This window comes from Lygodium microphyllum, chromosome 1 (assembly GCF_053477565.2).
Source record: "Lygodium microphyllum isolate KBCC chromosome 1, Lygodium_microphyllum_v1.1.10, whole genome shotgun sequence".
Classification (NCBI taxonomy): domain Eukaryota; kingdom Viridiplantae; phylum Streptophyta; class Polypodiopsida; order Schizaeales; family Lygodiaceae; genus Lygodium; species Lygodium microphyllum.
Window position 1 is genome coordinate 167571536 of NC_141135.1, and position 69994 is coordinate 167641529.

The following is a 69994-nucleotide window of genomic DNA, read 5'->3' on the forward strand; positions in this document are numbered from 1 at the left end:
CTAGAGGAGAATATGAATTTATAAAGCTCTATGTTTTTCTAGTCAATGTCTTAAGTGAGGTAGGCTCACCACCATTAAATTTAGATACTTGGCATCCTTGCCTTTCATGGAAGAAGAACTTGGGTTGTGGGTCAATTCTGCCATAATTGTTTTGTTTCTATTACTTCTCTTGCTTTATATTTTTAGGTGAAGTTGTTGTGGTTTGCAACTCCTCAACCATAGATAGTGCTTCACCTTGCACCTTAGACACAACATCACTCATCATTCTGAAAGCCTATAGTCCAAATAAGTTAGTGGACCAGATCACATTTGCAACCCATCACACATGATAGAATCCACTTTCTCTCTTTTGAAGAGCCCAGCAAAACATGGTAAAGTCCTCTTGCCACAAAAGAAATCGAAATAGATAACAACCTTGCTTGAAATGCTTCAAGAAACCACCTAGGGAAATCTTACTTAAATGGGATTTTCCCCGTGAAGTACATAACTAGACCACATGTACCATGGTCAAGGTATCTATTGCAAAGCGACTCCATAGATAGAGAAATGGGAGCCTTATAAATCCTTTTCCCCCTACTTAGTGAAAGCATTGTGCCTAGTTGAGCTAATATTTTGAAGCTTAGATGCCATCGCCTCTAGAAGATTGCATTTGCATTGTAAGCTAGTTTTTTCACATGCTCTTTATTGTCCATGTAAACACCATTGACAACCTTCAAGACCTTTTGTGCATCTTGGGATTCCCCTAGAGTATTGGTAGGATTCTTCCCTTGCATGCAAATAGGGGGAGGATAGATTGAAGGTTCAAACATGGCATTTCTTACCACATGGCAAAGCTCACATACCACACAATACTTATTCTTGCTCAAAGCCTTCCCAAGTTTTTCTAAGAGCCTTGAAATTTGTTAAAAGCCCTAGTTGGTCTTTTTTTATCGATTGAGCATATATTGGGATGCTTATGTGAGGCCTAAATCACACACAGAGACACACACAAACACGCACAAAATGATTTCAAGTTTTTTCTCATCTCCATGACATTTAGTTCCCTTTGTAATTTGTCTTCAACATGTATACTCGATCTAATAGTGACTTAAAATGTGTGGTGTGTGCTCAGAACAATGTCCCTTAATAACAAGGCAAGGGGGTAGGAAAGTGGGAGGAAAGAAATGATGTTTATATCTCGAGATTCATGGGGGAAGAGTTCGATGAGATGTTCAATACTCTGAGATGCACAAAGGTACTGGCTCACAAGAAAACCAAGGTTGAGTGTGAAGTGAAAAGTTGAGATGTAAAAGGACATTGAAATCTTTGAAGAGAAGGCCGTTAACTAAGGTCACATGATCGAAGGCCACAAGTTCCAATGAAAGTCTTGCAAATTGACAAGGTGGAAGGTTTTGTTGTTGGCGATATGGAAAAGGTTTTGGGATAACACTCGACTCGGGAATCGAAGGGTGTGTGTGTGTGTGTGTGTGTGTGTGTGTGTGTGTGTGTGTGAAAGGTCTTTCACGCCTCGTTAACTTAGTATTTACCCCCCCGCCCCCCGACGAGTATGTCAACACCGCCCTTTCATCCGTCTCAGTCACCGACATCACATGTGACCTCGCCACCCCCAATTTTATAATCCTCGCAAAGTCTTCATCAATTCCACAAAAGGTTTATCCCTTCATCCTTTCTCTTTAAGAAGCCGTAGTTCATGTAATTATTGATTTGCATTAGGCTTAACCCTTCATCCTTCCCCTTTCACAAGGCGTAGTCCATGTGATTATTAATTTGCATTAGGGCTTAACCCTTCATCCTTTCTCTTCAAGGACGGGTCGTTCATGTGGTTTATTAATTTACATTAGCTCACCCATCATCCCTTAATCACATCCCTATCCTTCACTTTTCATGAACCCATTATCCTCTATCTTCCCTCCTCGCTGCATCTTTTCCATCACTCCCTCGTGGTGAATATGACATTGATGTGCAAGAGGTTTTCTCAAGCACAAGCTTCATGCTTTGGAAGATTAACATTCAACCTCTTCTTATGCGGGAAGTTGTGCAGAAAATAGTCTCTGTAAAAGGGCTCAAAGAAGTTTGAATCCAAAATTGCACGAAGATTGGTGGAGACAAGTGAAAATACATTGAGCCATTGGACTTGCTCTTGCCAAAGAAACCTTCCACATTCCATTCATAACATTGTTCTAAACAACACAATCAAGGAAAATGTGGGCTAATCTTCATAATGATTATGGTGGTGGCAACATAAACAACTCAATGTTATTTCACAACATCCAAGCGCATTGTATGCCCAATAATCTTTGAAAATCCCTTAAACAACAATAAACCTTCTCTTTCAATAACTCGCCACTATTAAGAATTTGACTAAACATATGATAGCCTTGAGCATATTTTGCAATGTTGAATTATTTTATTCAATTTTTATTTTAGAGAGTGTTGCATTATTTAGCATTAGTACAAAGTAAAATTTTATAAATTTAAGGATAGCTTAGCATTTATATTTAGCTTTCGAAGGCTAAGCATCCTTGAGTATAAATGTTCCTCAAGTGTAAAGTGGGCACACCTCTTTTTATAACAAAATTTGTTCGTAAAGCTAGGCATGTTTCTTTTTACAACGAAAGCTATCCATAAATGTAGGCACGTCTATATTTATAGCAAGCAAGCTTCTCCCTTCTATTTAATCATATTTGTGTAAGAGGATAAGTCTTCTTCCTCGTATATTGTTTTCTCCTTATCATAATGAAAAGATACACTCTTTCATGTATGCATCAGTACAATACACAAACTAGAATATTCACAACCTTTTATGGCACCCAATGCTAGTGTTGTGTGCGTTCATCTCATGATTTGATAAGTATGTTCTTATTTGAGTTATGCTATTGATTTGACTTTTTTACAAACCGGATTTCTACCACAAAATTTGGCCAAAACCCCTATCAAGAGCCGTACCCATGGCTTAAACCCTACATCTTATCACTTTGGGTTTACGCTTCAAGCACTAGGTATACTAAATTGCTTCTCGGTTATGATAACTCTAGCGAGTGGGAAAACAAGTTCTTAGGAGGGATGTTCCACCTACATCACCAAGATTTGGGATCTATCGCCATCATTAGAGGAGACCTCACCCTTGTACACAAGTCAATGTCCACATCATGGTGTCATTTGGATCTTACACAAAAGCTTATAAGCATGGATCCCCTCTGTCACATACTTATATGTATATAAGAAATTAAAGTCAAACTAGCTTTTGGAGGTCTTTTTTAATAATTTTAATAAATACCAGGGAAAATCCAATTTCAAGAAAATTCTCGCGATGCCTAACTGGTTTTGACCTGGCCTACAAAGTTGCAAAAGAAACTTTTTTCAGATTCTTCACCGATTTGAAGTTACATAGGTGCAGACTACTGGCTACATGCAATTTTCTTCTCTCTTTAACCCTTATCACATCAACTTTTCATTTTATCTTTCTTGTAAATATATTATAATAATGTGCTTTGGGCACCCATCTCTTGTAATCTAGCTCTCTTTCTCTAGCATGTCTACCACCACCCTTGGCTTCTTGATGCATGATAACCAAGGTGGAGACTTATCATATCCATTATTCTCCATATTATCAAAGATACCATATATTATCTAGGATTATGTTAATCAAGAATATTAGCTTAATCTAATCCCTCATGAAAGATATATAAGGTATCCATGGAGATGTAAAAAATGACAATCACAAGCACATGAAAGCACTCTAGATCACCAAGCCCAAAAGGGAGCCACTAAAGGCACATTCTGTAACACCCTCATGCTAGTCCATCTCTTTGAGATAAGCTATGAGTGAGTCTCTTTTTTTAATATAACATTCTATGAATAAATAATTGCAAGCTTCCTCTATCTCTTCTCTTCTTGTCTCCCTTTCTCTCATATTCTAATATGACGCCTATATCATATAGTGTTCAAATCATATGTACTCTCTTCTAATTCTCCCTCTACATTCATACTTAAAATTATTAAGTAAGCTTGCCATATGCTCTATTGGTGGAGAATCCTTATTTTCTCATGTTATATATATGTTTATGGGAGACATTAGGAGCCATCACCTCTCTTAACCTTCTATCATCTTCATTTCCCTTAAGATGGGCTACAAATGCTCTCTTGTGAAGTTGTGTTTTGGTTCTTTCTATTCACTTATGAAAGGAATGTCTTAGCCCATCCTCCCTTTGGCTAGGTGGTGCCCTTCTTTAGCTCTCTTAGTGAGGATTGGAGGCTGGGTGGATAAGAGGCAACCCACTCATGTTTTCAGCTCTCATTTTGGTGCCCCCCTTGAGGAACTTCTTAAGCTATGCTCTACAATTTCTATGAAGGAAGAAACATCTAAGGAGTTCTCCTCTTTATCAACGAGTGTTTATCAAGGGATCGCTAAGGAGGAATCTTCATCAAACCCTATTCAAGGGATTCATTACTCAAGAGTACCACTATGGTCTTCAAAAGAAGCTCAAGAGATGAAGAATCTTTATCGACAAACGGTATGTATGCGAGTAAAGCAAGTTAATTACACATACCCTTCTTTACTTCAAGAGAAATCTTGCTCTCATCAAGTCTCTTGATCAAAGCATTGTGTTTAGTGCTTTTGTGTCTAGTGTAAAGACACTCCCTAAGGAGCCTCGTCTTCAAGTGGTAAAGGCGCTTTCAAATTCAAGGATTAACAAGTTTTTGGAGGGGGAGTTGCGCATCAATGGTATGCGGTATTGGTAAGAGGCTACCTATGGTGATGTGCTTTAACTACTACTAGCAAGAAGGCTCAAAGTAATTGAGAAGGTAGCTATCGAAGCCTATGAACTTTACAAGGCTGATGATGGTCACATCAAAGCTAGGCTAATCACTGGTGAGCAAATCCTTTGCATCTCTCAAATGGTGGGATCTAAGTGGCCAAAGCTTCAACAATACGCTTCATAAAAGTTTTAGTGAAAAATTGTAGTTAATACATAAATGAATAATCCTATTTTCTATAACTTTCAATCGATTTAAAACATTAGGGTGGATATGTGCATTAGTAGAAAGATACATTTTCCAGCAAAGGTTGGTCTTCTATTTTGGAGCTGAGAGATTGAGAGAGATCTTGTTATCCCCTGACCCCATAATATTCCCTATTTTGAATTATAACATCTCCTTTAATGCGCACATTTTCATTCTACTCTAAGTGCATTCCATGAGCCATAGGGATTTGTATGGACCTATCCGTCCTCTTGTTAGGCAAACGGTGCACATAATAGCTAGCACAAAGCTCAGGTTCCAAAATATCATAAGGGACTTATTGGGCCCTCGTCGTCTTGCTGAGGTTAATGCATCTGTGAATCCATTTATTCTAGCCTTAATAAGATATGACTTGGGCATAGATGTGTTCATCTTTGTTTTGTATTGAGCTAAATCAGCATCTTTCTATCATGGCTTTTCCAAGGCTTTTTTGGCACAAAGAGGAGAGAGCTCTAGACTTTCTAGATGACTTAGAAATGGCCTTCCTAGTCACAGGCCAGGATAATGAAGCAACCAAAGTACATGCATTCTCTTTAGTTCTAAATGGTGATGCTAGAATGTGGTAGTAAGCTCTCCTGGAGGCTACAAGGGGTAACTGGGAGGATCTCAAGATCGCATTCTTGCACGAGTACCAAGATACAGAGCATTCTAAAGATCTTTGAAGACAATTTCTAGATCTTCGCCAAACCTTACCAAGGGAGTAGCAAGTATATAAAAGCATGTTTATAAAATTGTGAGATAAATGGATAGCCTCCTTAGCCGAGGGAGAGAGAGTACATGATTGCCTTAGAAAAGATTGTTTTCTAGCCGAACTTCACCCTCTATTATGGGAGAAGGTCAAAGGAAAGTTTTCCGCATCCTATGAAGAATTAGTCACTTATTCTAGGGAGAAAGATAGGAAATTAAAGTATCAAGCCCAGTTGAAGGGGGAAGTTGAGCCCATGCAGGTTTTACCAACCATGCCAAGGCCTAGAGAAATAGTAGAGGCCCCACCCGAACCAGAAATGCCACAGCAAGAGCTCCTACAATGCATTACTAATCAACTTGAAAGCCTTTCATTGAATTTAGTGCAAGGAGTATGGTCCCCTCCTCTCGCAAATGAAGGCAATCAGGGCCCAAGGAGACAAGAAAGAGAGTATTTTTGCTATGATTATGGGGAGACTAATCATGGTATGTACTTTTGTCCTCATCCCAAGCCTCTGCCAGCAAGAAATGGGTTCCAACCAAGAAGGAGGAGACAACAAGTGACACCACCTAGGGAGAGGCTTGTTCCACCAAATCCAGGGCCTCCACCACTTATTCAAGTTCTCCAATATCCTCAATGCCGCCATTGCCTATCCAATCACTAGAGAATCGTGACATCATGATGATCAGTTTGGATGAGAGTGATGTCAAAGGGAAGGCCAAAGTAGCATAGGTTGAAGCAACGCCGGTGAAGAAAGCCCATAGATTTGAGAGGATGGAGCCTACACCACTAGAGGAGGTTGAAAATATGGAAGAAGAGGCAAAGTCTTCTAAGGCTTCAAAGATACACAACAGTAAAAAGAGGAGGGCTCGCCCACGCCAATGCATTGAGCTAGATGATTTTTCCCTAGATAAATGTACTAGAGCTTATAATTTGCTTGCTGATGTGAGGGATCAAGGGCCAAAAATTTCATGGCCACGATTACTATATCTATCTCCAACAGAGTGACGACAATGGTCAAAGATCGTAAGCATTAGACCCATGAAGAATAGAAACGTGAATGCAATCAATGCTAGAAAGACAAAAGATATTGTGCCTCTAGTGGAAGCCAAAATCAATGGGCAGAGAATATCAAAGACATATGTGGATGGAGGTGCAAAAATTTGTGTCATGATAGAAAAGTTGATGCATCGTTTGGGATCAGAGATAAGTGAAACTACTGAATTTGGGACCAAAATGACTAACAATGTAGTAGTAAATTGTTTGGGAGTTATAAAGAAAGTCAAGGTAAAGGTGTGTGGAGTGCAATTGGAGCTTGGCATGTATATGATGCTAGTAAAGGGGGATGACTATCCACTCATTCTTGGTCGACCATGGCTAGTGGGAATGAAAGCCACACAAGATTAGGAGACAAGGGCTTTAGAGCTAAGGTCACAGAAGGGGCTACAGAAAAAATAAAAGAGCACTATCTACAACATGAAGGAGGGCCGACAGAAGGATATTGTGTTAGAGACCACCGCTGATGAATGGAGTTCCAGCAGCGAGGATTGGTCATCTACAACAAAGGGAGAGTCTTCTAATGAGGAGGAAAAAAGCTCTCTAGAAGTGATGGGGATTACATTGAAAGGGCTAAGGATCTATCAGCCTACATGGAAGTGGTGATAAAACACTCTCCACTTTTTATTTCTGATTATGAACACATCACAAGTGTAACGGTAGTACAACATCACATTAATCTAAAAGATGGAGCAAGGCCAGTGGTGCAGCGGCTACGACGGTTGGGAGTAGTTCAATAAAATGATCTACTCATTGAGGTGCAGTGACTTTTGAAGGCAGGCTTCATCTATCCAGTAGGGGACTCAAAGTGGGTTTCACCTATACTGGTGACACCCAAGAAGAACAGAAAATGGTGGATTTGTGTGGACTACAAGTCGCTAAATGCTGCAACAAAGAGAGATTACTTTCCTCTTCCCTTTTAGGATAAAATACTCAACGAGGTGGCTGGGCATGAGAGATACACTATTTGTGATTGGTATTCAGGTTATTTCCAAATCCAAATAGCTGAGGAGGATCAACAGAAGACCACCTTCATCATGCCTTAGGGATGTTTTGCTTATAAAGTAATGCCATTTGGATTAACAAATGCCCCAGTTATCTTCTAGTGATTCATGAATTATGCCTTCCATTCATATTTTGGTAAGTCCATCACGGTCTTTATTGATGATTTTTGTATTTATAGTTCTAAGGCTCTAGATCTAGGGAAGGTGGATGAAGGTTTCAACTGCCTCACACAAATGGGGGGGCAGCTAAACCAAGAGAAGTGTCGTATTGGCGAAAATAGTATAACTTTGTTAGGGCATGTCATAAGTGAGAGGGGCATTGTAGCAGATCCAAACAAAATTAAGGCCCTATTGGCGGTGCCGTCACCATCTTCTGTGAAGCAACTTACCTCTTTCATGAAAAATGTGCGATATATGGGGCAGTTCATTCATCTTCTCTCCCAATTAGTGTTTCCACTGCAACAGTTGACCCACTTTGAGGAGCTCCTATAGAGTGACAAAAGCGAAATGTGCTTTCACGAGGTGAAGAAGGCTCTCAGCACCCTTCCCATAATTTTACAACCTTGCTGGGATCAAGAGTTTTTTGTCAACCCAAGTTTTGGGAAAGATGCTCTAGGGACAGCACTAATACAAAAGGATGCTAAAATTGGCCTAATGAGGCCGTTTTACTTTTCTAGCAGAGTAATGATAACATCAGAACGAGGGTACAAGATGGTGGAGGTGATGGTTTTATCTCTAATGTTTACTGTAAGTAAGTTTCGTCCTTATCTTCTCCCTAGGCGGTTCACAGTTATCACGACAAAAAAGTATTTTCCCTATGTTTTACAACACATGGATGTTTCAGTCAAAATCGCTAAGTGGGTGATATAACTTCAAGAGTTTAACTACACCTTCAATGTGGAGGACTCTGCTCAGGCCTGCCTAGCTGTTTTGTCAACCCATAGATGCCATCTAAAGAAGAAAAAAAAGAAGGGAAAAGTAAAAGAGGAGACACATCCTCTTGAGGACCTGCCACGGGTGGAGAATGCCCATGCCCTCTACTTTGATGGGGCCTACAAGTGCATTAAAGATAGAGCGGCAGCAAAAATAGTGGCGTTCAGTCCCGAAGGTGACAAACTTAGAGGATGTCCATTCTAACAATGAGGCAGAATATCAAGCCTTGCTTTTAGGTTTGAGGTGGTCTCTCTCACATGGTGTCACTCAACTTAATGTTTTCGGGGATTCTATGCTAATTGTTAAGCAAATGAAAGGAATCTGGGCTTGTAAAAATGATAACTTAGCTGTGAAAATGAGAGAAGCTAAAAATCTCATGAGGAAGCTACAAAAATCCCAAATCTATTTTGTGCCAAGGCGCACAAACGGCAACACAGATGCTCTAGCAGTTGAAAATTTGAAAGAGGTAATGGTGCGCATCATTACAGTAAAGCTCCCCTTGTTTCAGGGTAAGTTTCAACTACGAGATGTGCTTTATTTTCTTGAGCATGGTGAGGCACCTACACATATGAATAAGAGTGAGAAAAGGTGGTTGGCTACTAAGGCCACTAAATACCGCTTGATAAATGATGTGTTGTATTGCGAAGGAAAGGATGCAGTACTTAGAAGGGTACCAATAGCAAAGGAGATTATGGATGTGATTAAGAGTTGCCATGAGGGGGCTTGTGGTGAACATTTTGCTCAATAAATAACCAGCAGAAAGATTCTCCAAGCCGATTTTGTGTGGCCTAGTTTGCATCGAGATGTGCAACATTGGTGCCACACTTGTGATGCTTGCCAAAAGAATGGACCAAGAAAGCTAGTGCATGAGGAACAAAATCCCATAACTACATATGGCCCATTTGAGAAATGGGGGATTGATACAATAGGGCCACTCCCACGAACTCAGTCTGGCAAGGAATACATCATAATGGGTGTGACTACATGACGAGGTGGATTGAGGCTTCAACAACTAGTAGGATCACACCCCAAGAAGTGGGAAAATTTGTGTTTGAAAATATTTGTTGCAGGTTTGGCATATCTTTAGAAATTTTCTATAACCAAGGTCTTGGATTTGGGGCCAATCTAGTGGGGGAGCTAATGGAAACGCTAAAAATCAAGTGCAAGCATTTTACTCCCTACTACCCATAGTGTAATGGTTTGGTCGAAAAGGTGAATGGGCTGATTTGTAAGATAATTACCAAGCAGGTACACATGCACTCCAAGCATTGGGATAAAAAATTGAGTGCAACTCTTTGGGCTGACACGACTTTATTCAGAACCTCACTTGGCTATACTCCATTTCACTTCGTTTATGGCCAAGAGGCTTTGCTTTCTATAGAGGTAGAACTAGCCAGCTTACATGTTTTAGTAGCTAGTCGAGAGAAGAATCAAGATAAGAAGTTAGAGGAAAGGATCTTGGATCTAGAGAGGTTGGAGTTAGACAAAGAAGCAGCAGTCCAACACTATTCTATGCAGGCTGAAGAGAGGAGGAAGACATTTAATAAGAAGCTGGCTAGCAAGCACATAACGGAAGGATCACTTGTGCTACGCTATGATAACTGCTTTGATAATAGAAAGGATGCTAAACTTGTGTTCAAGTGGGAAGGGTCATTCATGGTCATAAGGAGATATCCAAATAGCAGCTATAAGCTAGGTGAAATGGATGGGAGGGTTCACAAGACAAGGGTAAATGGATGGCGACTCAAGCATTATTTTCAAAGAATTAGGGACACTTTAGAGCAGTCATTCGACAATGAGCCACCAATGAGGGGGTGTAGTCCTCCCTACTCTATTGGACCATCATTAGTAAGCTAAACGTATGAATGCTTCTAGCCTAAGGGGAGGGTTAATGATCTGGGTTTTTTACAGACCGGATTTTTACCACAAAATTTGGTCAAAATCCCTATCAAGAGCCTTACCCATAGCTTAAACCCTACATCTTATCACTTTGGGTTTACTCTTCAAGCACTAGGTATGCTACATTGCTTCTCGTTTATGATAACTCTAGCAAGTGGAGAAACAAGTTCTTAGGAGGGATGTCAATGTAAAGGGTAAAAGGGATGGGTTGAGTGAGTGCATAGATTTTTTCAAAGGATTAACCTCCAGCTACACTTGGGTTCCACCTATATCACCAAGATTTGAGATCTATCACCATCATTAGAGGACACCTCACCCTTGTACACAAGTCAATGTCCACATCATGGTGTCATTTTGGATCTTACACAAAAGCTTACAAGCATGGACCCCTCTGTCACATGCTTATATGTATATAAGGAATTTAAAGTCAAATCAGCTTTTGGATGTCTTTTTAAATAATTTTAATAAATACTAGGAGAAACCCAATTTCAAGAAAATTCTCACGTTGCCCGACTATTTCAACCTAGTCTACAAAGTTGCAGAAGAAACATTTTTCAGATTCTTCACCAATTTGAAGTTACGAATGCACATACTACTAGCTGCATGCAATTTTCTTCTCTCTTTCACCCTTATCACATCAACTTCCCATTTTATCCTTCTTGTAAATATATTATAATAATGTGCTTTGGACACCCACCTCTTGTAATCTAGCTCTCCTTCTCTAGCTTTTTTACCACCACCCTTGGCTTTTTGCATGATGACCAAGGTAGGAACTTATCCCATCCACTATTCTTCATATTATCAAATATGCCATACATCATCTAGGATTATGTTAATCAAGAAGATTAGCTTAATCTAATCTCTCATGGAGGCTATATAAGGTGCCCATGGAGACGTAAAGAAGGACAATCACAAGCACATGAGAGCACTCTAGATCTCCAAGCCCAAAGGGGAGCCACTAAAAGCACATTGTGTAACACCCTCATGCTAGTTCATCTCTTTGAGGTAAGTTATGAGTGAGTCTATTTTTTTTATATAGCATTTCATGAATAAATAATGGCAAGCTTCCTCTATCTCTTCTCCTCTTGTCTCCCTCTCTTCTTATCTCTCTCATATTCTAATATGACGTCTAGATCATATGGTGTTCAGATCATACGTACTCTCTTCTAATTCTCCCTCTACATTCATACTTAAACTTATTAAGTAAGACTTGCCATATGCTCTATTGGTGGGGAATCCTTATTTCCTCATGTTATATATATATTCATGGGAGAAATTAGGAGCCATCACCTCTCTTAACCTTCCATCATCTTCATTTCCCTTAAGATGGGCTACAAATGCTCTCTTGTGAAGTTGTATTTTGGTTCTTTCCATTTACTTAGGAAATGGATTTCCTAGCCTATCCTCCCTTTGGCTAGGTGGTGCCCTTCTTTAGCTCTCTTAGTGAGGATTGGAGTCTGGGTGGGTAAGAGGCAACCCACTCATCTTTTTAGCTCTCACTATTTTTATGTCATGTATTTAGTTAATATTTAACATTCTAGATAATCTAAGTTTAGGTTTATTTAGTATACATGCTCCCATAAACATGGCTCTCAAAAATGGTATCAAAGCATGGATGCACTCCTCAATAAGCTTTCCACATCAAGTTATTTTAAGTTTCTATAACCCACATATAGTTTGCTAGCTTGTCAGCTTTATGATTCATAGGATGCAACAGAAGCATTGAAGCTTAGTTACAGTTTCACTTTTGTCTATATGCTTTTAGTTACAATTTCTTGTTTCAATGCTATAATAAGCATGAAGCTTCTCTATCAGTAATGATGTTAAGAGTCAAGATATTTAAGATACATTTTTGGGGATACATAGATTGATCTTTTGATACTCTCATTTCACTAACTTAAATTTAACTTTATGATTTAAGATAAAAGCAAATCATTTCTAAGAGTGTTTTGTATGTTATATAAGCAAATGAGAAATTTCGAGAATTGTGTGTGTGTGTGTGTGTGTGTGTGTGTGTGTGTGTGTGTGTGTGTGTTAAGGTTGGTTTTTTTTTTTAGAGGCGAGAAATTGCAATGGGGATAGTAAGAGCCTCATTGTCTCTTTCGATATCCTTAACTCCTATCACACGTGCTAATCTTCTTGACATGGTAAAAATCAAGGGATACCCATGAATCTTAGTTTGTAGGTAGGTGGGTGAATGTTTGCCTAATCAATGGTGGAGAGTTTAGAAAATTAGGTGAATAACAAGATAAAAACCTATTTTTAGCTATTTTTGGAAAAAATTTAGGCCAAATTATGTACATTTGTGTGTGCGTGCATGAGTGCGTGCGTGCTGTGTGTGTGTGTGTGTGTGTGTGTGTGTGTGTGTGTGTGTGTGTGTGTGTGTGTGTGTGTGTGTGTGTGTGTGTGTGTGAATTTTTTGAGTTTTCAAGCCTAAAATTTTAGCCCGATGACCAAAAAAACTTGTGAAAAATAGCCTTTAGGCTACAATTCATCCCTAATTTTTACCTTGCTTCCTAAGCTCAAGTAGGCCCTCTATTTGCTTATTCCATGTCACAATGGCCCATTAATGTCAACATTCACTCATAGCATAAATTTTCCATAGTTGTAGATTTCCAAGCCAGTAAATAAGCCACCTTACAAAGTCTCCAAGTGTGAACGTGAAGAGGTTGCAAAAGCAAGTCAAGGAGCTGTTGGAGATGGGTTTCATTGAGCCAAGTTCTTCCCCTTATGCATCCCATATCCTGTTAGTCAAGAAGAAAGATGCTTCTTTCCGCATGTGTATCAACTACAGAGACTTGAACAAAATCATAGTGAAGAACTGCTACCCCATCCCATGGATTGATGACTTGCAAGATGAGTTGAAAAGGGCATGCTTTTTCATTAAGATTGATTTGCACTCTGGCTACCATTAGATCCATATGAGGGAAAAAGATGAGATCAAAACGACCTTTAAGTCTGATTGTGGACTTTATCATTTTCTAGTGATGCCTTTTGGGTTGACTAATGCCCCCACCACATTTCAAAGCCTCATGAATAAAATTCTTCAATCCTTTTTGTTCATATTTGTGCTCATTTTCTTTGATGACATTCTCTTTTACAGCAAGTCATGAGAGGAGCACTTGGCACATGTCAGAAGGGTGTTTCACATATTGAGAGAGCATCAACTCTTTGCTAAGGAGAGTAAATGTATCTTCATGCAGACATATATGGAGTACTTGGGGCACATTGTGAGTAAAAATGGCATACATGCTGACCATAAGAAGGTGCAATGTGTTAGGGATTGGCCCACCCCATCCACCACCACTTCATTATGTGGCTTCCTTGGTCTCTCTTCATTCTATTGATGCTTCATTAAGTACTATGCCACCATTGCAACACATTTGACTGATCGATTAAAAAAGGAATCATTCTTTCGGATGCCACTGCTAATCATATCTTCACTGTTGTACTATACTCAAGGGCCAATCATCCTCCATCTGTAGCACTTGGGGCTCATGACCCTCACAGATGACAATAACACCTACAATTATACTATCATAGCTATCTTGATCAAGGCACAACCATTCATCCATGAGTATCCTCCATCTACAATACTTAAACACCAAACATAAAGTATGCCATGCAACAAAGTGCTTTCAATTGGAAGGAAAATGTAGCTTATCCATCCCAACATAAGAAAATAGTCAATTAAATAAATTTTTACCTAAAAGCCATGTCCCTTGTTGTAACTCAATGTTCTACTATTTCAAAACTGTGAGTGATTTTCAATATCTAAGAAATGACTAGAATCCTAGTTACATAATCTTTTGACACGCTTTTTATGACATATATACTTTTAGTATATCTCAAACCCTCACATCCCTTGAGTGTATATGCAAAAATTGCAATTGGTATGAACTAGCTTAGGTGTATATTCTTTGAGCTAGTGCACTGTTTCACAGAGTTCAATATATCTACTAAAATTTTTGTACTATATATATGTAAAATGACACTAATATAGAATGGCTATTATATGTCATTGAGGTTCTCCATGAGTTTCTTGGTTGTACGCCCCTCAAAAAACAATCTACCAACTTTGATGTGGTATCACTTAAAAGAACCTATGAAATTCTCAACATTTTTCCACTCACAAAAATCTAAATGATATATTTCTATGAATACAAGACAATTAATTACATAGATATCATGAAATTTTTCATTCTCAATGTGTTGCAAAGACTTATTGTTTGCAACATTTCATTGAATGGTTATAATGGGTGCAATATGTATTTGTTTTTGCATGAATATATGTTGTATCAATACATGTGTTACAAGGTGAGAATCAACCTTCCTTTGTCTGAGAGTTAAAAAATTTCCCTTCCAATGGTTTGATATATCTACAATTACAAATGCTTTTACCCTAAAAGCTCCCTTCACACTTGGATGCATATGTACCCAAGATTAGTAATGATATATATCAGTGATCCAATTCACTTCTTTAGCTTTCTTGTTACATACTTCTATTGAGAGAATGCTTATTTTTCTCTCAGGCATTATAGCCTAGGCAATAGATGTAACAAAGTATGTGTTAAACCACCCTAAACAATAAGCATTTTAAGTTCAATGAATAATCACCAATATGCCATACAATCAACTATGGCATTAAGTGATCTTCACACTTTTGTAACTAGACACAAACATCGATATCAAAATTCATATAGATATGTATATTGATACAAAGTGCAAATTCAATTTCAAGGCATCACTTTGATCATACCATCTATATCAAATAAAATGGAAAGAATAGTAGTTGCAATATTTCTTTTGCATCAAACATCAAGATCCCTTGCTACATTTTATACCCTTTCTTGAAACAATTGCTATAACATATTCCTTCTTGCAAAGGCCCAATAAAAATACATTGCTCAATTTTAGGAAAGGAACGTCCACTTTCCATGCATTGAACCTCCTTTGCAACAACATCCTTTGTTGCATTTTCCAACATGAGATAGTACCAACATCCTTTGTTGTATTTTCCAACATGAGATAGTACCAACATCCTCTTTAACTTCCTCTTATGTATGCTACATATTTGTAGTAAGAGCTAAATTTGTAGTGTCTTGGCTTTTCACTCCAAGAGTATAGACTCTATGACCATTAACTTTGAGATCTAAATTGATATCATTGCAAGGATGTCCAAGTCCAAGTCTTGATTTACATTTCTGTATATTTTCATCCATATGAATTTCATGCATATATGACTCAAAAGAAAAATTATCTTCAAATGTATGAGAGATCATGGATTCCTCCTAGTTCTCATCACTACCTTGTCCTTGATGTCCTTGACATGCATCAAGCTTAGGTGTTTTTGCTATGTCTTCACCATCTACATCTTGGCATTCCTTTTGACCAAAGCACATCTTCACAATACGAAAGACGTCATCCAAAGTACCCACATATTCTTGCATACATAACTAGTGTTCAATCTTGCTTTCATCAACCATATAAATACTATCAACTCATTCAACAACCAACTTAACATGACCAAACTCAACAAGAACACCACAATCACCATGCAAAACTCCATCGTCATCACAAAAACCATCACCAAACTCACAAGAGGTATCTAAACCCTCTCCAAAAAACAATGAACTCAAATCAAAATTGTCATCATCAAGAGAAACACCTGAAAATCTTGTAGTGCTACAAGACATATGGGACTTAGACATTAGGAAAATTTTGGATTGAAAACTAATCCGTTAAATGTATTATAGTTTAAGGGGTGGGCCTTTTGGATTGTCTAATAAGAAGGTTGGATGTTGACATCCATGGAGGGTGAATTTTCTCTTTCCACATATTGGGTTTTCTTATTAAAAATTATGTAGTGGGGGAATTAAAAAGGAAGAATGGATAGTACATACATTTTTTAGTTTCTTTGACCTCATACTTTCACCCTCTTTTTTAGCAACTTTTCAATTTTGATTTTTTTTCCTCTCATCAGAAATCAATGTGACCCTAAAATTGAGCGGCAAACCACTTACCCTCTCCCTTCTCCATTCTAGTAAAATCTCATCTCCATTGAAGCTCCCTAGGGAGAATAATTAGGGTTTTGATTATTCCACTTTCCTTTGCGATTGTTTCTTTTTGTTGCTCTACAATTTGGGCAAATGCATGTGTCCATCTCTCTTTGCATTTTATCTTATGTGATATTTTTTCAATAGGGCTTCATGTCATTTCTAATTGTTGTTTTTTTGTTGCAAAGATTTTTTTGGACATGATGCATAGGTACACACACACACACACACACACACACACATAGAGGGGGGTGTGTGTGTGTGTGTGTACACATATACACATATATATGCATACTAAATAGTTATCTTTGGTTAAGCGGGATTCATAATTTGCATAATTTAGTCATTGTTTTCTCACATCTATGATTTTCAACAAGTTTTAATGATCGTAATTTTAAAGTCAATTGTTGTTATAATAATCAACAAAACTATGCAAAGATTCTATATTACATGTAAATTTAATCTCTTTTATATTGCAAGAACTCATATTAACAATTAGTTATTGTGGATGTTATTCAAACCTATGTTTTTGTGATATATAGGTGTTTTGAAAGGTTTAGGTGAAGCACATAACCATCGATCGACTATTTCGCTATGGCAATTAATTCATTTGTGTTAGTGGGGACGATATGGATATGCTAGAAGTTGAGATTTAGAAAACCACATTTGTGTCATGCCTACATGTCCATTTGGATCTCTGCACCATTTGGCTATGATCCATGTACCTCTTGTATCATATCATCCATATAACGCACAATGTACTAAGTTATAGAATATCTTAGGTGTCAATCCAAAGTGTTTATTCAAAATTCATGCCATGTGGATGTCATCCTTCTAATAACTATGTTGTAATACCCACGTATACATACAATGTATTGAGTCAAATCAGCCTTCATTCATTATAATGAAACTTGTTTTGGAGAAATTTTGATATTTGGATTTATGCATTATTTTTTTAAGATTTAGAAGCAATATGATATTGTAGATGTAGCCCACATTCTTGTGAAGGCATCTAGTGGTAGTTTCGGCAAATCAACACATTGTCTTCCACTACTGCTGCTTGAAATGTTTTAAATCAAAGGTAATAGGTCCCTAATTCCAGCAAGAGTTCTTATTTTGTCAGAGGTGTTATTGTGAAGAACATTGGCTCTAAAGATAATAAACTTTGCACTAATCTTGACCCCATCATATGTAAGCATCCTATATTATATGTATATATTCCTATAAATTCGTAAATCCATGGTAGATGCATAAAGCAACTTCAAGTATTAGTTTGATTTGGTTTTGTATTATTGTGGTGGGATTCAATATCATAAGTGCCAAGGATTCCTATTCCCATGTGCCTCTTTCCTTCAATACAAGACAGTTTATATGACATATTTTTGCTTGAATGTTGATGCTCATAACTTATGGGTAATCATGCCACACTCCTTGGGGTCATGTTCATAGTGCATAAATAAAGAGCTCATGATTTTCTCACCTTCTCTTGTATTAATACATGAGGCATGGATGCTCTAGTAAAGTTGCTATATTTTGTGGTTCAAAAATTTATGCACTTGACTAGCTTTCTTTTTGTCTATTGTGTGCAATGGGTTTTGATGAGCATTGATTCGATCTTGTCTTCAACAAATTAGCTTATATGTAAATTTGTCATATTTTATGTTGCTTCAATTCATGTAACTGATTACTTATCTTTTGGTTAAGAGTGATTCATAATTTGAGTAATTGAGTCCTTGTTTTCTCATGTCTATAATTTTCAATAGCTTTTGATTATCATAGTTTTAAAATCAATTGTTGTTATAGTAATCAACAAAGCAATGTAGATATTCTATATTATAGGTAAATTTTATCTGATTTTTGTAGCAAGAATTTGTATTAATGATTAGTTATTGTGGTTGTCATTAAAGCCTATGTTTCTCTAACGTGTAGGTATTTTGCAAGGTTTAGGTGAAGCACAAACTGTCGATCGACTATTTTGCTACGGCAAGTAATTCCTTTGTGATAGATTACGTGAATTTGCTAGAAGTTGAGGTTTATAAATCCTCTAATGTATCAGTCCTAGTGCCCATTTGGCTACGATCCATGTAACTCTTGTATCATATCATCCATATAATGCAGAATGTGTTGAGTCATACAATATCTTAGGTGTCAATCCAAAGTGCCTATTCGAATTTGCATGCCATGTGGTTGCCATCCTTGTAAAAACTACTTTGTAATACACATGTATACATACAATGTATTGAGTCAGATCAAACTTTGTTCTTTATAATGAAACTTCTTTTTGAGAAATTTCAATATCTGGAATTATGCACATGATTGCAAGTCATGAGAAGCATGGGAAGGAGGTCAAAGTAACCATATGATCTTTCTTAAAGTGGAGCATATAAGAGGCTTATTAAAGATGAGGCTTACATGCTAGAGGGGGCACCAAATGATATCTCTAAGGAAAACCAAGGTCTGAAAAATGTGGTTGTTTTTCGTGTCTAACAAAGAAAATTTTCTCGGGCACTTGTATGCAAATATGTGAGAGATATAAGGCATCAAGGAGAGATGCATAGTAGATCAAAGGACCTCATTGTGTCACGAAAAAGAGAAGCTACAATGTGTATGTGATCCGCTCTATGAGTTGGTAGAAAAGAGCTCAAAGGAAGAAATGGTAGTGGTTACTCTGTGCATGTAGTTTGGAATGCAAAGGCACTTTGAAGTTTTTTGGATGTGTGGATGTCCAACAACTCTTGAAGACCTTGAAAGGCATGCAAAGGAGTTTAGTGATGTGTATATGTCCACAAGATAAAGATAGCTTATGGAACTATGACTTGCATGGATAAGGGCAATTGGAAAGACAATGTAGAGAACCCATGGGCCTATCATTTATAGGCTATTATGTTCTCTTCGTGCTTTCTTATGTCTTTTACATGGGATGAAGGAGATATTATTTGTATGTTTGATCGAGCAAAGAAAAGGGTTTCTAACGAAACTACCATGATGAGAGCACAATTATTTTGGTTTATGTTCCAAGCTAGCCACTACACATGGATGTTGGTGTACTAGGGGGCAGGTTAAATATGTTAGGTGTGCTTTGGCAAATCAATATGTACCCTGAATAAGTTGAAAACCCCTAGATTTTTTAATATATATGCACATTCATGTAAATACTATAGATTAACCAACAAAGGGGATCATGGAGCCAGCCATGGTGATTAGAAAAACTATCAACTCCACCAATAAGATGTAGGGAGTTCAATGTGAGAGGAGGCAACATACTACAAAAGAGGAGCTATAATCCAAAAAAAGGAGTCTTGCATGAGGTCTCCCTACATAGGTGAACTGATTAGAGAATTCGTGTTTATCATGGGCTCTACTCAAGAGTGATGAACTGGAGCCTGAAAAGCCTACATCACAGATATCTTTAAGAGGCATAGCCAATGAGGAAGAGTGCAAATTGGGAGAGGCCATAACCATGGCTTATATTCTAAAAAGAGCCACTCAAAGAGATCCTTTTTAAGCAGTGCAATTGGTGGAACACATGAGCCACGAGATCATTGTAAGATGAAGCCTATGTGGCAATTTTGAAGCTTGATTATTAGAGAGGTTGCCATGATTGTCATCATGATGGGATCCATAGTTGCAAACATGTAGCTACAAGAATGAAGGAGGCTAGCTGAGGTATATCCAACAACATTTAGGGTGAAGGTAGTAGCAACATCATCTTGAGGAAATAGACATTAGAAGAAAATACATGTTCAACCCATGTAAACGAATGTGATTTTCGGGAGAGGTGCATGAGTATTATCAAAGGGTGGTGGGAGATTTATTAGCAAAAGTGCATAATCTAGAAGTTATTCTTCTTTTCTCTTTTAAAGACTGAGAAGCCATATTTGATGTTGCAAATGCAATCGACATTATCGTGAAGCCATCTAGTGGCGGTTTTGGCAAAGCAATGCATTGTCTTTTGCTACTATTGCTAGCAATGTTTTGAATCAAAGGTGATATGCCCCTAATTGCAGCAAGAGTTCCTACTTTGTCAAAAGTGATATTGTGAAGGATGTTGGCTCCAAAGATCATAAACTTTGCAGCAGTGCTAACCCCATCATATATGTTACCATTGATTTAGCCACCTACTATCATATGTTTGTATTCCTATAAATTTGTAAGCCCATGGCAAATGCTTAAAGCAACTCCAAGTATTAGCTTGATTTGGTTTTGTATTATTATTGTTGGATTCAATATCATAAGTGCCAAGGATTCCTATTCCCATGTGCCTCTTTCTTTCAATACCAAATGGTTTGTATGATATCTTTTTGTTTGCTTGAATGTTGATGCTCATGACTTATGGGTAAACATGCCATACTCCTTGGGGTCATGTTCTTAGTGCATAAATAAAGAGCTCATGATTTTCTCACCTTCTCTTGAATTCATACATGAGGCATGGATTCTCCAGTATCCTATTACTTGAAAATGAACTAAGGAGTTTTGAGTGTACATCAATATTGTTGCTCAATGGCTTTTTGATACACATGGAGTGGTTATGTTTTGTTGAAGACTTTTCCTATGGTTGCTAGCTTGATGACATTGATGTTTCTCTTGTTGATGGGGTCAAGATTTCTAGTTAGCACATTGTGATCTTCTTTCCTTAATTCCAATTGAGAGATATTGATGCTATAGGGAAAGAAGGTTATGAAGGAATCAACTTGCCGTAATATGGCTCATATGCTTTGTGGATTAGTTTCTATACATAATGAGTTGTCATAAGTGGTGCTTTGAGGATAGGGTAATGTATTGCCATTGTTGGGAGGCTAGGTGGTGCTTTGAGGGTCAGATAGCTAGAAGCTGCATCTATTGAGCCATTCTATCAAGCTACACAATCTGGCATGCACTCCTTATATGTTATTGGGTTGTGTCTAGGGTTGCTCCTTGCATTGCTTGCACAATAGCATTTGTTGACAATGCATCATATACACCTCAACAAAATGGTATTGTTGAATATTGGAATCACACCGTTGTGGAAATGGCAATGTACATGCTTAAGAACAAAGGATTTCCCAACAAGCTGTGAGCCAAAGTTGTTAATACTACAATCTACATTCTTAATTGGAGCTAGACAAAGGCTCTCACGAGAAAAACTCATCAAAAGGCCTACATTGCTAAGAAACCATTCATCTCACACTTCAAAACTTTTGGAAGTGAATAGATTATGCACATGCTCCAAAGGATAAGAGAAACAAGTTAGAAGCAAAAAGCACCAAATGTATCTTTTTGGGTTATAATGATGAGAAAAAGACTTACAAACTATATGACCAAGAGGCAAAGAAAATCATAGCAAGTCGTAATGTGATATTTAAGACACAACGGTTATCAATAATCCACCATGAATCACAAATTCATAGACTAACATAAATTCAAATTGAACAAAAAAATAGAGACAAATGTACAAAGAAGAGCAAGACACATATTGGGTGCGATCATTCCCCCATGCATTTGAAAAGGCTCCCCAATGCATGTATTTATAGATTTTTATTGATCTAATGCATAAAATAGCATATTATATCCATGTTTTATTCTCATTTTACCAATGACTCTCCTCTTCCTAATATCTAACATCTTAAAATCTATATAATATCTTGGGCTCAATAATAATAAGTATGTCCAACTTAAAAGCATACAACAAAATGTCAAGTGCTTTACACATACAATTACATTATTAAAATATCTAGTGCTTCATATACACAAATATATTATTCTACCAAAGCTAATTATTTGCGCTTCATTCAACACTTCATAAATTCCATGATCTTCTCCAATTTCATAATCTAAGTATCTATCCACCAACATCACAAAATACATTAATCCTTCTAACGTCTACCTTATACAATGCGACCAGTTTAACATATTCACACATGCAACAAGTCACAATTGTGCAACAAATCAATACATATCCAATCACTTTAAATCAAATAAATTAATATTCATAATTTTTTGGGTATAGAAAAAAAACTATCCTCAATTGACAAGCTAGAGAAATAGCAAGGGTAATCAACCACACACAAGTGTTGTGTGTGGCAACCAAGAACTAATGAAAACTTTAATAAAATAATAATCATGGTAATGAATAAGTGTGATATCAAAATCTCACATATGCAACAAGGCACAATTATGCAACAAATCAATAGAAAATAAAAGCCATGTAAAATATAAAAATCTAATCACTTTAAAGCAACTAAATTAAATATTCATAATAGCAACTACATACAATGGAGGAGAAAAAGGCAAGTCCATTCCACTTGACATCAAGTGATGAAGTAGTCCACTAGTATAAACCTATCCCAAGAGCTATTCTTATCCTTAACGAGCAAAAAGCATTATCTTTAGATGATGAGGAGAGGTTTACCAACCTACCATCATGCCACTAGAAAAGCCATTCCCATGATGGGTGAAGCAGCTCTATATAATTGAGATAATCCTATACCTACATCTATTGAAGAAAAGACACATGAACCAAGGAGATCTCGGATAATAGAGCAAAGAAAGCCTTTTGTTGCTAACATAGTCAATGATTGAGATTATGAGAGAAGTAAAGGAGCCAACTAACTTGGAAAACTCACTTGCAGATCTAGCATGGAAAGCAGCTATGCAAGCTGAGTATAAGAGCATCATGAAGAATGATACTTTGCAGCTAATAGATTAGCCAAAAAAGAGGAAGCTTATTGGTACTAAATGGATCTAAAAGGTAAAGAACAAGACTGATGGAAGCCTAGAAAAGTAGAAAGCTACGTAGGGACTTTCATAAATTGAAGGGTTGGATTTTCAAGTGCCATTCACTCCAACTACTAAAAAGCCTACTATTTGCATAATATTTTCAATGGCCTCTCACAAAAAGTGGCTAATTTACAAAATAAATATCAAAGTAGTGTTCTTAAATGGTGACCTCAAGGAGGTGTACCTCACCTAAGTACTGAGGCTTCAATCCTCCCATTTTGAGAATAAAGTTAGTTTGTAAGCTTAAAAATGCCTTGTATAGACTAAAACAAGCTCATAAAGCGTAATACTAATGAGTAGATAAGCTCTTTTTAAGCTTAAATGTTAATAGATACACTCAAATACTAACTTCCATGTTTATAGGGATAGTGAAAAGCATGTAGTAATTATTATTTACATCGATGACTTCTTATTATAGATAACTTTGAAGATATTAATCCATCACAATCGAAAGGCTTTAAGCTCTAAGTTTGAAATGATAGACTTGGTCTTGTTGCACTATTGCCTGGGGATTAAAATCTAAAGAGTGCCGAGAAAAATCTTCATTTCTCAAAAGAAGTATGCGTAAAATACATTGAAAACATTTGGCATGATCGAGTGCAAAAAGATAGTTACGCGTATGGAGGTCAATGCAAACTTATCCATTAAGAATACATCAATACTAACAAACATTTAAGGATATCAAAAGTTGGTTAATAGTCTCATCTATTTGTGAAACATCATGCTAGATATCAACTTTTCTATTGGTATTTTGAGTAGGTTGTCAAGCAAGTCATGTTAAAGCCATTAGAAAGCTAAGATAGGGATACTCAAATACTAGAAGGGCTTAACTATGGTATCACATACAATTCTGAAAGTTCTCTTGTAGAAAACTGACTCAAACTGAGCAAGCGACATCGATTCTAAGAAGTTAGTTTCTAAATATTAATTCTCTTTGGATTCAAGAATCTTCTCTTGGATTATAATGAAGTAACCAATGGTGGTATTGTTTTCTATCAAAGTAGAGTACAAAGCAACTTGTTTTGCTACATGTAAAGCAATATAATTAAGGAGAATCCTATGGCATATGGAAGTGTAGGATGAAGATCCTACAATACTAAGATATAACAACCAAAGTTGCATTACCATTGCCAAAAATCTAGTGTTTAATGCACACAATTAACATGTAGAGATCCAATATCACTATGTACATGATTTGATTGAGGATGAAATAGTAGAGCATGTCTTATGGAGGATAATAGAATAAATTTCTTCACCAAAGCTCCTATGAACGAGCTCATCTTCAAAAATGTGAACTTTGTGGGTTTAGCCTTTGGATTAGATAAATTGCTTAAGCTAGAAGCAACTCAAGGCACATTGCATCGGATTGCAAGATGTAGGAGTTATCAAGGATCCCTATTATGGAATCAATACCCCTAGCTAAAAAATCTCAAGGAAACTTGCAACCCCCCTAACAAGGATCCACAAACACAACCCTCCCACCCAATGGTAAAGGGAATATTCCCTAGAATAATCCATAGCCAACTAAGGGTGGTTCATAGTATGGTGAGTTGAATAGATCGGCATAGCCACCTTTCCTACCTATAAAAGGAAGACCACTTCAAAGCCATCATTATCCATCTTTCACCCAATCACAATTCTTTAAACTAGCCCTAAGCTCCTCACCTATCAACTTTCTAGATCACCATCTAAGCTTCACGATGGAAGTACATATGTGAACAAAGTCATCTAATTCAAAAAAAATTGTTCCCTTATTTTCTATGCACTCTCTATTCCTTGCTCAAATTCTATATGTTACACCATGTAATTTTTATAAGATCATGGCTTTCTACTATTGTTCATTCACAATATATGGATACTCAATTATCACATGGGATTAGATGTGATATTGGTAAGTTTCACACCTCTTCACATAAGCTAAGGATTGAGACAAGCAAATACACTGAAGTAAATTTTGTAGTTCTATCATTCCTCTTTTGGAGCCGAGTTTGCATTCCCTACATGATACCCAAAGGTAGGCTTTCTTTTTTGGATTTTGATGGAAGGAGGAGTTAACTACGAGCATGCTCGGGGGGCACTAAAGACGACGAGCGCAAGGTAAGAATCAAGGGTTGGAGAAAGTTACCAAAAAGAGCAAGTCAAATCCATGCTTATGGCAAGGGTTAGGATGGTGAGGGCCGGGGCGCGCAGGACGGAGAGCCTTGCCTAGCATAGTCACCCATTCTGGGGCAGAGGACGTACAGGCGGTGGCATGCACGCAACAAAGCAGCAAAGGTGGCGATGCATGAAAGGCGAGCAACGAGCATGATGATAAAAGCATTCGTTACTAGCAGCCAAGAAAATAGAGATATCAAAGCATCGCGAAGACGATTGCAGGATGTCCCCAAACGGTAAAACATGTTCCATGGCCTGCATCACATTCTGCAAGTTTGAATGGCTGTACTGTACAGTGTAGGAATCCGAGGTCCGATCCAAATGCAGCGGTAAAAGATCAGAGAGCTGAATGGAGAGAGTTATCCTATGTGACAGGAAAGTTAAGCTTCTACTTCAAATTTTTCAGCAAACAGTAGTTTGCCAGATCGTAAATCCTTTCCACATTCATGGAGTTTTATTTCCTGAACAGATTTCCTTACATAGGTTAGAGTAGAATACACCTGGTCATAGTTAAACACACTCTACAAAGCAGTGGATAATCTTGGACCGACTTTGAGATAGACTCGTCTGCACTCGAAAATATGGACTCACAACTATGATGCTCTTTTAAGCAACATTATACCGCATCCAAACAAACATAATGGGGCTTGATTGAAAACAGGAACCAGCCATACAGTTGAGCAAGCTACGCTTCCTCGAGCACCTGAACTATGTACAACCCAACATCCCTTGATAGGCAAGAAACAAGTAGAATGAGGTAAGTAGATATGAGCAATAACCTCCCACTAGTTTCAGCACAAATGGGTCCTTTTTAGAGTGACTCGGTGAACTGTGTGGTTGTTAAATCCAATTCTTGCTTCATGATGCAGTTCATGAGCCACTCACTTGAGTAAGTTGGGAGCCCAGCTTTTGCTGCCATGAGGGCATCTGACATGTCTTCCTCACAAGCAATAACTAAGGTGGAAGATAGATCGTTGGCTTCACCTAGGCTTGGAAGCACCTGTGGATTCATTTTCAAAGTCAGGTTAGAGATGTTATTGGGTTGCATCAATCACCTACAATCTCTCGGGAGACACAACTGTGACCAAGAGCGTTCATACCTTTCCTCCTGCAGACAGTATAATCGCTGTAATGGTTTCGATGGGTGGCTGCACATGCCGTGTCAGGTAAATAAACTTCCCCTCTAACAAGCCATGAGGCTTTTGCTTAGCCCTCTGCACAACTTCATGTACTTTTGTTTTGTATTTCTGCTGGAAAGCTTCATCCTCCAGTACAAAAGGGCCTTCCTCTAAACAGAACAAAAACATGTGTCTTTACCTGCTAGACTTTCTTAGCTCATCAAACATAGATAAAGGCCCTACTTACCTATAAATTTATTCTCCTTTACACTTGCCTTTAACCAAGCTGGAGAGACAACCCAAGCTCTGCTCACATGGAAGGCTCACAAAATCAGGTATAATAAAAGCAAAACAACACACACATTTGCTTCAAGATCATCCAAACTAATTTGTTCCAGTATAAATGAAATATACCCTGCACTGAGTGCAATGCAAAAATTGTATGTTCTTCGTGCTTCACCCGTGACCACATGCGTGCATAGATTGCCATCATTGGTCATAGCTCCCCCAAGTCTCTCCACAAACTGATCGAAACACCCAAGAAAATAAGCACCAAATATGTATCAAAATGTAAAACTGGCACAAGAGATGATGAACCTGTGTTTATTAACAGTTCACAATAGCAAAGACGAAAAGTTAGTAAGCACCTATGTGTAGCAAAGACATGAATTTGACATCCCAACATTCATAATATCCAGTCGATTTGAATATGGAGTTTCAGCTGTATTACCTTTGTCAATTGCAATCGCCTATTGTTGTCAGCAACATTCATTAAATATATCATATATTTTCCTTTCAGCGCACCATCTGTTGGAAGATCCTGCTGTGCTTCACCCACAGTTTGAGGGGCTTTTACCATGGTAGAAGGCTTTGTATGAGGTGCAGCAAGTAGAGCATTCAGTGACCCTGTCAAGTCTACTAGTACTTTTTGAGGCACAGCACACCCTGCTGTGTCATTGGAGCTGTTGAGCACTTTCTTGCATTTGTTGGGCTTTTGAGCTTGCTGTGCAAGAGGTCTTCCCCTTTTTCGACCTCCTTGTCCCAACATAATACAAATATTCTCTTTCTCTTGCCCTGGGGGGGTAAGAGTTACAGAATTGGCATCAATCCTCCTTACAGGTGAACTAACTCCTGCAAAACCGGGCTGTGACTCTTCACACAAAACAAAAATCACTCAGCAACATATTAAAAGAGGCATCTCATAAAGAAACAAAATCAAATGATAGATGAGACAACACAAACCAATACTGCAACAGGTAAAAACTGGGTATACCCGTTTGAAACTTCTCTGGAGATCCTGGAGCTAAACTCAACGATACTGTATGCTCTGTAGGGACCTTGTTCACATCTTCAGTTACTTCCTTATTTTGAGTAGCCACACTGGATAAAACTCCATCAATATTCAGAGGCAACATGCCTTTCATACCCAAAGACTTTGAATTGACTTTGTTTTGAAGAGCAAAAACTGGAGTTGCTTGAAGGCTGGGCTTCACTTCCACAGCTGTAGGTGTATTAATTGCAGCTGCTGGAGAAGGCTTCAAGACTTTGGAAGCTGTAAAGTCAAAGGGTTGTACAGCACCTTCTTGAAGACCTTTAGTACTTAGCTTTCCTTGTATAGGTGTAGTGTCAAATCCAATGCAACTGGTTGGTGCAGAAACAGATGGCCCATGCAAGTGGGAAACCAGAAGAGTAGCATTACCAGGAATGCTCATTGCTCTTCTCACATCAGGTTTTATGGGAAGCTTGCGCGGCCTTCCATGTCCATCTACTTCTGCTACTTTAAGAAAACCCTGAGACAATAACAACATGTCAATAGATAGTTGGGCATGTTCGCATTTGAAGAGTTATGGTCTCTCTAGGAGCCTCAATTTAGATGCACCACCTGTTTGAGCCAAAAATTTTCAGACTCTTGATCACCCCAACAAAAGAGTGTAAGGACTCCAACATCATGGAGCCGTCTCTGCAGCTCATTGAACAGAAATGAACCTACTCCCTGGATACAAAAAGCAAATAAAGTGGGAAGATTTTCACCCTTGGAAGCACAATTGAAAAGGCCTATGCCCTTCTTCAATGTCTTCTCTGCCTATTAGAAGTTACTGCATAATACAAGGGAAAAAAATTTTGCTTTGCTTCCTTGAAAGACTGGGATTCTGACCTTGCGCTGATAGTTCTTGCTTACAGCAGCTAGAGGTATTTCAGCATATTGAGTATCAGGAGGTAAGATCTGATAACTTATTGCCCCTATTACCTAGAACCACCAGAAATCTTTAAGGTTTAGACATAATTCTCTGTAACTTCTTATTGACTGCATCCCATTACAATTGACTAGTCCTAACAGCTCATTCAAAAAGGAGCACCAACATACAAGTAAGCCTTTCACCAACAGAGGCTTAACAAAACGATAGTATAGTCGATAGGAGGATACTAACATTGTCAGTGTCCAGCCCATTCATTCTATTCAGAAGAAGAGTGCAATATTTCCTGAGCAAAATGGCAGACACGTTAGTAGCTAGCTACATATAAAGAGAAAAGGTAGCAATATAACCACATATAAGAGATCTTAAGCTTCTGTAAGTATTCACACACCCACTAGTGACACATCTCTCAAGAAAGGGCGACTCTTTTCCAGTATTTGCAGCAAAACTCATCTCAGGGAGCTCCGTGCTGTACAATTTCAACACGTCCTGCATTGAAGAAGTGATGCAGATATGTTCAGCAAGCAACAAGATGGCAAGGACAATACGTTACCAAACGAGGCATGTCAGACCTTCATTCTTACATGTATCCATTGGGACAAACCCTCAATACTACACTGCATACAAAAGTAAAAGGGACCTGCAGAATGGAGTACTTATTCCTGATGCATGCAGCTGCTCTAGTGGATAGTAAAGCTGAATGGCCCTGAAATTCTTAGACTTATATAGAAAAAGCAAACTGCCTAGCATACTCAAAGAAATAGCGGGAGGAGAAACCATAGCACCTTGTGGGGAAGCAGACTATGAGCACACATTCCTCTCAACAAATGCAAGTAAAATGGAATCAATTCCCAAAATGGTCTGAAAGGTACGATTACTCTTTAAGCACAGTGACAGCACATTCTAACCAGCAGGAATGGAGAAATGACCCACCTTCAAAATTTCATGGCCATGTGCATCCAGGGATTTTGGATTTAGCAACTCAACAGAAAACCCATTCAGTAGTTTTGGACCTGATACAAAGCTCAAGTTTATGAATCAGTGCCTCCAGCTAGTCAGACTTGGAAAAAAATGGTGGGAAATTTTAGAGGAAAATGGGGCACCTTGACTACCCTGCCCAAAAACGTCAGTGTTACTGTCACTCCTTGTGTGATACCTTTTTGATGGACAGCCTGTTCAGACAATACAAATTAGTTCGCAATTTTTTTATGAAGTAGACAATAGAGGGAAAACAATTGCAAACTTCACAAAGCTCACGGCAAAACTCCATGGGAAGCATATGCTACAGTAACCAACAAATAGCAGGGATCACCTTAATGGGCAAATTTCACATGTAAAGACGAAATGCAGTCTATCAGTAAGCCCTTTGACTTCTCAAGAACCACATACACATGAAATAAGGTAACGGAGCATCTCTAGATAGGTATTGTGCACATTAGATGACTGCAGACTGGACTAACAAAGGAAAGAAAACTGTCTAGATCATTTAACTAAATACAACTCCAGTAGAATTTTAGCATGACTCCTTTACAAGAACAACCATGTTTTGACACGTAAGACCCAAGCTACATTGAATATAGTTTGTAGGTGTTAAGGAAACATTTTTGAGAAAGTAATATGCGCAAGGTTTTGTGGTTTGACCGAGAAGAAACACACCTCTTGACATGATTGTATCCTTAATAGCGTGTAATAACTGACACTTACTGGATATGGTGATATTGCCATGTTCAGAGCTTAATAAGATCAAGTCCTTGCTTTGTTTGAAAGAGATGCTGTTGGGAACTTCAACCTTGCAATCACCTGAAAATGCACTATGATAAGGTCAAAGTATGTGCAGTAATGCTATAGTCATCCAAGTACATAAAAATTATCGCTGTTGTCCATTCTTTTGCTTCTCTATAAGACAATTTGTGCAGTTCATTTTCATAATATGAATGTAGTCAAAATTAGAGAAAACAAAAGCAAAGACATGATCTAACAGAAACAAAATCTATCAGTGTGAAATCTGCACAAAGCACAGAAATATCAATTAAAGAGTATAGTATAAAACTGCAGCATGCAGTTCCAAGGATCAAATCTGCACAACGGAAGATGTATTTAATCCAATACTACACAAATGAAGGTACTGCAACCATGCATGTGACTACTTGACAGGCAGTTTCAGTGTTGCTTTTGAAGCCATTTAGCAGGGTTTGCATGACAAGCGATTTGAATACTATTTGCCACACTTCATAATATGTAAGTAAAAAAGATCTAGACAATAGAACCAGAAGACACAGCAAAGAGGTGGGAAGCACATCAGAAGGAACCTTAAACCAATCTTTTGCCATACTTCGAACTAAAAAGCAAGTCTAGATCTGTCATCAGGAGTTGTTATTAATGTAGTCCTTTGATCATGATGATTCCTGCACTGCATCCATGGTGGACACTGCTAAACACCTTAGCTCATCCAATGTTTCTGGTTTGTCTAAGCAGGGTGCACTTGATGTGGCAATGTCCTCCTGAATTGGTGGATGTGAACTTTTAGAAGCAAGTAGATACTCAAAACATGAGTACATCTAAGGGGTGTGACTTGCGGTTGTCATTATGTTCTAATATGCTGGATAGTGCTTGATTGCTTGCCTAAGAACTTGGTAAACACCTCAAGTAAGGTAGAAGTGTTGAGCAAGTAAAATTAGAGGCCTTAATGCTAGATAAATGATCATGCATTTTGGCTTAGTTTAAAGTGTACGACCACAATAGAAGCATAACGAGACAAACGAAGACATAGAAAGCAAAACTCAAAACTAAAACACAGAAACTCAAACACAAACAAAAGAAAGGATACAAAGAACATGACTCTAAAGTGAATGAATGCTGTAAATGAATGTAAGAGTATACAATGTGCCCAAGGCAAAGCAATGTGTCAGAGAGTGACGTCCACCGAAGACGGATCCCAAGTGATGTGACCACCAATCGGAGTGATGGAGTGAGAGTAACACGAAACGCTGATCACCAAAGTGTGAGGAGATTGAAGCAGCTGCAGAGAATGATGCCTGATGATGTGGCCGAAGCAACAAAATGTAACAATAGAACGTCGCATTAAAATGCGGTAGTAAAACGCCGCAATATAGTTTGACCAACTGGTAAAAGTCTTGGTGGCCAATGCAACAAGGTGGATAGGATGAAGGCATTCTTGGCCAATGCAACAAGAGTGATAGTGCTCAGATAAGGTGGATAGGATGGATATTGTGGTGGAAAGGAGTACACTTGGGAATGGGTCCCAGAGTGCCCACCACGCATATAAGAAGTGTGCATGGTGGATCCAAATGTGTGCATGGGATGACTAGGCATTAGCATTGTCGCCGCATAAGGACCCCATGGTGGAGAGATAGAGACACGTGGAGCAAAGGATGAAAATCCTTGCATAGGAGTGACCCATGGAAAGTCTCACGACGCACCATAAGCAAAGAATGGAGATCCCTGTATCTGAGAGGTCATGGTGTGCGTGTAGCTGGTGCTAGTGAGGGGAATACCCATCACAACCGTCCCAAGTGGAAAAGATGTGCCTATATGAGGAAAGGCAGAGGAAACTATGTTAGAGGATGGCATTCCTTGTAACGAAGTCCCATAGTGTCGAATGGCTTGTGGAAAAGGACGGGTGATAGTGTTAAGAGATGGGATGTTACCTAACGAGGCACCATGATGTGAAGACACTGCTAGGGTTTGCATTGAGGAAACACAAAGTGTACAACCATGACGGAAGCACAACGAGACAAACACAAACACAAAGCAAACTCAAACCCTAAATGCAAAACTCAAAACTCAAACACAAACAGAAGAAGGGATACAAAGAACACAACTCTGGAGTGAATGAATGTTGTAAATGAATGTAAGAGTATACAATATGCCCAAGGATAAAGTACAATGTTGAAGAGTGACCTCCATCAGAGACGAATCCCGAGTGTTGTGACCACTAGTCAGAGTGACAAAGTGAAAGAAACACCAAATGTTAATCCCCAAAGTGTGAGAAGAATAAGGCGACTACAAAGGATGATGCATGATGATATGGACGAAGCAAAAAATGTAGTAGTAGAACGCCACAATAAAAAGCCGTAGTAGAAACACCACAATAGAACACCCTAGTAAAATGCCACAATAGAACTCAATAGTAAAATGTGACAGTAAACGCAACAATAGAACGAGGTAATGTTAACAATCACGAAGGCTAGATTGCCACGTGGTGGGAGACTAATGAACTGAAATTTGCACAAGGGTGAGAAACCTACAGGGAAGAGATGAGACTGAACGGGGACAACCTATCTATTTATAGATAAGGATGGACCCTCCCAAATTAGGGTTTCACTAAACTCTCTCGAATTGCTCATCATTTTAGGGTTTTTATTAAATTAAGCCTGTTTTGGGACTGTTTAAGTGGCTAATCAGCATGGAATGCATTTCTTAGGTCAACATGGTAGCCCCTATCCGTGACCAACCAAGCTTCCCCTACAACCTCCAAATCCAAGCGGTCTCACAAGTGGTATAGCAAGCCACTTGACACTAAGCCTTGGTACAAGAAAGGGCAACCATAGACCACTTCTTACTCCTCCAAGAAAGCACACATGTACCTAAAAGAAAACAATAGCTTGTAGTCAATTGCTTGTGATCAACATCTCCAACTCAACCTAAATATCTTCAACCTTACATCACCAAAGCCAAACTATTTGAACTTGTTGAATTGAGTAGACCAAGGTCAAGGGTCCCCTTTAGGAACAATACTATTCCCAAGGCAACTTGCCAATGAACCTTCTTGGGCTCATTTATGAACCCTATGAGTAAACCAACTAGCAAAAACAAGTCAATCCTAGTATTCAAAAGCCAAATCAAAAACCCAATCAACTATCAATATTTGAAGGCATCCGCCATTGCTAATGAATCAATGAGTCGAAGCCCATAGGAGTAGAAATGGTCCAACACTCCATCATCTCAAAAGTAGTTGAGAGCTCCAGTACATAGCATTGTTGAGAGAGAAAGATCCCCCTCTTAGTCTACCATATGTCATGAACTAAGAAGAAATGAAAAGGCCCCATATATATCATTGCAAACTTCACATGAAGAAATGAAGAGACCCTATATCTTGTTAGCAGAGTATTTGTCAGCTCATGTGTGAGTCTGAGCTTGATCTGGGCTGGGCATTTTTATTAGGTATTTTAGGTATTTTTCTGGTGTGGCATTTTATGCCATTGGGGCATTTTATGCACCAGTCGGCCAGCATTAAATGCTGTCCGACCAGCATTATTGCTCCCCACTTTTTCAGCCTATTTATACTCAGTGGCTCCTCCTCAGTCAATCACTTCATCTTCACCATCTGCAGACTCTGTGGAGAGAGGAGCCAGTGCCAATGCCCACGCAGCCAATGACTCACTGTTGTATGCGACTGTCTCGTGTTCAGATATATGGATTCCATTTCCCGTGCATACATCTGAGTTCTCATCTGTATCGTGTTCTTTTCTTTTCTCTTTTTGTCTTGTGTTTCAGCAGTTTATTTCAGCACATGTTTATGCTTCCACCACTGCTCCACTTCTGACATGGTATCAGTTTTCAAGATTTGTGTTTCTGCTATGTTTTCTTGCTGATTTCAGGACTGTTTTGTACCCCTGCTGATCAGACAACTGCTGTCGCAGCTAGGCGACCTGTTTTGGGGCTGTTTTCAACCTGCGTTTTTTTGCAGTTTTGCCATCGCCTGCTGCCTCCGCACCCTCTGCTGCCTGCATTTTTCATCTGCAGCTGCTGCGACAGTTTTCTACCTGTTTTTCTCCAATTTACAGCCTGCGTTTTGCTGATTCAGCATCTCTCCTGGCTGGATGACTGTTACTTCAGGCCGTTTTCTCTGTTTTTGGCAGTTTTTGACTGATTTTTTGACTTTCTACAGCAGATTTTGTCTTCTATTGATCAGATTTTGGGTTATATTGCATGTGAACTCTCATTTTCTGCAGTCTGTGCTTGTGTTTTGGCTGTGTTTCCTCTCTAAATTCCATCTCTTCTCTACTTCTCTTCTTATCCTCTCCATATGGCTCCTCCGTGCACTTCCACTGATGATAAGTTACATGGACCTAATTATCTCACATGGAGTGCTGTCATGAAAGCTTGGTTTGTGCAGAAGCGGCTATGGTACATCGTCTGTGGAGCTATTGCTCGACCTCTCTATCCTTTTCCTCTTCTTGAAGACTTTGATGAGGACAACCATAAGGAAGCGGTGCTCACATGGGACTCGGACGATGCCCGTGCTTATTCGACGTTGCTTCGATGTATTTCTAAAGCGGTCTTACCGGCGGTTACCTCTTGTAGGACATCTCCTGAAGTATAGCAAAAGTTGCAGCAGATGTACGAGGCACCTTCCACCATGCGGGCCGTCACACTTTATGGCCAGCTCCAGCAAATGAAGTTTGAGCCGAAAGATACTATTCAGTCTTTTCTTCTTCGTGTTACGCAAGTACAGGACCAGCTTCGGCACATGCAATCTCCTCTTCCCGAGGTGCATCTTGTCGAGACGGTCCTCTACAAGCTCCCCCCGGAGTTTGATGGAGTGGCCAATGCTTTGCGGGCGCAGACATCATCGACTCCTGTCAGCTTTACACATATGACCTCGATGTTTCTTGAGCATGAGGCATCCTTGAGATTACAGGGGCAGCTTCCGACACATTATGGAGGTGAGGCTTATGTAGCTTCAGAGAGGGGTGACGGGAAGAAAAAGTCGAAGGCCCAGTGTTACCACTATGGCAAGAAGGGACATCTGCGGAAGGACTGCAAGAAGTTAGCAACTTCCAGAAAGAAGGAGCAGAAGACGAAGCGGGATTCTGACTCTGCCGATGAGTCCTCTCCTTCATCAAACTCCGACTCCGATCCTCCGACCAAGGTGAAGTCCAAGGCACGGAAGGGATCCTCTTCTTCGGATTGCGGGAAGGGCTTGGTGGCCCCTTCCCCGGCTGCTTTCTAGTGGTGGTGATGAGGTCATCCCTCACGACTCTCTTGTGCCAGAGAGGGAGTGTGAGCAGGTGTTCAGATGGGGCAGCCGCGCCTCATCTATATTTTTATACAGGTGCACAAGTTCCAGAGAGGGACGTCCCTGACGCATCGACTTTCGTCTGGCGGAATCAAATCCTGGAGCTAGGATTGACATCCAAGTTCATGCTGAGCTGGTTATCTGACAGAGAGCGGAAGGCTTTCGTCTGGAGCTCACATGAGGGGACACTTTGGCGGTCTGGCCAAAGGCAGGGAATCCATGGTCACCTATGTTCAGAGGCATTTTTGACTGGATGGTCTTGTATGCTACTGCGAGACATTGGTGATGGACACAGAGACATGCTATGATCTTCTCTATTTTCAGGTGTTTGGTACGATCGACATCGACATCAGGTTCTCTCCGAGGCACCTTGGTGTTGGCTTGATCACCCACTGCTTGGGTATCCATGGTTCTACTTGGTGGTTCTCTGTTGTATAGTTTCTGATCCCTTTTCATTGTACTATTCTATTGTATCAGATCACTCATGATCTGAGAGAGGGTGTTAGCAGAGTATTTATCAGCTCATGTGTGAGTCTGAGCTTGATCCGGGCTGGGCATTTTTATCAGGTATTTTAGGTATTTTTCTGGTGTGGCATTTTATGCCATTGGGGCATTTTATGCACCAATCGGCCAGCATTAAATGTTGTCCGACCAACATTATTGCTCCCCACTTTTTCAGCCTATTTATACTCAATGGCTCCTCCTCAATCAGTCACTTCATCTTCACCATCTGCAGACTCTGTGGAGAGAGGAGCCAGTGCCAGTGCCCACGCAGCAAGTGACTCACTGTTGTATGCGACTGTCTCGTGTTCAAATATATGGATTCCATTTCCCGTGCATACATCTGAGTTCTCATCTGTATCGTGTTCTTTTCTTTCTCTTTTTGTCTTGTGTTTCAGCAATTTATTTCAGCACATGTTTATGCTTCCACCGCTGCTCCACTTCTGACATATCTATCATTGCAAACTTCACATGAAGTGCTTCCTTAGTCTACTTGGCCATCTAGACATGGTCACCTTTTAAATTAAGATTGTCCACATATAGCACAAACACTATATGCCCTCCAACTAATGCATGGACATACAAATTTGGATCGAAGGTATATCTCTAATACCCTAATTTCTCTCATATAAATGAGTGTATTTTCTCATTTCATGCACACGAAGCTTGTTTGAGGCCATAGAGAACCTTCTTTATCTATATACCACATCATCTAAGGATGAAAAGCAAAGAGACTGCTTAACATTGATCTCCTCCTTTAAGTCGCCGTTCATAAAGGCTAACTTGACATCCAACTAGGAAAAACCAACAATCTCCTACGGTTGCCTAGTGCAAGTACAATTTGAATGGTCACCATGCCAACTATAGAAGCAAAAGTATCAAGATAGTCAACATCTAGCCATTATGCATATCCTTTGGCAACCAACCACCGCTTGTGCTTGTCAAGTGTGACGACACTTAGGTACTTGGTCCTAAAGACCCACTTGACTCCAATAACCTTCCAATGAAGGGGCCATGGCACAAGGTACCAATTGCCATTCTGCTAAATGGCCTCCAACTCTTGGTTCATTGAATTTCGCTTATGATCAAACTATAATGCCTCCTTTACCGATATTAGCTCCCTATCATGCGTAGCAAGGGTCAACAAACTATAGTTAATACAAACAAAGCTCAATAAAGTATACTTGGTTCCTCCTAGATTGCCATGGGCCATCTTGCAACTGTCGCTCCTCAAGGACTCCCTCAATCCCCTCATCGTAGTGTGTCACATGTCTAACCGAAAAGAGATTGATACTTCCCACATCTCTTTGCCTCTACTAAAGTCTATAGAGTATCCATCAGTGGAAAATTTGGAGCCCCAAGGGGCGTAAGCCCCATGGGCACTAGCTCCAACACCCAACTATCACCCAAATCTTCAAGAATAGAAATCTTCTCAATCCCCTCGACAACTACAAACTCAACAAATAGCACATCTCAACTTGTGTAAACATCTCATGAGATGGGATCATAAAGCATTTACCTTAGATAAAGTTGCATCCAATAAACACTTGTCTCTTGAGTTGAGCTAAAAATGCATTACAAACTAATTAGCTTTTTGAAACAGCCCCAAACATGTTACTTCCATTAATTGAAGCAAAACTCTAGAGAGTTTGTGTCCCACAAGTGAAACCTTGATTTGGGAGGATCCTTCTACATCTATAAGTAGACAAGCTGCCCACCATTTAGCCAATCCTTGTCTTGCAAGTTTTGGCCATCAGCCCTCTTCCACCAGAAGTTCAACCCCCAACGACTACTACTACATGGTCTACAACTATCATCCCACCTCCCACTGATGCCAGTGATCAGCTACCATCATCTTTAGGTGGTTACATCGCTGCGTTTACTAGTTCCAACCCTAGAGACTACTACGTTCTGGTTTCCAATCTGCTGCCTTCCATTTTCAGCATCTTGATTTGCGCTTACATCTACAACAGGTCATTATTGTGTTTTTAGCACTTTTCTTCATTAACCTTTGCTCCAACTAGTGGATTCTGCACTCAAGATCCATCTCCAATGGACAACACACATCAACACCTCCCTCGACCCATTCCCATGAGGGCCATTGATGGTTGGACAGCTCAACCCTTAAGCATCTTGTACATTCCTTCCTTCATTTATAGCATTCATCCATTCACTTCAAAGTTCTCTCTCTTCTTTGCTTGTGTTTATGGTATTGCATTTTCAGTTTTGTGTTTTGCATTTTTCGTTTAGGATTTGCATTTATTGTGTTACTATTTGAGTATTTGTGTTTCAATCATGTTCGTACATTCTGTGTTTTCTTTGTGTAAACCCTAGCATACCTTCACATGGTATCAAAGATGCTCCTTCAAAGTGTATCATGTGGCTATTATGAGGAGCTTGGTTTTGCGAGATACATGTACGACACATATTTGATTCATGGTGACTCAAATGACTCCATCTTTGAATCCTCTAATGCTTTTTCCAACTACTCCTTCAATAAGGCCATGTGGGCACATCTAAAGCATCTCAATATGAAACATATGACATATAGGTCTCTTTCTTGATCTCTTCATATTGAGTTTGTATTCCAATTAGGACTAACATTGCAAGTATATTATCAATTGTACATGGGCTAAAGACTTGTCTTTTGATTTTGCCTTGGTGAATATTGTCACCATCAACATGTACACGAAGATACTATCTTCTCTCCTGAGATCAAGCTTTGGAAATCCTTCTTCTCTTGACTGTCGTCTTTCTTACATTTCAATTGAGGTGTTTTTTATTATTTAACCATCACTTCCTACACTAATAGTTTGCTTACTTTTCATGACAAGTGGACTACTACTTTGATGGTTGTGCGTTTGCATTCTTGGCTAGCATTGAAGCCATCTCCCACAATCAAATACAAGCACGTCCCAACTGCCTTGGTGGCAAAACTTTTCCTACTCTTTCAACTCAGGGTCAAGTCTTCCTCCATCTATTTACATGATAGACTACTATCTTGGTGTTTCTTCAACTAGAATGGAGCCATCTCCCGTGGTTGAGATTCAAGCTTACTTACGCCACTTGATTAGCATTGGAGCCCTCTTTCCAAATCAAGTATAAGACGTCTTGCATATCAAGATGGTCAATTCTCCTTTGGCTATTTTAGCTAAGGATGTCAACTCTACCATCGTCATCAAATTCATCATAGTTCTCAACACCACACAAAAACCAATATCAGGTTCCTCTTCCTCCGACATTGACATCCATGGTTAAGAGAGGGTTCCTGCCCTTTCATGGTACTCTATAGGTTTCAACAATTGTTCTCAACATCAACCCCCCTTCCTTGTGATACATCCCCTTTGCATTGCCTGATCATCATCATTTTATAAAAGGACACTTAGACAAGAAAACAATTTTCCCACAAGGGACACTGTCCAAGTGGCCCCTAATGCATGCACATTCTCATCATGTAGCATTACTCTATACATCTCATTATGTAGAGCACCCCTGAGTGGATCCTGAGTTGTTTCCAATGAAAGTTTTTTCACCACCTTACCACCACACCTACGTACTTCTTCCTTTTCCTTCGTCACCAACATCCACGAATGGTTGGGATAGCTCGTCTATTCTGTGATGTGGTAGATCTTACCATGCCTCTCATTCTCCCCCTAACATGAAGATATGCTAGGGTTTGCATTGAGGGAACACAAAATGCGCAACCACTGCTCAAACATAGACTCGAACAATGATGTAATGCAAAATGCAAAAACACAAACACAAATAAAGAAAGAAGAGAACTCCCAAGTAAATGAATCAATGTAGTAAATGAATGTAAGAGTGTACAAAATGCTCAAGGGCAAAGCAAGGAGTGTCAGAGTGTAGCATCCACCAAAGACAAATCATGAGTGCAATAACCACCAATCAAAGATGTTTGAGTATGGAGAAGTAAAAAGTTGATCATCAAAGACTGAGGAGCACTAGGCAACAACAAAGATGATAGAAGATGATGCAAGCAAGAGCCCACATTGCAAAATGCAATTGTGAAGGGAGTTGCAAAAGAAAAAAACCTAATGCCAAGTACTAAAGGCAACAAATGCAAGCAAGAATAGAAGCCGAAGGAGTTGGTGATGGCAAAAGGACAACAAACACAACAAAGAAAAGTCACCCAACAACTACCATGTGCTAGGAAGACTAATGAAGAGATGGCAACAATCGCGAAGGTTGGACAACCTGAGGAAAAAACACTATAACTAAGACTAGAATTCATGAAGTAACCCGTGCATTAACTCAAAACATTGATTGTGGTATTGTGGGCTCTCCATTGACAAAAGTGTCCAATATAGGCACTAGACCAACAACAATGTCCCAATGTCCCTAAGATTCAAGCACTTGTTGCAAGGAGAGAAAAACCTAATGCCAAGTACTAGAGGCAGCAAATGCAAGAAAGAATACTAACTAGAGGAGCTGGCGATGGCAAGAGGACAACACAACAAAGGGAAGTCACCAAGCAACAAGGCAATAGCTAGAGGACAATTGCCATGTGCTAGGAAGGCTGATGGAGAGATCGCAACAATCGCGAAGGTTGGACAATCTAAGGAAAAAATGCTATAACTAAGACTAGAATTCATGAAGTAACCCTTTTTTTTTTTGCAAATTAAGTATGGATAATTATATTACTTCAAAAAAAAAAAACCCAAATACAAGGAAGTGCTCATGCTCAACAGACTAGTTGGAGCTGATGCAAAGTCACAAATATATCAAGTGTACAAGCCTCTCAAGACGAGGTCTAGGGGGGATGGGGGCAAGAAGCCATGGAGGAGAGGTGTATCACCATTTGGGGCTACCTACCTGCATCATGAAAAACAGGTCTTGGCTCCCCCAAGTGCGCATGAAATGAAATGGAAGCTCCTGACGAGCTCGAGACTCGCCCTGCACCTAGTCCCAAAATAGCAAATGCAACCACCTCAACAGGAGCAATTAGAGCCGATGTAGGAAGAAGGGCTTGACTTTGAACCAATCCGATGATAGGAAGAACGAGTGCAGGAACCAATCCCCCCTTTGCATCCACAAGTATAGCCACAAGAGCAAGGAAAGGAAGCTAGGCCACCTAAATAGATGGTGGAGATAAGGCACATGCATAGAGAGCAAGTAAAATATGCCCACAGAAAGTTTCAAGCGAAGACACTATAAGTTCCACAAGTGGCCATTCTCAAAGCAAGGAGTGTGATCCTATTAAAGCTGGGGCCAAGAACTAAGATCCTTTAATTGCTCCTCTTGGTCCAAGACCATAAGAACCAACCCCTCCCACTTAAAGGTCTCTATTTTCCCTAAAGTAATCAAGGCAAAATAAAATGCATTAAATTGAGGAGGCAACTACAACAAACTAGTTGGCATATCCTTCAAAGTAATGGTATTTCTAACATTTTAAACCTACATTTGCAATTACCAAAGCTTATTCACATTCTCAACCATAAAGTGAAATAGTTTAAGTTCAAAGTCCACATTTGTATCTCCAAAGATATTCTCTTCATCACAATCATCCTATTGTAGATACTCGTCTAACTCCAACAATATCTCACAAGCACTGATCAAATGCTAAATATGAGTAATTATAAATGGTGTGCAACAAAGAAAGTCTAACAAGTGAATGCTTAAAAGAGTAACAAGCGAATGCAAGCATTCAACTTATCCCAATGGACTTGTATCGTCGCAAACCATGATTTCTCCTCTTGAGAAAGAACGAAAGAATCCTTAATTGCCAAACGATCAATAGCCTCAATCACAAACTTTACCAAGTTATAAAGCTCCAAAATGACTAAATCATCGCCTGCCAAATGCGATAGATTATAGTTGTCCCCTTCTAGCTTCTGATCTTGTAAAAGAGCCGATAGCACCAAGACCTTGCAATCCATAATAGTATGAATCTCCATATTGGCATTAAAAGACATGGTCACTCAAATAACCTACACAAGAAAATGGATAGCCCCCTCAACTCCAAAAAGGAGTACTTGCCAAGGCTTCCTTTACTCGTCTCAAACTTGTCTTAACCATTGGATGTGATTAGAGATTTGAGATCTACTCCAAAAGGCTGAAATTATAACCTTTTCTTCTACTTAGAAAGCAATTCCTACACAAAAACAGCAAATTCATCTCCATTCCCACACATCTCCGCTTGCTCCATGGAACCTTGCTCTCACATGCGCTCTAGAGTGCTAAAAATGCAACCTTGGTATCAAGTCAAAATCTACTCTTCAAGTCTAGTCACTATCAATCAGCCCTTCAACGCTACTCTATTTCTCATCGAGCCAACTGTCAAGGGCTCCGTGTTCCATAGCTTCCAAGCCTTACCTACATCTCGAAAGCCTACGCACAATGAGCGCCTTTGGCATTTTCGCTTTGGACATCTTGGTTATGACTCACTTTATGAGTTGTCACATCGTGAGCTGGTTGAGAGCCTTCCACGCCTAAAGCTAGCTCAAGATGTCTGTAAAGCTTGTCAACTCAAAAAGCAGCACCGTACCCCATTTCCTCAGCAGACTATGCATAAAGCTAAGGAGCCTCATAGATTGATTCACGTTGATCTTTGTAGGCCGACATCCACTCCCGCCTTGTACGGCGCAATGTACTTCTTTTTTATAGTGAGTGATCATTCTCGATACATGTGGATGTACTTTCTCAAGCATAAGTCAAATGCTTTCACATATTTTTCTGCTTGGATGCTGCTGGTTCATAACCAAACTGGTCGTCGTGTTAGGTGCATGAGGAGTGATAGCAGTGGTGAGTTCATCTTCCACGAGTTTTTCAAGTTTCTACAAACGCATGGCATTTCTCACTAGCTCACCTCTACCAACTCCCCCTCTCAGAATGAAGTCATAGAGCGTAAGAACTGCACAGTCATGGAAATGCCACGCTCTATGCTATTCACAATAAAGCTTCCTGAGCACCTTTTGGTCGAGGCTGTTAACACTTTGGTATGCATCCTCAACCGATGCCGACTGCAGCTCTTCCTCAAAAGACCTCGTATGAGGCATTTTTTGGCTCTCAACCTGTTATTTCCCATTTTAGAGTCTTCGGGTATCGTGCATACATACACACGCCTAATGACAAGATAGGTAAGCTTAGTCCCTGAGCTGATCTCCTTATTTCTGTGGGACATTCCTCTGAAGCAAAAGCTATTCTTCTATTATAGGAAAACTTCTTTGGTTAATTCACACTAGGCCAGATGTATCTTACTCAGTTAGCATACTCAATCAGTATTTCACAACACCTAGGATGTCACATTGAATTGCACGCCTTCGTGTGTTGCGTTATTTACAGTGTACTTTTTCTTATGGCCTAACATATGGTTCTGGTTTATGTTTACAAGGATGCACTGATTTTGATTGGGCAAGAGATCTTGACACCCGACGTTCCCCTGACGGCTACCTCTTTATCTTGGACAAGGCTTCCATTTCTTGGTTCAGTTGTAAGCAAGAGACGATGACGACTTCCACGATCGAGACTGAGTACTGGACTCTCTTCAATGGCACCACTAAGACCATCTATCTGAGAGGTTTACTAGTGGCGCTTCATTTTCCATGTGACTCCCATAATTGTCTACTGCGACAACCAGAGTGCCATTGCCCTTGCGGACAATACGATCATCACACCACGAACACGACATGTGAAAGTCCACTTCCACTTTTCCAAAGAGCAGGTTGAGCTAGACATTATTCGCCTAGAGTTTGTGCCTTCATCAAATAATTTTGCAAATATATTGACCAAAGCAGTCAACCAACCGGTTTCTCAGTACCTTCTAAACAAGATCGGCTTGGATACACCCTCCCCTACTTCTTCAGCTTGACAGGGAGACACTTAAACAAGTGAATAATTCCCCTACGAGGGTACTATCCCAGTGGCACCGTTGCATAGTATATTGCATGAGCATGGCATCTTGCATCTCCCTTTACATTACCCCATGCATTGACATTTTGCTCATGTAAACATGCATCTGTGCGTATTTATCCCTTTTCGATCTTTTGAAGTGGTCAACTCTAGGATCCACCATATTCATAGCATAACACATGGCAATTCTTTTAAAAGGCAATTTTCCTACCCTTGCTTTTGCTTGTCTTGCTAAGCCCACCATCCTTTTTTTGCCTTTCCACATATTCACCACATGATTCGCACATACACACACTTGTTCTCATCCTGAAGCACTTATCCTAGTCAATGCGAGAGATTGGTCTGCTAGTTTTGTGCTTGACTTGGGTTTAAAACTCTCTTTATCTTTTCCTATCTGTCACTTAATCGGCCGCAGACCCTATATTACTTATGTATTTTCAAAACATTCAAAAAAAAAAAAAACTATTAATCCCATCCGCCTTTGTAGAACTTGGTAGGCCCTTGGGCAGCCGCCAAGCACCCTTGGTCCGATGCCTTGGCCTCTCTAGGGTGATGACTTGGGCTCCCTTGGTAAGATAATCATCGCCTCTGTAGTCTTAGTAGGCCATTGGGCAACCGACGTGCACCCTTTGTCTGATGCCCTGGCGGCTTTGGAATGGGACGCCTTGGGTAAATAAAAATTTAGACTGGCCTACTTTTCTAGTTCTATTTTGGACCTGAGAGGGGATGTTCTGCTAAGAAATGCACTTAGCCACTTAAACAACCTTAAAATATGATTATTTTAGGCTTATTTTAGCCAAAACCCTAAAATGGAAAGCGGATCAAGAGAGTTAAGTGGGAGAGAATCTAGAACCCTAATTTTCTATAAATTAGCAATCAACCCTTCACTCTTTCCTCAATCTCGTTTTCGCAAGTTTCAAGTGTTATCAGCTTGCTACCCACACCCCAATCACGGAGGATATCTCAACCCTTGCTATCCATCACTATTCCTTGCAGTCTGGCGCCTGCTTCCAACCCTCCACACGTTGATTATTGTTGTTTCTGCCAAGCGACTAACTACTGGTCACCTGTCAACTGTCATCTGCAGTTTTCTCTCTCCTCACAGATCCAGCTTTTCACTGTTGCATTTACTGATGTTCGACATCTGAAGGCTGCCTTGCTGCGATTCGGGATCCATTCAGAGTATAACACACTCTCCAACTCATTACCTCTACCTTGATTCTTGAGATACAAGAGTTCAAGGTACAGTATTCATTCACTGCATAGTGTATTTGCTGTACGAGCATCATATTATTAGTAGTCATATCATTTCATTTAATATCTGTATTCATTGTCTCTGAGTTACCCTAACACTAACCCTAATTGTGTTCTTTTATCAATCTGTGCTTTATCGTATGGTTTCTATTTATGCTTCTATATTAGGGTATTTTCTTTACAACGCTGACATAGGGACCACCTTCTATAGGTCCGAGACCAAACAGTCGAAAACATGCAACAACACACCCTCCAAGAGTTCTACTACAAACCCTCGGCCACCCCCTCTACAACAAGGATTGCAACCAACCGACCAATGGCCCCACCCCGAGGAATCACCTTGGAAAGAGCTACAGAGAGAGGCAAAGCTCACAACCCACACCTAACAAGCCCACGCCCTCACAAGAGACATCACCTACAGATACAACGGATACTACAGCGCCACTAAGGAGCCATACCTTGCCTCTTCAATCTCTCCATGTTAGACAAGCCCATGCGGAACATCTTAAGATGACCACACTCCATGAGCAATTCCACACTGCACTTGAAGTGCAACTAGATTGTATTGAGTCTGTATACCATTTTGTACCTACTCACCTAGTTCACCATAACACCAAATAGTAGCTTTACTAGGACTTGGAAAACTATTCAAACATTTTGTATGTAACCTTTTGGTCTCATAGGCCAACTTAATATAACTAACTCTCTCTCTCTCTCTCTCTCTCTCTCTCTCTCTCTCTCTCTCTCTCTCTCTCTCTCTCTCTCTCTCTCTCTCTCTCTCTCTCTCTCTCTCTCTCTCTCTCTGTGTGTAGCCATCACTCTCACTCAAACTACTGCACATTCCCAACTGAGCTCCAACATCTACCACCATGTCAAAGTACAACAATGCAAAAGCATATGATTGGGCTAGAAAAAAGAAGTGCATACCAAGAGAAAAGAGAGAGAGAAAGACACAAAAGAATACCAAAGACTACAATGAATGTACACCAAATATAAAAGACAATATGTACAAGGGGATGTGAGAAATATCCAATTAGAGTTTCTCTCTCAATCTACATATAAATCAAGTGAAATTGCAATAAATAGCACAAAAAATTATCATAAAATGCAACAAGTCAACCAACCAAAACCAACCCCCCCACCTTCAAGTCTTTAGGTGTCATGCGTACACATACAAATGTCAAGATGGATAAGCTCGAACTAAAAGCAATGCTTTTAATTTTTGTAGGCTATTTCTCCAAAGCCAAGGCCTACTGTTTGTACGACCCTTGTACCCAAAAAAAAAAAAAAAAAAAAAAAAGAATAAGAGACTCGTTGTCTTTGATGAGCAAGGCATTGTATAACCACCTTTTCTACCACCATCAAACCCTTCTAGATCTATGCCTACTCCATCTTCTATGACACCATCTACACCTACTTCATGGTCTATGGTGCCATTTGCTTATCACTACACTTTGTATAGCATTCTATTTGAGCATGACACCTTGCATTATCCCTTGCATAACCCATGCATCGACATTGTGTTTATGTGAATTAAAGAGCTTTGAAATGGGAAAAACTCACAAAAGCAAGCATCCACCCAAGGTGAAAACTCTTTGCATTGTATACACGAATCTCTCTTTTACCTCACTAAAGAAGCACATCATCATTATGGCAAATATTATTAGCAAATTAGTTAGCTCATTAGCAAGCTTGTCCAAGGTTTTGTGGGCTAGGTACTATAGGATATTATTTTTTTTTTTTATGATCACTATTTTAATGATGTATAGTGTTTATGGCTAGCAAATTGCATCATGATGCTGGCTAACCTGATTATTTGTTGGCATTCTTTTTGTCTATATATTCAAAATCCCTTCTCCTAAAACATCACTATCCACTTATAGATTTTCAATGTATGTCCTATTGGAAAGAGAAAGCCAATGCCAATACACACTGCTAGTAACTCCTTAGATAATTGTCTCGTGTTTAATATATGGATTCCATTTTCCAAGCATATCCCTGAGTTCTCTCTTTGCAATGTTCTTGCATAAAATAATCTATGCTAATCAATCTACCTACCATGTGGCATAGTCACCTACCCAAAAAGATACCCATACACTGTAATTGCTAGAAATACCCACAAACCAATAGAAAAAAATGCATAATGCCCTTCAAGAGTATCTCTGAGAGAACTAACTGCACCAATAGTAGCTTGAGAAATGCTAGTCCAAGGGATAACTAATCTCTAACAAAGATGGAGGCTTGAGGCTTAAGTGGAGAAGGCTTGAAAGTTGAGGGTGGAGATTGAAGTGGAAGAGGGCTGATTATAAATAGTCCCAACCAAGAAAGGGCTCCATGCATTCACATAAGGGTCCAAAAAAAAAAAATTAATAGCCCAAAAAATGGTCCCAATAAAAAGTTTTAAAATTATTAAAAAGTAATCAAAAAGTTCTCTCTAAAATCTATGCCCAATGGTCATTTAGTCAAAAACAAACCGAATCGAATAAAATCTAGACAATCAAACAAATCCGACCAAATTAGACAAATCAAACAAGACAATTCCATCTATGTGCAAAATGCAACCCTACAAAGAAGACTTCCATCCTAGTATGGTAGCCATGGTGAGACATTTGCAACTTTAGAGAGGGATAATAAGAAGTAATCAAAGACCCAAGGCTATCATTATGATAAGAAGTAACATCTATGCAAGGCATAGAAGCAAGAAATAGCCGTTCCGGCTTGTAGAAATGGTTTAATGCGTTCTAGACCCTTGGAGGAGGTGAAACAGCCAACGAACGTTCCTTGCCGTTCCCCCTACCATTTCTTGTTTGGAATGGCTGTTTCACGCCTATTGACCAAAAATTTACATTTTTCCACGTTTTTTCTTTTTGCTTATATCACACTCCTACCACATGTTCACCCATCTCCATTGCCTAATGTGCTCTCTCTCTCTCTCTCTCTCTCTCTCTCTCTCTCTCTCTCTCTCTCTCTCTCTCTCTCTCTCTCTCTCTCTCTCTCTCTCTCTCTCTCTCTCGTTCATTGAATATTCAAAGTGTCAAGACAACCCACAAACCAATCAAGAGTCCATGCAAAGTTCAAATTTGATACATTATAAACTCTTGAAAATCACAATCAAATTTCAGTCTATTTCCAATTCCAAGATAATCATCCATTTATATTCGCTTTTCCCCTATATTCGCTTTCCCCCTAGGAATCAAAGAGTAAAACTTTACAAAAATTTAACTTAACTTTACCTTCCTTTTTCCCGATACAAAGAATGCAAGACAAAATATGTAACGATATAAGACTATCTTCCAATGTAAAATAATCCTTGAATTATTATGCAAGTTATAGTCAACTCATAATTTGGCAACACAAGATAAACTCTTTAATCGTTATTTAATGCAATACCTTCATAAGATAGATGCAAGACTTTTAAAGCAAAATCCTTTTATATACCATTAATATATATTTTGTTTAATCTTTTCCGTACATATATTATCTATATGCATAACCCTCAAGATAACCTTATAAACCTTAAACAATATTGTCTTAAGTAAAGACTAATTAAAGTCTTATCGACACTTAATATTTTAAAATCTTATATGCTGATTATACTATGCATGTGTTTGTCACATAACAACTAGATACAATTAACTTTTCTTTATTTAGTTTACATATTAAATCTATAATGCAAAATTCTATGGTCCCTTTTTTTTAGACTCAAAGAAAAAGATATAAAAGCTAAAAATAGACAAAAATAAATACAAATAATCGAGCGTTCTTAATATATACATATAAAAACTCAATCCTTCGAATAATCGAGATGAAGTTTGTTTTTTTCAATGAACTACTCTCACGTGTAGTAAAGTTCAAAACCTAACGTATCCCATGCGAAAATCAAGCAAATATCTATCAATTTGGATATTTATTACTTACGATCGTTACCGAAGTTATTACTTACGATCGTTACCATAGTTAAATTAATAGTGATGCCCTCACCTAAAGCTTCATTGCTCGTTGAGAGATTGCTATCCATACGTGATAATTTTTTTTTGCTTGGGGACCATCCTCAATCTTCTTCTCTATTAAACATGATTCACACAAAACTTCGACGCCTTTTACTCGACTAGCAAGAGCTTTTTTTTTTTTAAAGATGGAGAAAAATTAAGCTCAAAAATGGACAATAATCTTACGGAAAAAAAAATCACGAGCAAAGAAAAAAAAATGCGTGTAAACATTTTCTAAGGAGGAAATATACATGAGATCCCTTCTCTTACCTCTTATTTAAGCAACCAATTTAGCCTACCGTCTTTTGAACAAAGAAGTAGTGGGTAAAAGAGAGATAACACACATGTGCCCCTTCCCCCCTTCATCATCACTATCATCGTCAGCTCCTTCCTTTTCTATATTATCATCCACTCCCTCTTTCCTCGTCGCATCATCGTCTCCTTTCCTTTCTTAATGCTATGGTCTTTTTCCTTCCGTCATCACCCGCATCATCTCCTTTCTGATAGTCGTCGTCACATTTTCATCTCCTTTCTCGTAGTCGTCGTCACATTCTTTCTGCCCCCGTCACTTATTCGGTGATAACACGGAGAGAAAATGATTTTTTTTTTTTTTTTTAAGATTCTCTATGTGAAGAAAACGGAACATTACATTGCTTCACTTTCTCTATTGATATCAACATCATCATCTTGCTTAGGAAATCGCTACAACATTTTGAGATCCATTATGAGTAGAACACACTCTCAAAGATCATCACAAGGTTTGAGATTTCACTCTCTAACTCACCTCATCCCTAATCTCCAACACATTAAGTCTTGAGGCCTCTTTATATCATATTGAACATTATACATTCATTCATTCATCTAGTTTCTCTACACCTTGAGTTCCACACATTATATTTGTTATACCCTTTGTGATTCTCTATCTATGCTCAAGCATATCTTTAAATGAAGCCTAGAGGAGTTGTCACATGCTACACCAACCCATTGTCTATAATTCCAATCTATCACCTACCTTGTCATCATGATTTAAAAAATCTACTACTTTTGCTTTTGGCTAACAAGAGACAACCTACTAACGTCATCAATGTCTTCATCATTTGACCAATTAGCAAGTATTTCAAGATTTGATGATCTAAAATTACAAACACAAAATCCAAACAAATTGTGCCTAAATTTTCAAAGCGCATATATGATTACTAAGGGTTCTCTTCCTACGATGAAATACTCTCTCTCAACAATAGTAAAACTATCTACTACATAACAAACAAGCTGACCATCGAATTAGACATAGCCAACGTTGCAATGATGGCATAAGAGCTAAGCACATCATGTACCTAGAATATTGTGTGGGTGGGACTAAGCATATTAACCCTTAAGGGTTGCATGTGGGTTGTAGATCCCTAACCATAATTGATATGGGACTCGCCTTGTTTAATTTGAGTTGTTTCTCAACTATGGCCTCTTAGATACTTCTCATGGATGAAGGGATTTCAATGAACAAGCTGAACTAATGGATCGTTTTGATATCAAGTCATGGGTCCATTAAGATATGAAATTTTGTATACAATTTTTTAATTGCAAGAATTAAAGTAAACTTACATTACATTCTAGTTTGAGTGAGGGTCCAATGCCTACCAAGTTACCCTTTTTTAGGGTGTGATCTGTTGTGTTTTTGCTATCATCCTCCTCCCCCAAGTTTCTCTCTCAGTTGAAGTTTGATTGAAGGCTAGTCTCATGGCATGTTTGCTTCTGTAAGACTTGCAAAAATACGGTTTGCATCTTACACCCATTTGCAGAAAGATCAAGCCTTAGAATGATGGTAAAGAAGGACGAGGCAGATGCAGATGCAGAAGTAAAGACTCTTCTTCACAAATATGTGTTTGTGGAGTGTTTCAATCAAGCTCTTGCTCTTCAAACTTTGTGGGAGCACCATGATGAGATCATTCATCACATGCTCTTACTCTTCACTAAAGATGTCTTCAGGCTGTCTGAAAGCCAAATTCCTGAGGTCAATATTCTCAAGCCAGATTTGGGCATCTTCCACCCCATAGCAACTTCACATGAGTGGAATCATCCCTCCAAACTGGTGATTGAGCAGGCACAGAGATCAACATGTCCAAATGTACGTAATAAAGCACTGGAATCTTGTCTGCACTATGCGGGAAAACACTTCCATTTTCAGGGCTTTTGGCCCTCTGGTTTCATCCTCTCTAGCAAAGTGTAATGGTGTTATATCAGGCAATCAATACAGTGCAGCAAAGGGATATGACCCCATGTAAGCGTCTTAACTAATGTCTTGGAACTCCTACTAGAGTGGCTGTGAAATAACTATAATCCAGTTGGCCTTCCTATGTGTATAGTAATTTTGGTACAAAGGGCATCAACGATCGTTACAAAAGACTAAATATTACAAACGACTGTATTACTGACTCGTATGCAGATAAAGCATACGTGCACCGGACAACCAGCGCATGCAGCTAAATAAAAGCAGGCGGTTCGACGGAAGATTATAGTCACATCGATTGAGCACATCTAATATTACTCCCCTAGAATGCATATGGTGTAAAGGGGTAACAAAGGCACTGATATTTTTCGGGAAGAAGATAGGAACAAGTCAATGGAGATACGAAGAGAATCAGCAAATCGAATGAAAAAGCCTCCGGAATTTGAGAGCGAAGCAAAGTGGGACTCACCGATGAATAGCGAGGCAGTGACCGGGATGCAAGCAGAGGATTTGCGAGTCGGTTTGCGCGGCATGGATGTCTGCGCGGTAGAGCTCTCTCTCTCTCTCTCTGTGTCTGTGTCTGTGTCTGTGTCTGTGTCTGTCTGTGAGCGTCCGCGCATGTGGGGAGCGTGTAAGAGAGAAGCTACGTCTGCCTTCAAAAGAAGCCAGATCCTCATTTTTTGAAATCATTAAATCCCATTTTGGCGCCTTCTCATTTTGCATTTTGCAAACTCGTTCCATAAATCGTTACCCTAACTTACGTACAGGAGATGCAAATGTAAATATTATTCTTTTGATAGAAATATCAACCATTTTCCCATCAACAAAAAAATTCCCCATATGGCCATCTAGGTGCATCCCCACATTTCCCATGTGCAAGTGCATGTGCTACTTTTTCTTACCACGAGGACTATGCTTGTCGTGATTATCGGTCTTAATTGTAGATTGTGTGTATGTCTTAGTAACTTGATTCTTATCTCGTCCCTGCATTTAATCCACATTCGCAAAATCTATTCCTAAGGGCTCCCAAATCCTTAAACTTCCCCTCACTCCATGGTTCCTTCTGTTGCTAGAGGCCAAAGTCAACATATGCTACATCAAAAATAGTCCCAAACTGGACTACAATATTTGATGTGCCTTCTTGAGAGATAGCAAGCACACTCTTCAAGGCAAAAGAGCATCTTTAATGTGCAAAACTCCCAACCATGCCATTTTGTATCCAATGTAAAATAGGCCAATAGAGTGTCATCTAATAGTCCCCCATTACATCTTTTTTTCAAGTGAGTTACTTTAAAAAATTTTGATAGTCTAATTATATACATTATATGGTAATCAAACAATAAAATTTGGAGTGGTTTTTAAGGGAGTGAGCCCAAGTGGAAGCACGTAAGCAAAAGCAAGAGATATGGTGGAAGGAGCAAGAGCAAGAGAGAGAGACACACACAAGATGTGGGAACTCTAACAATCACAATGTGTAATCGACCTTCCCTTATTCAAATGTCACTAAAAGAATAAAGAATAAAGTGATAATGATGGGTACCTGCCACTTGCACTGTACAAGTGTGCTGATACTATCAATGTAACTAATACACCAGCGGCTATGCATAAGTGCGTTTATCCCCAACAACCTCTCACTTAAAGGTGATTTTGTTTCTAGTGATGAGAGAATAGGAAAAAAAAAAGACAAAGTACAAGTGTACATAAAGTATAACAAGATAAGAAAAGATGTTATCTCATCCAACGCCCATCAACGTCTTAAGAAAGGCAAAACACTCCGCTAAGAGACTTTTGATAAGTAGATTTATATGATTTTGGTTAGTTGAGAACTTGATAAACCCAAGGGACTTGTCCTCAACGAGCTCTTTGATAAAGCGATAATGCACCTGAATGTGCTTTGTCTTTGCATGGAAAACTAATTCTTGGCCAAATAAGTAGCACTTATTAAATCCGAATATAGTGTATGGACCAATCAGTAATACCAAGGTTTGCCACTATAAACGGCCTAACCAAAGAGCCTTCTTACAAGCCTCAATGATTGCAACATACTCTACATTTGTAGTAATTAGGTCCATGCATTTATGTACCTTAGACATTTAAGAAACAGAGCCTCCAACAAAGGTGAAGATATAGATGAAGGTGGACTTCCTATTGTTTACATGTCCTGCATAATCAAAGTCAATGTACCCCACGACTCATGTATCCTAGCTACTATAACATATACACATATTTGCAGTGCCTTTAAGATATCCATAATACCCTTCATGGCATCCCAATGCCATCTGCCATGTGTAGTCATATAGCATGCCACAAGTCCCACTATAAATGCTATGTTAGGATGAGTGGCTATCATGGCATACATCAAATTGCCCATTGTCAATGCATAAGGAATCTTGGCCATCTTAGCCTTCTACTCATCAAACTATCAATAATCGTCCTGACTAACCTTCACATGAGAAGGTAAAGGACATCCAATAGGCTTAACATCCTGCATATGAAACCGCTTAAGGATCTTCTAGATGTACTCCTTCTGCAATAAGTAAAGGAGACCCTTAGAGCAATTGCACATAATGCACATCCCAAGAATATGTGAGGCTTGTCCCATGTCCTTCATCTCAAAGCTCTTCTTGAGATGACCTTTCATGATGTCCAGTTCATCATGAGTGCTCCCAACAATCAACAAATCATCCACATCGAGTACCAAAATCATAAGGCTACAATCATGGGCCTTCTTTGTACATAAACACAAACCCATGTCACTATGGATATATTCGTGAGAATTCATAAAAGCATTGAACTTGTGGTACCATTACCTAAGCATCTACTTAAGGCCATGAAGGCCCTTTCTCAATCTACACACAAGATGTTTCATGTCAGGTTCTACAAAGCCCTTAGTTTGCTCCATGTAAATCTCATAATACAAGCTTCCATGAAGAAAAGCCATCTTAATATCCATCTGATAAAGATCCAAGTCAAGCTAAGTAATCGAAGTCAACACCAAGTGTAAGGTAGTCATCTTCACAACAGGAGAAAAGACTTCATTAAAGTTCACACCATGCTTCTGCTTGAAACCCTTAATAACCAATTTGGCCTTGTATGCCAGCTTAGGGTGTCTAAGGATACTTTTCAACTTGCACATCCACTTGCATGGCAAAGCATGCTTTCCACTAGACAAAGGAACCAGATCCCACCTATGATTTTTCTATAATGAGTCATAAGGCTAACTGCATGGCTCTCTCCTAAGAGTGACTATCATCTTTGCACATGGCCTTATCATAAGTAAGAGACTCGTTAACATCTATCACCATAATATAATCTATAGAGGATGCAAACTGCTCAAGCTATCAGGGCTTTCTCTAGTAAACCACTGCCAGACAAGCTATGGGGTCTATACATCCTATGGAACATCAAGGGCCTAGGCCACTAAAGCATCAGCCATTGCTCCAGGTTGTCTAGCTTATTGTATAGTAATAGGAGGCCCCTCCTGAAAGATCGCCTTGTGTACCTCAATGACATGCTCAAGCTGTTTATGCAAAACATCATGGTTGCGGATGATGTTCTGAGTATGCAAATCCTGCAGGCAATAGTCCATCTCATTGACATTCCTATAACCAAGAAAGATGCATTTCATAAACTTATGATCCAATTTATTGTGCTTGTCTTTGAAAACATGGCAGAAAGCCTCACAACCAAAGATATGCAAATGAGCATAAGATGGAGGTTTTCCTTACCATACCTCCTCGACAATATGATAGTTAATAGTAGTGCACGAGGACCAATTAATCAAGTATACGGCAGTGGTAACTATCTCGGCCCAAAAGTGTTGCGATAAGATTTCTTGGCTAAGCATACTACGAACTCACTCCTAAATCATCCTATTCATGCACTTAGCCATACCATTCTAGGGTGGGGTGGACGAAGCAGCCAACTGGTGAATATCTTAATATCCCTCTCATCACAAAATTGATCAAAGGCTTTAGAGACATACTCACCCCCATTATCAAACCGTAGGCATTTTAGCCTACACCCAAACTAGTTCTCGACCAAAGCAAGTCAACACTGAACTGTAGCCAAGACATTTGATTTTTGCTTTATGAGGTATGCCAAGACCTTATGTGTGTAATTATCAATGAAAGTAACTAAATACTTCACGCCACCTAATGACTTGTAGGGCATATATCCATAGACATCAAAATAAATGAGAGCCAAAGGCTCACCCATGCGCTTCATGCCAAGCGTTTTATGTGTATTATGTGTCTGCATGCCTTATAAACAATGATCACAATACTTAAAACATAACCTACATCATCCAAAGTGCTAGCAAAGATAAGGCTCTTCATGAGAGTTAGTATATGACATACATCATGAAGAGTGAACATGTTAATAAACCAATACATTACCAATACCAACTATCTCCAATGCCAGGTCATTACCCAAACCAACAGATCCAATCATTCTATGATAGGAGTGAAATCACTCTCTATGAGGGTTCACATAAAAGGAAGCCCTTGAATCTATCAACCAATTTGAGTATAGCCTAAAAAAGTATCAGTTAGCTATGAAAGCATCAAGAGAATAAACTGCAAGTATAAAATCATCATTAGAATCAATCTGCACGACGTTAATCCCTTCAATGTTGATGTTGGACTTGCTAGGGACAATGCTACGATCATCATTCTTTTCATGTACTACTCTTGTCCTTTTTCTTGCACTTGTCATCACATATTTTATGGTACTATGGCTGAATATGACTTTGCTTTCCACAATAATGATAAGCTAATGTGGACTTACGGCCATGGGACTTATTGTGAGAGTATCTACATGATTGAGAATGAGACTTTTGAGAGTCTCTCTCATGGTAGTCGTTAGTGCTCCTACCATTATTGCCTCACATTGTCAAAGTATGGGAGGTGCAGGAAGCATCGATATTATTTTTGTTAACCTCTTCATGCATTCAAGAGTGCACCATCTACATTCTACAATTTTAGCCCATCAATAGGCATGTTTACACACATAGCTCTACGAAATGTGTCCCATGACTCACGCAATGTAACCAAGAGAAACAAGGGGGGAAGATTATCCTTGAACTCAATCCCCTACAAATATAAATGGTTAAAAATGGAATGAAACTCATTTAAGTGGGTGGACACAAAAGTTCCCTTCTTCATACAAAGGTCCATGAGTTACTTCAGCAATACATATGAGAGGCAACTTATCATAGATGTTGCAAATCTTATCCCATAATTCCCATGTGAACTGCCCATCAAAACAACATTATAGAAAATCTACTTAGAGAGTGACAAAATGATCGTGGATTTGCATAACTCATCCAATTCAGCCCAATCCTCCATATCAATATGTTTGGTCTTGGTACCCTTATATTTCAAAGGCTTAATCTACATTATTTACACTAAAACTTGCCAGATTTGTGCCTTCCAATAGCTATAGTTGGTGCCATTCAACTTGTCAATGTTAAAGGTAGCACTATCACAAGAACCACCAGCCATAATGAGACCAAGCAAGTGCACAAAAAGGCAAAATAGACCTTGTAATATCTTGTAAATTAGCCCCGAGATCACTACCAAATCAAGCTGAAAACAATAGGTACTTAGAAAATAATGAGCTATCCACAAATTGTAGTCAAGAAATTTCTAGGACAAGGTAACTACTCTTATAAATAGTGAAGAGAATTGCAATTACAACATGCTAAAAATAGAGTACAATAGTAAGAAATCAAAGCAGGTATAAGCTATCACTGATAAAATGCAAACTACAAATGTCCGGGAAGAATTGCAACTAGTAGTGATTGAATGTAACCAACACCAATAACTATCAAAGGTCAATGTTTCAGACTGAGATACATCGCATAAACATAACAATTATGCATATAGTATGTCTCACAAATAATGGAAGAGACCTATAAAAGGCACACTGGGCTTAGTAAGGACAACATAAGCTCAATATATAGCCATGTCAAGTGTATACATCATTGACAACAATTTGATATAGATAGGTTCCAGCCCAGAGACAAATGTCAAATTAGCCCACTAGGCATCCATTGCATACATACATCATGAAGAGAGCATGACATGAAGTGAAGATCCCACTGTCTCAACATAAGGAGCCCAAGCTCAACTACAATCCAATGTGCAATATAAGATCCAATGTCAAGTAAGTAGCTCAATACATAAAGCCAAATAACTCCCATTGAAGCAAAAGAAATACTAGCAGTTGAGCAACAAGCTCAATACATCAAGTGAATAGCATCCAAACAACCAATATAAATATAGCATAAGTCAAGAGCATCAAACCCAGGAAATAACTTCAAGCACGTAAATGTAACATTCAATGAAATGAATGACTACCAATGTCAAAGCACCCAAGCTCCAATCTCAGCTTAAGAGCATGTCATTAAAATGTCCATATGCGTATATGACAATCAAAGTGTTGATACATCCAATAGATAACCATGGTAGCATCGAGTAGCAATAGGCATACGCTTTTCCCAGATAAATGACATTTAGCCTTATTATTATAGCAAGGAAATATCTAAGAAAACTGAGATAAAAGTGTGCTCAAATAAGCTCAATAGCATCTCAAAACAATGCCATATCATCCCCCAAGTATCTAGCATCCATATATGAGCATGGGCATCCAGGGAAGCATATACAAGCTCCAATGACTAAGAAAATCTGTTTAGACCTATATAACAATGGGCTTGCTATATATTTCAACAAGTAAGGGAGATTGGGAGCTCCAATGCACAAGTGGCCAATGCTGGGAAGTGTCCATAAGAGTGGTCAACACTAATGGAGAGCCTTTAGAGAAGTGTTTGGGAGTAGGGAAGGAGATTGAGGGGACCAGGAAAAAGGGGTATTTTCAATGTAACTAATACATGAGTAGCTAGGCACATGTACCTCTACCCCCAACATTTTTGATATTTTTATCGAGTAAATATAGTTATAAATGGAATGTTCTTAAAAGATTGACAAGGAGGCACTAGTAGAGTGGTGCTAAAGGATGCATTGTTTGAAGGTTTTACAAAATCCAAAATAGAAAATTTTTTATGTTACTCAATTGTTTGGCTTATGTAAAAATTGTATCATAACTTTAAATCCTTAAAATAGATGCATCTTTTATGTAGAAATGTCACTTAATTGATGGGGTGTGTGTTGGTTTTGGGGGTCGTCAACTTATTGGCCCCCTTTACCCTAGCATGTTGCTTCTCAATCCAATCAATGAAACAAGATGTTGCCAAAGTCTTTTTCTTCAAAGGTAAAACACACGCACCCAAACATCCAAAGGGGGGGAGGGGGAGTTTTGTGCATCACTTCCAAGCAATTAGCACAAAAGTTGAGTATCCCAAATTATGCAACCCTTGAGTGAACAAATAACACAAGATTGGACTATATATGATATGCATAAAAAATTGATCTATTTTAGCAACATTTATCATAATTTTAACCATTTTGCACACTTAGAATACAATGGATAGCATTGAGGTAGGTCAACCTCATGCTATCAAACTGCCATATTTGGACATAAAAATCCTTCTTTTTTCATATTTTGAAAATAAATATGTGATGTTTTTATATTTTTTGGTTTTTTAGATCATTCTTAGTACACTACTAATTATCATTACTTTTCTACTATTTTTATTTTTTATTTTTCTTAATTTCTATCTATTTATTTCATAATAAATAAGAAAAATAGTGAACAAAAAATGTGAAGTGTTGAAAATTAAGTTCAAACCTCCCTTTATCCACCACTAAAATAATTTTTTATTTGAGTTTTGTTTGCTATAAAAATTAGAGCACTTATGCTTAGACTACTTTGCACTAGCATACATATGAAGTGCTGTATGGAATCCAAGATTGCTAACACTTGAGATAACTGCTAACATGCTTGGTAAATCCTCCATAAACTCCAACAACATACTGCAAACATTCTTTTTCATATCACTCTCGTTTCTCCCTCTCCTGCACCCCCACCCCCCTCTCATAAGAATTGCCATTATGTGTGTAATAGGAAGGGAGGAGAGAGAAATACTAAAATGCAGAGGAAAAAGAAAGACAAAAAAACTAGCATTCTTATTTCTTTGATTCATCATGCGAGAGTGCTTTCATCGTGTAGAGGATAGAGAGTAGGCTTCAAATGTATGATCAAATGTGCCAAATGATGAAGGCTCACGAGAAGGAGAACAAGGAATTAAGCGTCATAATTTCATTTTTTTTCTATGCATTTTTTTCCCTCCTTTTTCCTCTCTTCAAAACAACTAGGTATGTTAAAAAATTACACCCCTTTGAAGCCTACCCAAATGCCCCTTCAAATTGGGTCTCTTGGCATGAAATTCCACCTCAAATGCACTAAATTGATGTTCAAATGATGGATGGATACTTCTTCTTTGTTTGTAGACTTGATTTTGCACCCCTCTTCGTTTCTAGCTTTAAAATGACTTGGATTGTGTGCCTCAAGCACTCCAATGGCCACTTTAAGCTTTAAATCTTCATTTTCCATTGAAAACACCTCATGGATCCACAAAAAATGCTATAAAGTCCCACAAAGTGCACCTTAAAATCCATCTCTCAATCTGACATGGGATTCTTCATATTGCTAGGTACATATGTAACCTCTCAAAGAGTTTTCTTAGCACCATTATCACTTTGAATATGCACATTCTTAGTATGTGTGATATCATACTTTATGTCATCCCTTATGTAGACATAAGACATGTGCGGTTCTAAGTTCATGGCATCGAACCACTCAACATGAGAACTCACGTGGTTGTATGCACCAAAGTACATATAGCATGCTTTGTCCACCTTATACATAACACATTGTCAATAGATCACCATAATGTGATTGAGCTTCTGAAGCATAATTACTTTGCAGAATCTTCCTTGAGCATATACATGTCTACTTCTTCCTACACTCATATGCATAATGCCTTGCAATACCATAGTACTTGCAAGACCTAGTTTCCTTCCTTGTACCTAGTCTCCCACCACAATCTCTACTATTCACCCTACCTCTTGCATATCCACTTATACTTTAATAGTTTTAAAACTAATTTTGTGGTCGATTTTGTTGTCCACAATAGGTACCATGGCCTCGGCCTTGACCTCGACCTCTTGTATTACCACCATGTCCTTTAGCACATAGCCACTTGTAACCAATGCATACTCTTCTCTCTTGCTACTGAAGGTACCGGTTTTTCTTACAATGATGTATTTCTTTATTAATCTAATTTCTTCATTGATTAGTAGGGGAATGAGATCATTAAAGGTTGGCATATTCTCTCACTAAGATGTTGGTGTGATGAATGACTTGTACTCCTTAACTAGACCACACAAGCATGCTGCAACCACATCATCATCCTCAATAGTGACTCTAATGCTACCTGGTTGGTCCATAATTCTTTGAATCTTCAATACATAATCTTGAATATTCCCTTTTTTTCCTCTTGGTATTATGCAATTCCTACTTCAGTTGCAACTTTTGAGCCTTAGTGCTCATCTTAAACAACTTGGCTATTGCATCCCATACACATTTTGTAGTCATTTTGTCCGATATCTGACACAATATACTGTCCTCAATGTTGATGGCCATATAGTGAATAGCTTGATGAGTATTTTTCACCTATGCTTTCACTTTTGCATCATCACTTATTGGCCTAGCCTTCATGCCATCTATTATATCCCATAAGTCCTTACCAATGAGGTAATCTCTGATGCGAAACTTCCATGTGCGATAATTATTCATGCTAAGCTTCTCGCATGTGATCACACTTACATTCATGATTTTTTAAATATTTTGTAACCAAATTTTGATAGAGTAACCCCAACAAACCAAGTAAAATCGCTATATGCACACTTCTATGCCCAAATGTGCATCCACTACATAAGTATTCATTGTTGAATGATAAATGCAATTGCTCATTGTTGAGCATCACAAGCATCTATACTATGCATTCCCAAACAAATGTTATAGATTACAAATCTAGCATGGATAGTAAAAAGAATTAAGGATGTCTAATATGACGACCCAAACAATGGATTCAATGAGCAAACAATTCTTAGATTGCAACTAGCATAAGATGCATACTATACACAATGCCCATGAATGTGATCATAAAAAGCTTCTACAAATGAATCAAGCTTAGACCTTTAGTAACTAACTTTCAGCATCAATGAAATTAATATGACTAAGAGCTTGTTGCTCTTTGCAAACATTGGGCACATACATTGCCTATGTCAACATGCTATCATGTCAAAATAGTCTATTTAACCTTCTTAGTTAAACACTCTTTTAAACACAACTTCCTCAATGCTAAAAAGCTCAAAGTGCATGTCTTAGAACAAATTTTCTTTCCTTATTTTGATTGTAAGTAAGAATTGAAAATACAGCAAAGATGGACATTCAAAGTTAAGAGCAAAGGACAAGTGTAAAATTTTAACTCATATTTTAAGGGCGCATACAATAGTTTTGCACTGGAACATAGTCATATGTCCAATGCACGAGGATAACACTATGCTAGAAATGACAATATTACAAACTGTGTTCATTCCATTGGAACGAATGCATCATTCACTGCTTGAAGATTTCTTATAAGTTGGAAGTCACGTTGAGCATCAGCCATCAAGTCAACTAAAAAAGCCTCTGTAGCACATTGTAGAGCATGAAGACATTCTTTTGTGAAGTGATCAGGTCTATCTTCACTTTGTGCCAAAAACCACCTCCTGCTTTTTGTGCGGTAGAGGTCTTGCACAATCTCGTGAACAAGTCTCGAGAAGCTCGCCTTCGGAATGATGAGATCAAAAGAGCGTCGATACCTTCTAATTTCTCTCAAGGCCACTATACTTGGCTTCCACTTGCGTTTCTTGTGGGGATGCTGAAGAGGACCCTTGTGAGGGAGGCTTGAGGAAGGTGATTAGATTGAGAAGGGGGTGCATTTGAGCTAGTAGATGCTCCAAGGGATTGAACACGATATGGGGCTCTGAGGGGAAGCTTATTTGTAACTACCTTAGAACTAGCCATCTTTCTTGCATAAGAGATGTGAAAACTCAATGAATAAGATAGAAAGTGAATCCCTCTTTTATATAACCCTAAACTGTGAGACTCATTCACATAGATGCACACTCTCTCTTTCTCTCTTAAACTATGAATTGCATTCATACTGATTCACATTGTTCATCTTACTATCTTAGCTCTCTTCGAACCCATTTGTTGCCTTGCCAAAGCCTTGTTTTTAGCCACTTGGCATGGTTTTCTTTGGCACTAGAGGTTTCATAACACACTTTTTTAGTGACACGACGTGATTCCATCATGTTTGTAGCCGATTCATCAGCACTTTCATCTGCTCTCTTTTGTGAGAGTTTAGCTTCATTCGCTACTATAATCCTATACCACCAAGATAGCAATTGGATCATTGGATTGCTACCATTCACCCCTCCACCACGATCAGTTTTTCTTTGGTATGCACCATGCGCTATCCAATGTGAATTTTCCATCCCTTGTGTGGACCAAATTCTGATTCGATCAGGAACTGCAAAATGTAACTTTTTCCACCCATCGTAGTCCTACAGCCTACGAACGATGGCATTCCCTTCCTCATTGATGGGTATTGAGAGAAACTTCCTAGCCTTTCCTCCTCCAAAGCAAGGCTTTTTTGGCAAGTTACCAGATTTTCTTGATCTCTTATCATCTTTTTCAATCGTCACTTAATGCTTGTGTATCCCAATTTCTGATAGCACTCGCTCCACTTTCCTACATGTTGCAATGGCTTCTTTTTCTAGTTGCATCCTATAATCAAAGCAAATGTATTCATATACAAGTTTCTCCATGATTCTGACAAAATCATGCAATGAACAAATGTGAATACGATCCAAGGGAATGTTGAAGATGGGCTTCCAAGTGGGATCTTCTCTATTGCGCGTTGGTGCAGCACTTGTCACCTTTCGCCAGTTCTTCTTTCCGTCCTTTCCTTCCACCCTCTCTGTCAAGCAATATAGGCATGGATTCTTTGTATTTGCACCATTGGAGATTCCACACATGCATTTTAAAGTTTTCAAGTCTCCTACAAGAGGCCATTCAACCAAGTATTGACCATACGCTTCAATCGAGAGCATCTCACCATGTTCCTAATGATTGATGATGCTTGGAATGCTTGTGTGCATAAAGAATAGCTGCAGTACCTCAAATGTTTCCTTAGTAACTTCAAATGTAGTGAGCCACTATTGAGAAATAGACAAATGATGTATGCTCCAAGAGGAGCTGTCCTGAATCCCATATGCACAGTGGGGAGAGTGGAACAACTCAAAGCCTATAAAGCATTGTACTTGACTATGAAATGAACACACTATCATGATGCTTTGTACTTTTAGTCAAGTGTCTATCATTGTCGATTCTACACAATATTGTGTTTATGAGTCCAAGCTAATCTATCTTGGAACCTAATTCACTTGTGTAATAGTTTGTCTCTACTTGTCCATGTCATTATGAACTTGGTTTACATCTTTGATCCACCATAGCTTGTGTCATGTCCTAGATTCACATAATTTAACATGGTATCAGAGCCCAGTTGGGCATGGCACAGCTCACACTTTGAATCTCTAGTATCCCTTCATCTCTGGTGATTCAACTCATATCTTTAGTTTCAACTTCAAATCTCAGTTGGACCTTGTGGCAGCCATAGCCAACAGCACCGTGTCATCTTGAAGCTCCTGTATCTCACTCCACATACCAAATCTCTCTGAGCTTCCTTCTGGAAAGTTGTTTCCCACCTCATAAAGCTTCCCTGTATCACATCAATCCATGAGATTTGGCTATCTGGACCTCAGCATTGTCACTATTGTCAACTGCTGCCATAGCCCCAGTTTGTGGCCTGCAGGACATACCTCACTTTGAGCTCTCATATCTCTCAAATCAGGCAATATTTCAGTGTGCTTTCTTCAGGAGGATTGTTCTTCTACTCAAGGAGCTTCTGCTTATCACATCTAAGCCTAACATTGGATACTTACAAGCCTGGCATTGCTAAAATTCGACATCATTGCCATAACTGCACCTAGTTATGCTTCGCTGATCTGCGCGCATACTGCTGTACCCAATCTTGATGATTTTCATGGGGCTCTTGTAGAGAATGGAGTAAGCTACATTTCCATAAAAAAAGTTTTCAAAATGATCAACTCTAGCTCTAGATATCTGGAAAAAACTAGGCCTAGGTCAAAACCCTAATCCAGGAAGCCATAGCCATCAAAATGCAAGCTCATTTTTTCTTCAATTTCTCATTTCCTTCAACTTAGGGCACACACTGCCACTCTTATCTGAGTTTGAACTCAGTTCCTAGCAAGATAAACACTTCAAATCAACAAGCAAGAAGAAGATCAAGCACCGACATTCAATACTAAGCTCAAGAATAGTATCTATTGATACTCAACTAGTGTCAGTTGACACTAACTTCCTTGTGACACTTCACAAATCTCCCTTGCTGGTCCTTTCTCAGTTAATTGGAGCTGCTCAACATGGCAGAACTTGAGCAAATAGCAAAGTTCAATGGAGAAGGCTTCCATGCCTGGAAGGAAAAGACCATGTACCACCTGATGTGAAAGGACTTATGGGACTTGTTTGAAGATGATGCAGATAACAAGAAGGAAGATGATGAAGACGAGTTCGTTGAACAAGACCAGTTCAAATCCAAAGAATGGAAGAAGATGAATAATAAGGCACTAGGCATCATTGCTTGGGGATTAAGTGATGATGTGCTACATCATATATCTGGCATTAGAAATGCTAAAACCGCCTGGGAGGAACTTGATAAAATGTTTGGTACTCAAGCAAAGAATTCAAAGGTAAAACTTATCATGCAGTTTTATAAACTGGATATCAAAGACAGTGCTTCTATGACCATACACATTAATAAGTTTAAGAGTTTCAAAACTCAACTTGCATCACTTAAAAAGAATATTGAGGAAGATGAAGCAATAGCCGTACTGCTTGCAAGTGTAAACAAGGATCCATATGAAAATCTTGTGTCCACTTTGAGTAATGTTCCAAGCCTCACACTTAAAGATATTGAGCACTCACTACTCGATGAAGAAGGCAAAGTAAAAACCAAGAATGCAAAAGACAATGTCTCATCATCTAGGGACAATCTTTTGTACACCAAAGGAGCTGCTGGACCTAAAGGAAGAGGTCGAGGATTCATCAACAACAATAACAAGGATCGGATTACATGTCACTATTGTGGTAAGTCTGGCCATGTAGCCAGTGAATGTTTCCATAAGAAGAGAGCCCAACAATTGCAAAGTGATCATCACCAGAACCAATTCATGGACGAAGGAGAAGAAGAAGAATATGCTTCCACTACCATCAACAACTCTGACAGATTGTTTTGAAGAACTTTCATTGTATCTTTCATATGTTTTTCCCATAGTGGATCTTTCTTTTCCTTAGTGAATTTGATGTGTACAACCCTTGCCAAGATGTAAAGTCTCAAGCTTTAACTTGACTAGGCTACCTATGAGCTAGTCTTCCGAGCCATGTTATCATGAAGGGGGGGCAAAAGCCAGTAAGTGTAGGGACTCATCATTTGAGGGGGGGTGTTGAGAAATAGACAAATGATGTATGCTCCAAGAGGAGCTGTCCTGAATCCCATATGCACAATGAGGAGAGTGGAACAACTCAAAGCCTATAAAGCATTGTACTTGACTATGAAATGAACACAATATCATGATGCTTTGTACTTTCAATTAAGTGTCTGTCATTGTCGATTCTACACAAGATTGTGTTTATGAGTCCAAGCTAATCTATCTTGGAACCTAATTCACTTGTGTAATAGTTTGTCTCTACTTGTCCATGTCATTATGAACTTGGTTTATATCTTTGATCCACCATAGCTTATGTCATGTCCTAGATTCACATCATTTAATAGCCATCACACATGGCGCTCAGATTGAATACTAAAGTTCCCTGGGTTGTTCTTGTCGAATTGTAAAGCTCTATTCATCAGAGTTATACTAACTCTTTCAAGCTTTACTCCTTTGATGACCTCACTTTTATCTAATTTTATAACAAACTGCAATTTACCATTACATTCCCCAATAGACATATTGTGGTACATTACCATTGCCGACTACACCTTATTCAAATCTAAATAGTAATTGTTGAGTTTGGTGAACTTCACCTCATATGCATTTTTGGTCCCAACCTTTAGTGTTTCCACACATTGAACATGCATGGGATCTCCTATCAACTCCAAAACCTTTGTATTAAGTTGCTGTCGGGCCTCTATTAACTTTGAAGGTTGAGGAAGAGGCACGATTCTATTTCTCTTGAGCACACGACCAAACCTAGCCTTCACACCTTTGAATATCTTTGAGTAAGTCGTTGTGCTAATGCCGGCCCTATCACAAATAGATTGTGTATCCACAGCTGAGAACTCATTTGACACATCTTTTAATGTGCACCCAATTACCTTTTCCTTCACAGCCTTAAAATTAGGATTGATCAAAGCATTTTCTAATGTACTTGCCTTCAGCAATCTACTAATACATGATCCAAACTCACCATTGTTATCTTTCTGAGCTACCTTACATGCTTTGATACGTCATATTCCACTGGCCACTATTCACAATTAACTCATTGATTGGCTTCTTCTTTCGTTTGCACTCCTGTGTTAGCTTGTTGTTGTTGATCTTTCTCAAGTCGTCCAATTGTGCCTTTGCCTCCTCATATGAGATGCCAATGTCATGGATGGTGTTCTGCATTGAAATAATTTGATTATTTTGTTAAGTTATAGTGTCATTCAACTGTACCACTTGTCCTATGAGCTGTTGTATATGAAGTTGATGTGCAACAATCACATCATGGCAAATTTTTATGGTTGCTTGGCAAGTTGTAAATACTTTGAACGCTTGATCATTGAGCCGCCTAGTATAACCAAGTAACCCATTTTCACCCTCGCACACATACTTCAGTGAATTTGTGATTCTTGAGAAAGTTGGAGGTCTATTGTTTAAGGGGTCAATTGGGTAGATTCCCCCATCAATCCACAAATCCACATGTTTCAATCCCATTTGCCTGTAACTCTACAAAACTTGAGGGTTGACAATGGTACGCTAGGTTCTTTTGAATAATGGGGCATATTCAATCTCTACCTCAATATGCAGCTCCTTCTTTCCTGTATTCATTTTACTATTAATAGAAACAGGGAGCCTACTTGGTTGTCACAAGAGGTAGAGTAGAGATGCACAGAGAGGCACACAAAGGTGCCAAGGGAAAGGAGGGTGTAAGTAATTCACTATGTTAATGAAGGTTGCATAAACATAGAGAAGAGGTCACAATAGAACCATGAGAGAGTATAGATATGGGGGGAAATAGCTCAGAGGGTAGGGATGTCCAAGACTTTTCGTATTTTAGATATTTCTATTTTGCCTCCAAAAACATCTCCAAAAAACACGAAATTTGACCAGTTGGCTTGTTTTTTGACCAAAGGCTAGGATATAAAAAATCCCCAAAATATCTTAAAAGGAACTTTCGAAATTTCGTTTTCCTTGTTCTCGATTAAAAAATTAATTACCTCGTATCTACTAATCATTTTACATTGAAAACGAAGCACTACACTCCCGTAACTAACTCCTTTTTTAATATAAAATTTGGTTGAAAAAGACTTCTTGAATGAGGAGAGAGAAGGAATCTCAGTATATCTTTGTAGATAATATAAAAAAGGCAAAACGAGATTGCAAAAGTGGAGAGAGAAGATGATTATTTTACTATTATTCTCTCCTCTTTTCCTTGTTTTAAGGAGGAGAGGGGGGGGGCTTAAAATGCCCATTTGTGAGTTCATTTTTTTCCCTAATGACTACTTGAATAATGAAAAAGAAAATGAGAGCAACTAGCTCTGTGTGACCTCATCTCACTCTCTGTCTCTTAACAATAAAGAGAGAATCTTGCAGCATTTGGAGAGAGAGAGAGAGAGAGAGAGAGAGAGAGAGAGAGAGAGACAGAGAGAGAGAGAGAGAGAGAGAGAGAGAGAGAGAGAGAGAGAGAGAGAGAGAGAGAGAGAGAGAGAGAGAGAGAGAGAGAGAGTGTGTGTGTGTGTGTGTGTGTGTGTGTGTGTGTATGTGTGTGTGTGTGTGTGCGCATGTACGCACATGTTCTTGCAACAAAAACAAACACGATTTGAGAAAAAGAGCTAATGGGTATATACATAAGTACACACATGAACAAGAAAGAGAGAAAGCTTCTTACAACACTTAGAGCATGAGTGAGTGAGAGATCCACTAGGAACAAAGAGAAAGAGTCTTAAAAGAGCTCACATGTGGCTATACACACAATGAAGAAGATGATGATGACAAAGAAGATTTCAAAAAAAAGAAAAAGGCAAAGAAGAAAAAAAAGAAAGGACATAAGAAAAAAGAAAACTTAAATACCTTAGGGTGTTAGAAATATTTATCAAGGTTTTATTGAGAAATAGCATCATATTTTTCAAGAATAAATTCACATGCTTTTTGAATCATGCAAAAGAGTGAAAAGAGAGGAACCCATCATCCTTTAATTGAGACTTGGCTCTAGCTATTAAAAAAAGAGAGGAACGAATTTAGGTTATTGGGATTTGATTAAGGAGTTAATCAAATCCTTTCAACACCCAATTTTGTTTAAATTTTGGCCCTCATGCTTCAAGCATCTCACAAGCGTTCTTGCTTGCACATTGTGCAACCCATCATGTCCTACAGTGCTTGCTCCAACTCACTTCGTGTTCAAGCTACCATGTCCCTTTTTGTAGCATGTAAGAATGTGGAAATCAAAATTTTGTTGTTGACATCTCACTCAAAGTGACTAGACTTTTGTCCTTCATCTTTTGAAAAATTCGTGTCCATGGTACAAATAAGGCCACATCAGGTAAGAAACAAAATCAATGTCACAATTGAAACAATTGAGTTTACCTCAAAGATTTCAATTCTTTACATAGCTTCATGACCCATATAAAAACTATCTTTTGAACCATGGGGTAGTTTGAGTGATTGAGTGTTGTGAGCATTAAATTACTCTTGTTTATATTCCAACTTTCTCACTTGAAAGCATTTGAGTAAGGTATAAATAATTGACTTTAACCTTTTAAGAGTAAATGTGATATATATATCTATATACAAGATATTATACTAAATGCAATATATATACACAAGATATATATATCGAGGTTTTTACTATATGCAAACCCTCAATATCACATTTGTTTAAGGC

The 69994-nt window shown here is 38.8% G+C and overlaps 1 protein-coding gene across 1 annotated transcript; it reads right to left on the minus strand.

Moving 5' to 3' along the window:
• Positions 1-25986: 25986 nt before the first annotated feature.
• On the minus strand, positions 25987-52404 carry LOC148041950 (N-acetyltransferase). The gene is made up of 14 exons (XM_087684371.1): positions 52227-52404; positions 30583-30678; positions 29982-30050; positions 29812-29891; positions 29270-29367; positions 29113-29164; positions 28839-28931; positions 28566-28676; positions 27957-28473; positions 27414-27835; positions 27098-27207; positions 26931-26989; positions 26666-26853; positions 25987-26565 (listed from the first exon to the last, which is right to left on the minus strand). The coding sequence occupies exons 1-14, from the start codon at positions 52375-52377 to the stop codon at positions 26377-26379; spliced, it is 2235 nt and encodes a 744-aa protein (XP_087540497.1). The 5' UTR covers positions 52378-52404; the 3' UTR covers positions 25987-26376.
• Positions 52405-69994: the final 17590 nt, after the last annotated feature.

What these genes read in the sequence shown, in the direction of transcription:
- LOC148041950 (XM_087684371.1), bottom strand. Translation starts at nt 52,377, where the DNA reads ATGCGCGGACGCTCACAGACAGACACAGACACAGACACAGACACAGAC. An exon ending in GGCGATTGCAATTGACAAAG is followed by an intron (nt 27,208 to 27,413) that starts GTAATACAGCTG and finishes TGTTTCGATCAG; the next exon opens with TTTGTGGAGAGACTTGGGGG. An exon ending in TACTGTCTGCAGGAGGAAAG is followed by an intron (nt 26,566 to 26,665) that starts GTATGAACGCTC and finishes ATGAATCCACAG; the next exon opens with GTGCTTCCAAGCCTAGGTGA.